The sequence below is a fragment of the Microcebus murinus genome, chromosome 11 (genome assembly GCF_040939455.1).
Source record: "Microcebus murinus isolate Inina chromosome 11, M.murinus_Inina_mat1.0, whole genome shotgun sequence".
Taxonomy (NCBI): Eukaryota; Metazoa; Chordata; class Mammalia; order Primates; family Cheirogaleidae; genus Microcebus; species Microcebus murinus.
The window spans coordinates 77,567,431-77,639,519 of record NC_134114.1 but is presented as its reverse complement, the minus strand read 5'-3'; positions in this window follow the sequence as shown (position 1 = coordinate 77,639,519).

Sequence of the window (72,089 nt, the reverse complement as noted above, 5' to 3'; positions counted from 1 at the left end):
CAAATGACATAGTAAATGAAATAGATGAGAAAAATAGATATAATATGATATGTGTGTGTATATGTGTGTATGTGTACATGAGTGAATAAAATTTTGATGGAATCTCTGACCAAGAAAATTATTTTAGGTGATACATTTGTGCATCATTTGACTTTAAAAATATATTTACATGTATTATTTGTATAATTTTAAATGCATTTATTTTTAATAATAAAATCTACTGGGGAAAACTAGAACTTGAAAATTAAATAGGAACATCTATAGCTATAGAAAGGGCTTTATAAGGAAAATCTAAAATATAATTGTCATCCGAAAGATGTTTTCTTGACTATATAATAGAATTAAAGAATGTGATATTTTGAAGATCATTATTATGATTTTTCTTTGCTTATACCAGTATAAATTAAATAGTTCAGATTTTAAGCTAAGTAATAATTTAAGCAATCATAAATAAAATTTGTATGTAATTCTTTCATTGATTGATTATCAGTTTATAAGTTCACAAGTCTTAAATCAAAACATAATTAAAAATCTTTCTTAAAAAGAGATGTGTACTTTTCAAAGTGAAAAAATATTTAAGTAGAAAGTAAAAAATAGTACAGAATAAGTGGATTTTGTAAGGCATCTCCAGAAGATCCTTCTCTATTAATATTAAATATAATAATTTATGTAATTTATTATTAGTTTCATTTTTAATGCTTTAATTCTAATGTGTTTTAGCAGTGTTTAAATAACTTTTAAACTTTAAGATTTTCTTAAAACTTAACTTATAAATGTTTCAATAAAATATCTATGTTTGTTTATAAAATAAAATAGAGGACTATTACCACTAAAATGTTAACTAAATTTTGGATATAGACTTCATCATTGCTTTTTGCTTCTGTGTTAAGAACTAAAGCAGAGTAGCAGCTGTAGGGTAAGAATGACTTGAGTGGAAATGGTGAAATAACCCAACAATGTTATACAATGTCAAGTTATACAATAACTATTTTTGGAGGAAGAGGAGCCCTGAACTACCCAGAAAGAAACAATAATTAAGGTAACACTGGATATACAAAACTTTGGAAATCTTGGTTATGCATCAAAAAATAAATGAAATAAGCTGAATAAATTGATAATATTAATCATGTTTTAATATTCTCTTCTTTGTACAATTCCTAAATTGTACAAAACAAGACACAAAAACAACAGATTACCACATCAAGTAATTTATGGTCACATAAATATTTTAATTATTTTATGGCTAATGTGGAATGTCAAATCTCCTCACAACAGAACATAGATGGCTTGGTAAAATAGCAGAATAATCATACTCTCTAGTTGCAAGTTAAACATTAAACCCTTTACTTCCTTCTCCTTTTTGTTCTATTTCATTGGTGGAGATGACTCTGAAATTCACTGGACTTCTATTATACCTAGAAGAACACAGAGAAAATTACTAACTGTAGGAAGTATCATTGGATAGAAAACATAATTCCTTTTAATATTCAAAGATATTTAAAAACAAATTAATAAACAGATTGTATTATCATTTGAACATTTTATTTATATGTACCTGCATATTTATTTTGTTAATATGATCAATTGATAGCTTTTGAAAACAAAATCCTGAAAAAAGATTTGTCATAATGTTCCAGATATTTTATTAAGAAAAAGAAATTTTGTTGACTGATAGTAGAAATATATGTAAAAATGTTATTCAGTCCAAAAACCGTAGAGCTATTCACCACCAGAAGCAGCTTATATTCTACCAGTAAGAAAAAGGAGACAGAGAAAACAAGAGCTCGCTGTTACACCTTCTGTTTTATAGCAGGGCCTAAAAACATCTGAAGAGTCAAAAAAACTGGTCCCTCTTCATCTTTTTTTTTTTTTTTTAAGTGTGACCCATCTCCATCCTTTGAGATTTTCTCCTCTCTAACTAGTTTTAGGCCCCATCCTTATATTCTTATCTCTTATAAAGCATTATACAAAACCTCAGAGCTATTGGGAATCAGGATTAGTTTTCAAGACAAGCTTTGCTAGTAAGAAACAGCTATCAGAAATGACAGGATACAATTGTTAAAATGTCTGAAATAAAGGCTAAATAAATGTCTACATATAAGTGGTATATTTCTGCTATATCTAAACAAAGCACTTTCTCTCCATTCATGCCACTGGACTTAATGAGTCCTGTATCTTTCTTATTAAAATGAAGTCACAGTGTAATGTTGCACATCAACAGTAAAATCTCCCCAAAATAATGTACACTATTTATGACAAAGAGTAGATGCACTTTATGATTTTAGTGTTGCTCAGAAATACACAGTGATCATTTTACTGGCTGAACTTATTGTATTGGGTTTTATAAGTGGGGTGTAAAACAACTGTGTTTTTCAATGTGCAGGGATTTAACACAAAAATAAAAAAAAGCTTATACATCCCTGTTTGAAAGATTCAAAGAGAATAAAGCCTAAATATAATTCAACAATGATTATCAGTAAAAAGAAAAGTTAAAAATAAAATTTTGAGGACAGAACAGGCTATACTAGATGAGCTTGATGGAAACCCCTGTCACTATCATAAAGTAATTTAAAATAATAAGCAAAATGGTACAGAAGAAACAAAGAAAGGCCAAAATAATATAAGACTCAGAAAAGAGTTTTATTTCCTAGAGCTTAGGTCTTAGCAGATTAGGTCCTTCAGAAATGTCCTTGTTATACATGAGGACAATTACCAACCACGGAAACACCATATAAAGTAAAAGGAACTGTCAAGAGAGCAAACAGGCAACTCACAGATTGGGAGAAAATTTTCACAAGCTACACATCCAATAAAGGGCTGATAACTAGAATTTATTTAGAACGCAGGAAATCAGCAAGGAAAAATCAAACGACTCTATCAAAAAGTGGACAAAGAACATGAACAGAAACTATCCAAAAGAAGACAGAAGAATGGCCAACAAACATGAAAAAATGCTCAATATCTCTAATTATCAGGGAAATGCAAATCAAAACCACTATGAGATATCACTTATCTCAAGTGAGCATGGCCTTTATTAGCAAGTCCCATAACAATAAATGTTGGCATGAATGTGGAGAGATAGGAACACTTCTACATTGCTGGTGGGACTGCAAACCAGTTCAACTTCTGTGGAAAGCAATATGGAGATACCTTAAAGCGATACAAGTGGATCTACCATTTGATCCAACAATCCCATTACTAGGCATCTACCCAAAGAACAAAAATCACTCTATAAAAAAGACACCTGAATTTGAATGTTTATAGCACCACAATTCACAATTGCAAAGATGTGGAAACAACCCAAGTGCCCATCAATACATGAGTGGATTAATAAAATGTGGTATATGTATACCATGGACTACTATCCAGCTATAAGAAACAATGGTGATATAGCACCTCTTGTATTTTCCTGGATACAGTTGGAACCCATTCTACTAAGTGAGGTATCCAAAGAATGGAAAAATCAGCACCACATGTACTCACCAGCAAATTGGTATTAACTGATCAACACCTAAGTGGACACATAGGAATAACATTTATCAGGCATCTGGTAGATGGGAGGAAGGAGGAGGGGATGGGTATATACATACATAGTGAGTGCGATGCACACCAACTGGGGGATGGGCACGCTTGAAGCTCTGACTCGAGGAGGGAGAGCGGGCAAGGGCAATATATATATAACCTTAACATTTGTACCCCCATAATATGCTGAAAAAAATAAATAAAATAAATAAAAATAAAGTAAAATGAGGGGCAGGTGGAAAAACTCACCCATAATTCTAGACCAGAGAACAAAAACTGTGTGTCCAGGAACCATAGCTTCCGTAGTAGAGAATTAACACCAGTGGTATATAAGGATTACTTGGGGCTGGAGATAACGAATGACCCCTTCCATTAGCAATGGTGGTAGGAGATGGATCCACCTGGAAGGATCTTCTTGAGATAGAGCAATGGTTCCTTCTGCCTAGCAAATGTAGAAGAAACTAAAACAGCCTCAAGAATAAGATATCATCAAGGAATTGAGAATAACATTCCCAAGACCACCTAGTAAACAATCAATTTATTATCTTTCATCATGTCTTCCCTTCTAGGTTGACAAAGTTTAGAGAAATAACCATTGATAAAGAAACACAGCTACATTCCAAGTATAATAGTTTCTATTTTCATAAAATTTCTATCTACTATCTATGAGACCATGGACAATTCTCCTAGTTTCTCTTCTTATATCATATATAGGGTTAGTATGAGGGTTAATTGAGTAAATACATATAAATTATTTAAGAAGTATCTGGCACATAGTATAAACTCAGTTTCTACTAACAATTATTATTATTACTACTATCAGTATCCCTACGTTAACTGGCAATTAGCTATTTAATATTTTCCAAATGTCTTCCCTCCTAAATTACCAACCGCATCTAAACATTTAACTTTATTAAGAGAGTGTTCTGAAAACTGGAAAAGTTGTATTCATAGATTAACTCATCATAGTTAAAACTATAGAAACTATGTAGATGAGGAAATGTTGCATCTCTTCATGATCTCCCCTTGTTCAGCTCCTTTTTATGCCAGAATATAGTCATGGGAAAGTTAGGGAGGAAGAACTAATCACGAGAGTCAGCTGCTAGTTGAGCTTGATTGAAGTAGAAAATTAACATTAATTCTCATAATTAAGAATTCTCAGTACCTGGAGAAGTTTGGGTATTATAATTAAAGGGTCTCTCATCACTCCATGGCTTTTCATCTTATCTCTGATCTGCTGAATTTTCCAAACAAGAATAGCTGGGCCAATGGATAAAAAAAGTGTCCTTGTGTGCTGAATTCTAGGCCACCACAGGTAATTAGGATAGAATAAAATCAAGTTAATAATTTTTAATTGAAGCTGAGAGTTTGATATTTGTGACAGTAACTGTTGATTTCCTGAATAATTCCCCCAACTTTTCTTTACCAACAGAACTCTTGTTTCCAAAGTGTTTATCACATTATAGTAACTGCATTTATCTTGTCAATAATGGACTTTGAAATACTGGTGAGAAATAAATTTGGATAAATTGATAGAGGAGCTTCTGGGCCTTTTACCTCCTTCTTACAAATGCAAAATAACACAAGAGATGAAAATTACTTCTTCTTCTAGTTTTGAATATTCTTGTGTGAACAGGTGACCTTAGAGATTGCAGCAATCATTTTGCAACTATGAGAGGGCAAGACTAAGGGCCAATGCTAGCATGCAGAGAATGGCTAAATAGAAAAATACAAAGCTAAAAACAAACAAACAAAAAAACCCACAGTTGTCCTGAACAAAAACTTTGAAGTAATCCTTCCCTTAAAAACAAAACAAAACAAAAAAAACAAAAGAAACTAATGTTTATTCTGTCAAGAAACCATGATGACTCTTCCTTCAACTATAGGCAGCACCTGACCATATCTCACCACCTCCACCGCTACCCTCTTAGCATAAGCCACTATTATCTCTTGTAAGGCCTTTCAGCTAATCCCCTGTACCTTAATTCCCCTTAAATCTGTTCTCAACTCAATATCCAAAGTGATTTTATTGATGGATAACTTAAATCTTATTATTAGTTTCTTCAATACTCTAAAGTTCCTCCTTTCATTCAGAATAAAAGACAAATTTCTTATAATAGCTTACAAGACCCTACCTTATCATCCTAACTGATCTTTGTTATGTTTCTAATTTTCTCTTCCACTGTTTTCTTCATTGTTTATTCCCTTTGAGCCACAGAGACCTCTTTTATAATCCTTGAACATTCCATAAAGTAATATTCTTCAGGAAAATTCATCTTTGCAAAAGAAATGTTTTAATGATAAATAAATGAGTAATAATTTCTTTAAAAATTGCCTTTTCCTTTTGGAAATCTTCATCAATGAATGCCAAAACCGTTAAAAGAAACATCACTGGGAAACAGAATATTCACATGATTTCAAAATACCCACAGATTAAAAAAAATAATAATTATTAAGGAAAAAGTTACCTTTACAATGGAGAAATATAAATCTGATAGGGAAATATAAATCTCATAGGTTGAATATAGTTATCAGTTGTATTAAAAATGCAAGTTTTTATGTTACTTTTTCTTCTAATATTTTCTTCATGTTTGAGATATGTAACTCAACATCATCAATACCATTTTACCCTGTCCTTCAAGTTCACAAAACAAAATTCCATTTATGAAAGTGAATTAGTAAGCAACATATAAAATTTTAAACATTTTATAGATGAGACAGAGAAAAATATTTTTATTTTTCAATATAATTGATTTTTCCAAAACTTCAACCTGACCGTTATCTGAAGAATTTCTACTCTGTGTTTACCCTTTCCTTCCACAGTGGTCCATCACCCCCTCCCTCATGTATTAAGTTCCTTTTTCCTTCCTCGGAGCTCCTTTTCACCTGCCACTCTGACTACCACACTCTCTTGGCATTTCTCCCCTGGGAAAGGAATTTTCATATGATTGATAAAAACACAAAACATTTTTTATGTTGCATATGAAATTTTTTAAATATTTGTGAGATAATGTAATGAAGTCTTCAGTTACCAAAAATGCTTTAGCTTGTAAATGTTTCCCATATCAAAAGTGGCTATTTTTACTTCCTAAGAAGACGTATTGTTGTTTGGTAGTATGTATCAATAAATCCAGATTAAAAGACTTTGGGATACCATACCAGTACAATTTGGAAAAGCCTATCTTGAATGATGAACACATTTTGATAATGGTATACATTGCACCATTGCACTGGAATTGTAAGAGTATACTTTACAAAGCTGGCCTGTGTTGAACTATATAGTAAAACTAAATTTTAAAAGAATTTCTACTTATTTATTTTTTTCTGAAAACATGGATTTTCACACAGACTGGTACATTAAATTGAACTATACCTATAGCTAAGTATATAAGAGGTGGGAACAATGGAAAAAGTACAGAGAAGAGTTTCCTCTTCTGGGATAATATCCTGGAGCTTTTGCCCCTGTACCTTCCTACAATATTCCACCTACCATAGGAATCTGTGCTTATGATGTTTGTTCTTTCAAAGCTTTCTATGAACAGCTCTTCCTTTACATCTTTCATGATAGGACCTTTTACAACCTTTCCAGGAACAGCTAAATAAATGAAAAGTTTTTCATTTCTTCTTTGGTCTACAAAAATAGCTTTTGTTGATGATGAAAAGTGCAACCTCCCAAATTTTTCATTTTTCCATGAAGCAAAAGGTTTACTTTCTGAAGGTTTTCACAAGTACTATGAATCACTATATTTATCTTCCCTCTGGATGTTGAAAAATGGATGGCAATTTAAGATCAGGCCTTGTGTGTTTCTCAAAATATGGAGCCATGACCATGTCCAGATTTGCTTATTTTGATTAGACTTTAATTTTATTTTTATCAAAAGGCACACTTAATTACAATTGCAATTGTATATTCTTCTTGTCAAAAGAAATAGTAGAAGATAGTGCTTAGCAAATCATTCAAGCCTAGACTCCAGATAGGAAAAACCTAATCGCTACAACTAAAAATAAGCCTATTATTTAAATATCCTAACTATACCTCCAATTTTTCAAAATACTATCTTTTATGTTTAAGACAATTGATGTTCAATAATGCATTCCCAACCATTGAAATGATTATATATAACAGTGAGGTTTTTCAAATGGATATTTCCTTTTAAAATATCAGAAAATAGATTTGACTCTCAAAATTTATTGCAATTTCACTGATACACTTGCAATTTTCTGAAATGTCATTGGAGTTGCAGGCGTCTAAAAGAGGGAAAACAACAATGTAAATGAGGGTTTTTATTTTGATGTCATACAAGTAAAACTCTGAAATATTTAATGTTATTGCCATTCATTATTAGTTTCTAATATACATCTTTAAAATGATAGGTGGTGTTCTAAGCAATTGAAATAATCGCTTATTTGTAATAAGTCTCATGCTGCTGGAAAAAATGTTTATAATTGTTATAAAGAGTACATATATTCATAAATCTTCTTATAATGCATGTTTTAATGTAAGTGCTAATTTTGTATTTTCAAAATACAATCCATGCCAAATATGTATAACCTAATAAGTAAGAATAATTAACACATTAATTCATTATATTGTTTATCCTTCAATTATAAAAGCAAATAAAAAGCTGTTCATGTTCTGCTTGAATACATTTGCAACCCTGTGTAAGTATTATCTATAGATCTTAGTTTCCTTTTAGAAATTGAGGATATTTAAAATTAAAACACTGTGAAAGGCAAACACAAATTCATTAAGAGACTAAAGTGAAGAAATTATACATTAGGTAAAGTATTTAAGAAAGTTACTGTAAACCAAAAACCTGGGTGTTTGAGCACTAATGTTTACTAGTAAAAATGAGGCACAATATGGTAGGTTGAAGTATGTACACATAAAACACATGGGTCAGTTGCATATATAAATGTGTTGAGATTTGTAGTCACATAACTATTGCCCTATATTAGGTTAAATATGCTTTTACTTATGTTAAAGGAAGATTTTTTAATTAAAGTTATTAGATAAATAAATGGGTTCTTCATGAATTCAATAACAAAGTCCACTTTCTTTACTATTCTACTTACTAAAACAGCTTACCCTCCTGGTCTACTTGAAGAGTAAATATCCATGTTTGTTTTAATTCGCCATCTTAGCAAAGGTGTCAGGCCCTAATATTTTAAGGCAATTTAAAATAGTTACTGACTTTAATATGACATCCCAATGAAACCAGGCATTATAATGTCAGTTTTTCAGGCCTTTGTCAAACACACACACACACACACACACACACACACACACACACACACACACACTCAAATTAATTTTGTATGATTTTCAGTTCTAGTTAGAGCCTTTGTCCCAGGGGCTTGTTAATCTTGTATCCCATTCCTGCCCTGTTACAATTTAAAGATTGTCACAAGAAGGATAAATTTCATGCCATTTTCTGTTCTCATTACAATCTTCAGATTGTTATGAGAACGGATTAATTTTGCTCAATTTTCTGCCCTCGTTACAGACTGTTATAAGAATGGATTAATTTTATGACATTTTCTTCTTTCATTATAATCTTTGTTATGGGAATGAGAATATGTAATGAGAATGAGAGCATATCAAGCATTAAAAGGTCTGTGAGAGCTCATGACAAAGATTGTAACAAGAAGAGGAAACGGCGCCCAATCCATTCTTGTGACAATTTTAAGATTGCCAAGCGAACCCGGAGTGACACTGCATTTATCCACTCTGAAGACAAAGATTGTTGAGAAAATGGGAATGAGAACAAAATTAATCAGTTCTCCTGACAATCTTGAAATTGTACTTAAGCTTACAGTATTTTTTTCTGCGATACAATGCTTACATGAAAACATGTGCATTGCAATTAAATGTTATTTACTGGCAAAATGTCATTTCAATATTTTATTTCTCTCTCTCTCACACACACACAGACACACACACACACAAAAAAAAACAAAATAAGAGGCAGGGTGAGTCTCTATCAGCCATTGTCATTTTATATCAAATCATCTATTAATATTTGAATCAATTGTCTGCACGACTCCAGAAAGAACAGCAACCAATTTTGCTTTTGCAAAAGTTACTAGTCAGCATGATGACATCATCCTATGTCTACAGGGGTATATCATCTAGGAGTTTCATTTATTAATAAATAATTTACTGCCTTTTAACATATTTTTCCTATACTTGAAGGAGGTATATTTTCTATTGAATCTAAATAACATTAATGTTCTAATTTCATAAAGAATTATACAGTAGTCTTAATATACCATTCTCTCTCTTTATTCTAGTAGAAAATACCCAGTTAAATAGATATTTATTAATTTTGTTGTTGTTTATGGAATATATTTCTTTTATTTGGAAAAATAAGAAATGTATTTTGATTACAGTAATGTGTCACTTAAAGCTGGGGATATGTTCTGAGAAATGTTTGGTTAGGTGATTCCCTCATTGTGTGACCATCATAGAGTATATTTATGCAAGCCTGGATGGCACAGCCTACTGCACACCTAGGTTATGTAGTATAGCATATAGCTATTAGGCTACAAACTTGTATGACATGTTATTGTACTGAATACTCAAGGCAGATGTAACACAATGGTATTTGTGTAATGTGTAAAGATAGAAAGGTATGGTAAAAATATTGTATAAAATATAAAATATGGTAGACCTGTACAGGCACTTACTGTGAATGGAGCTTGCAGGACTCGAAGTTGCTCTGGGTGAGTCAGTGAGTGAATGGTAAATGAATGTGAAGGCCTAGGACATTACTGCATACTACTGTAGACTTTACACACATTACACACTTAGGCTACACTAAATTTATTAAAAAATATTTTTCTTTCTTCAATAATAAATTAACGTTAGCTAATTGTCACTTTTTTACTTTATAAATGTTTTACTTTTTTAAACTTGTCCACTCTTTTGTTCTGACACTTAGCTTAAAACACACATCATGCAACTGTAAAAAATATTTTCTTTCTTTCTATCCTTATTTTATAAGCCCTTTTAATTTTTAATTAATTTTGTTTTACTTTGTAAACTCTTTTGTTAAAAGCTAAGACACAAACACATGCATTAGCCTAGGTCTATGCAGAGTGAGGATCATCAAGATGATAATACAATCTTGTGACACCACACTTTTATATGTGGTTTGTTGTTAGCAAAAATATTGTTATGTGGCTCATGACTGCTTATGTCCTTGGGTGTGTGTATGAACATATATATATTATATATATATAATAAATCCATATTCACTGGATCCTCATCCACAAATTAAACCCATCATGAATCACAATATCTAAAATATAAAGAAATAAAAATAACAGTGCAAGAACATAAAATTATACAAATGAAAAAATGTAGTTTAAGAGCTATTTACATAGTGTTTGCATTGTATCAGATATTATAAGTAATCTAGAGATGATTAAAAGCATGCAGGAGGATGTGTGTATGCTATATGCAAACACTACAGCATTTTAAATGAGAGACTGGAGAATACATGGATATTGGTATCCACCAATCATTGGTATCCTGGAAAAAATCTTCTAAACATCCAGAAAGTATCCAGCCACGTAATATGAAAAACAGAGACATTTATTGAAGAAGTTATAAGAAACATTTTACATAGGACAAGAATACCTCCTTCCCCTTCAAAGTAGGCAACTTGGGACCTCACACAGTTCTCCCAGCACCTCTTAACCTAATCTGTACAGGTTCAACATTCTCAGGTGTTCCGCCTGTTGCACGCCTTCCAGAATGTGGATCACTTTCAACTCATTCTCAACCGTCTTTGAAGCATTTGTGCCACACTTTAATTTGCACTGCACTCATTGCATCGTCCCCAAAAGCCTTCTGAATCTGAAAGTTCAAGCTTAACACAAAATTTGATGCAGATTTGTTGCTCTACTTGCTGAGTCATTTTGATTGTGACAGCCACACAGTACACATGCTCACTCAACACATGCTCAGTCAGCATCTAGCGCCCCACTGACTAGTACAGGGAAGTCATCATTGTTCTCACATGGGCATTCCAGTCGACGCGCCTGGGCTGCCAGTTTACATTGATGTTGCACAAACCGTTCTCTTTATATTAAAAATGGCTGGATACTGTCCAGACAGGTGTTGTATATATGTGTATATGTATATATGTGTATATATGTGTGTGTGTGTACATAGACACACATAGACACATGCACACACATTTTTTAAGAACCACTGTTGTAATGTTTCTCAAAATCTACCTACGATAGTGCAACCACATAGTAAATTAGGGAGTACATAAAATGGCAGTTTCATGGAGTAATGGGAAAAAATGGGAAAAAGCAATGTCTTTTTTCAGGTGTGAACATAATTTAGTAATACAAATTTTGAGTGCTCAAAGGATGATCTAGAGGTTTCATGAAAGTAAGTGATTGAGGTATCTGGTAAAAAAAAAAAAAAAGAAAAGAAAAGAAAAGAAAAAGTTATATCTTCGTGAAGCAATTCCAGAGTGTGTGTGTATGTTTGTATGTGTTTGAGATGTTGCAGTATGTTATTCAATATTGTGTATCTAGTGAAACTCTGAAAAAAATTAGTTTGGCATAATCTAATCTTGAACCAATGATATCTGTTGTATTATGATGCCTGCAGTACTGTTGAGTATCTTTTTGATGAAAAGTAAAATAATATCACACAATTCACCTTGTCATTATCTAAGGATTGTATGCCTGATCTTCTATATGTGCTTTATGTTCTGACTTCTTTATCTGTTATACCCAGCAGTAAGCTTCTCACAGAGTCCTGAGATCATTAACCCTGAGATCATTAAGCTATATCTCTTATTTCAAACCATTGTTATATATGACAAACATCACTAGAAACTAATGTATATTGAGAGGTTAAAAAGTAAATGTCTAACATTGATCAAAGGTTGATATCACACCCATCAAGGCTTCCTCGCCACATGCCAATATAACTTATTTATACGTTTTTGATAAATGGGTCTCATTTTCAATATCAACACAACCTTAAAGATGTCTTCCATTATCGACATACTTTATCCTAATTCTTCTATTCTGTTTTTATTTCTCATGACATAAAATCCTTAGCCCCTTTCTTCTCCAGTTGGAGCTTTCATTTTTTATAAATTACATGCCCATTTGTCTGTGTATATTTGTGTGCATATGTAACATGATCATAAGCAATATTCTCTAGAATTAACACAGGTTTCAATACAGCAATATCAATCCATTTCAAGATAGTCTGATAATTTTTTTAAAAGAAGTTTAATTTTCTTGCAGTGGTATCATTGAAATCAGTTAATCATGAAGGTGGTTTCAGTGAAGTAGAAATAGCATCTGATGGGTAGGAGGAGTAGTTACAATGTGTGTGCAATGAGAGAAAAGGACATTTGTATAGCTCCCATCAAAAAAATGAGCCTGATGGAATAAGTTAACCCCTTTATTTGACTCAGGTTCATTTTCTGCTATGAGTATTAAGAACCCAGCCTAAATTGGTCTCAGAGACTCTTGTAAATGTATCCTTTCCATTATTGCCAGAATGATCTATTTAAAAAATGCAAAGTTTGATCACATCTCTCTGCTGCTCACTGGGTACCCATCATCCAAAACAGAAAGTCAGATCATCTTAATAGGACATGTGAGATCCACAGTTACTGACTTTTGCCTGACTCTTCAGATCTTAATCCTTTGCACTCTGTCTCATTCTTTTATCTATAGGCTCCCCCCTCACTGTGTTATTTCTCACCTATGTGCATTTGCTTGTGCTCATAGCTTCTCTGTTTTGAATATTCTTTAAGTCAGACTCCCTGATCCATATCACTGCATCCTCTGTGACATAGCTTGTCATCACTTTCTCTAGGAAGGGCTGAGGACCTAGGGCACTTTATGTGCCCCTCCTTCATGTTGCTATATACCTAGTGAAACTTTGTATTTCTGTCTTGTGTGGTTGTATGTGGTATGTGTGTGTGTGTGTGTGTGTATCATTCTTCTCTCATGGCCCGCCCGTCTCCAGATGTTTGTACCTAATTTACCTTAATTTATATCTTAAACACCCAGCATATTGTTGACTCATAGTTATCAGCCAAGAAAATATTTAAAAATGAGTGACCAATGAAGATGTACCTATGTATATCAGTAATTTACATGATTAATCATTGAACATATTATCCTCATTTGCAAGTAAATTATGCTATTTTTCAGGGCAAAATTTTACTATTTTTTATACTATTTTGTTTCAGCATATTAAAGAGGTAAAAATGTTTAGGTTACGTATATTTCCATTGCCCCAACCAAGCCAGAGCTTCAAGGGGGTCAACCTACTAGACAATGTATACCGCAGCCATTAGATACGAATACATCTATACCCTTCTCCCCTTCTCACCTGCCGGACACCGATGAATGTTACTACTATATGTGCACTTAAGTGTTGATCAGTTAAAACTAATTTGATGGTGAGTACATGTGGTGCTTGTTTTTCCATTCTTGGGATACTTCACTTAGTAGAATGGGCTCTAGCTCTATCCAGGATAATACAAGAGGTGCTATTTCACCATTGATTTTCATGGCTGAGTAGAACTCCATGGCATACATATACCACATTTTATTAATCCACTCATGCATTGATGGGCACTTGGGTTGTTTCCACATCTTTGCAACTGTGAATTGTGCTGCTATAAACATTCGAGTGCAGATGTCTTTTTATAGAATGTCTTTTGTTCTTTTGGTTAGATGGCCAGTAATGGGATTGCTGGATCAAATGGTAGTTCTACTTGTATCTCTTTGAGATATCTTCATATTGCTTTCCACAGGGGTTGTACTAGTTTGCAATCCCACCTGCAGTGTATGAGTGTTCCTATATCTCCACATCCATGCCAACATTTATTGTTTTGAGACTTTTAGATAAAGGCCAGTCTGACTGGGGATAAGTAATAGCTCATTGTAGTTTTGATTTGCATTTCCCTGATGATTAGAGATATTGGGCATTTTTTCATATGTCTGTTAGCCATTAGTTTATCTTCTTTTGAAAAGTTTCTCTTCATGTCCTTTGCCCACTTTTTGATAGAGTTGTTTCATTTTTTCTTGCTGATTTTCCTGAGTTCTATATAGATCTAGTTATCAGCCCTTTATCGGATATGTAACATATGAATATTTTCTCCCATTCTGTAGCCTGTTTGCTCTCGTGATAGTTTCCTTGGCTATGTAGAAGCTATTTAATTTGACCAGGTACCATTTATTTATTTTTGTTGTTTCTGTGATTGCCTTTGGAATCTTCATAAATTCTTAACCTAGGCCAATGTCTATAAGGGTTTTTTCAACATTTTCTTCTAGAATTCTTATAGTTTCATGCCTTAGATTTAAGTCTGTTATCCAACATGAGTTGATTTTTGTGAAAGATTAAAAGTGAAAGGTTTAGATACTGTTTCAGTCTTCTACATGTGGCTATCCAGTTTTCCTAACTTTTGAGAGGCTATTTTCATGTAAGGGAGAATATATATTTTGATGCATTGTAAATATTTTAGAACGATTGGCCTATTTTAAACTCATACTTTTCCCAAGTATTTGTGTGTGCATGTGTTTGAGAATAGGTAAACTAAATTAGTGTTTCCTTTTAGTTGTTTTCTCCCCAGACTTATTAGGGTATATTTAACAAATAAAAACTGCATACATTTATGGTATACAATATGGTACCTTGATATATGTATACATTGCAAAGTGATTAAATCTATGTAATTAATATATCATAACTGCACATACTTATCCTTTCTTGTGGTGAGAACAATCTACTCTTTTAGCAATTTTCAATTATGTAACACATTAACTATAGTCAACCTGATGTACATTATAGATCTCCAGAAATTATTCATACTTTCTAAATATAACTTCAAATCTTTTGTTCATTTTCATTTACCTATTCCCACAGCCCCTGAATACCACCATCCTAGTCTTTTCTCCTATGAGTTAGACTATTTTAGATTCCACATATCAGTGAGATCACGTGGTATTTGTCTTTCTGTGTCTGATTTATTTCACCCAGCATAATTTTCTCCAGGTTCATTCATGTTGTGTCACATGACAGGATTTTCATTTTTTTAAGGTTGAGTAGCTTCCCTTTGTTTGTGTGTGTGATAAACAGATAGATAACGCATTTTCTTTACTCACCTGTTGTTGAATACAAGTTGATTTCATATCTTGGCTATTGTGTATTATGCTGCAAGTAACATGGGAATCCAGATATTTCTTTGACATATTGATTTCATTTCCTTTGGATATATACCCAAAAATGAAATTGCTAAATCATTGGATAGCTCTATTTATTTTTATTTTTTTGAGACAGGATCTCTCTCTGTCACCCAGGCTGGAGTGCAGTGGTATCATCATAGCTTACTACAACCTCCAACTCCTGGGCCCAAGCCATCCTCCTGCCTCAGCCTCCCAAGTAGCTGGGGCTGCAGGCGCCTACCACCATGCAGGGCTAAATTTTCTATTTTTTGTAAAGAAAGGGTTTCACTCTTACTCAGGCTGGTCTCAAACTCCTGGCCCCAAGTGATCTTCCTGCCTCAGCCTCCCAAAGTACTAGGATTACAAACTTGAGCCACCATATCTGGCCTAGTAGTTCTATTTTTAACTTTCAGAAAAACTTCCGTACTGTTTTCATATACTTGTACTAGTTTACATTCTCACCAATTGTGTCCCAGGGTTCCTTTTTCTTCACATCCTCACCAATGCTTCTTATAATTTGTCTTTTTGACAATAGCCATTCTAACAGGTTTGACATGATACCTCATTGTGATTTTAATTCGCATTTCCCTGATGGTTAATGATATTGAGTACTTTTTAATGTATCTGTTATCCATTTGTATGTCTTCTTTTGTGAATGTCTATTCAGGTCCTTTGACCATTTTTAAAGCATGTTACTTGTTTTCTTGCTATTGAATTGAGTTCCTCATATATGTAGTATCAGAGTTGATTAAAGCATAAATGTAAGAGCTGAAATTGTAAAACTACAAAAACAAAACAAAACAAATAGGGAAAAAGCTTCTTGACATTAGTCTGGGCAATTTTTTGGATATGACCACAAAAGCACGGCAACAAAAGCAAAAACAGACACATGGAACTGCATCAAACTAAAAGCTATTGCACACAAAGAAAACGATCAGCAGAGTGAACAATCTACAGAATGGGAGAAAATATTTTCAATCCATAAATCTTACTATAGGGGTTACTATACAAAATATGTAAGGATTCCAAACATTACTCATTATGAAAATAAATGGAAAAGAAGATTTTAACTATTTGAATTTTATTTCCAAAATAATATTGAGGCAAATGTTAACCTTAGGAAAATTTGGTAGTTTAAGTAAAAAAAAAAAAAATTCATCATCTTTTAGGAGGAAGCTAGTGTAGTTTAGATAGTAGAGATTATTTAACTCTACTTATGTAATTGGTCAGATAATCACTTGGTTCCACAATTCACTTTATGTGCATAGGCAGAGTATATATTTCTGTGATAATTACATTTCAATATCATAACCAATTTGTAAAGATACCTATATTATGAGGAAGTTTTGTTTGAATAAAAATAATGCTTTCAATATAATGATTGGACTCATTTAACTTCATGTTCAAATGTACAACCCATTGAAGAATACCTTATGCCAGTGGTCCCCAACCTTTTAGGCACCAGGAACCGGTTTCATGGAAGACAATTTTTCCATGGATGGGGTATGTGTGTGGGGGGGGATGGTTTTGGGACAATTAAAGCACATTACATTTATTGTGCAGTCAAACCTCTCTGCTAATGATAATCTGTATTTATAGCCATTCCCCAGCACTAGCATCACCACCTCAGCTCCACCTCAGATCATCAGGCATTAGATTCTCATAAGGAGCATGCAACTTTGATCCCTTACATGCACAGTTTACAGTAGGGTTCATGCTCCTATGTGAATCCAATACTGCTACTGATCTGACAGGAGGTGGAGCTTATGTCCACCCCCATGTCAGTGACGGGGAGAAGCCATAAATACAGATGAATCTTCACTAGCTCACACCTCCTGCTGGTGTGGTCTAGTTCCTCACAGGCCATGGATTGGTACTGGTAAGGCCCAGGGGTTGGGGACAGCAGCCTTATGTAATATAGGGGGCCGAAGTCATAGGACAGAGAAATTTGCTAAAAAATTGGTGTCTGGGGAAAGTCTCGCATGATTATTTAGAAGGGGAACATGTGTGGTACAGTGTCTGATTATGTGACACAGTTTTTCTCTTTCCCATCACACTCCTTTGATTTTTTCCCATTTAGACCAATATCAGTCTTGACATTCTGTTTAATCTGGTCAACAAATAATATGAGAATTAGGAAATGTTTATGATAGAGCCAAAATACAGTCCAGAAATTCTTTTTTATTGCTACATAATAATTGTAGATACTTATGGATACCTGTGATGTTTTGCTAAATGCGTACACTGTGTAATGATCAAATCATGGTATTTAGGATATTTTGTCTCACTTGGAAATCACTAATACCTAGTATTAATGATGTTTCCCCTTTGTTTCAAAAAGTCAATTGATTTAAATGAAATGCTTAGAATTTCTTTGGCATGCCTTGAGCTACTAAAAGTACATACACATATACATGGACACAGGAAGACATGCAGGGGAAGTGCATATTAATAGTAACAACAGCAAAAAAAAGCATCCCAAAAAGCCCTGGAAAAAAGCTAAAACTTACTCTGTTTTCTAATCGTTTGATGTCAGATGTAAAATGAATAGGTCTGTTCTGAGGTCAGAGTGAGAAGAAAAAGATCAACATGACCTCTGGGAAATAAAGGTTATTTGACATCTTTGGGATTATCTGCTAAAGGCATTGGCCACATATCAGAGTAAAGACTTGACAGGCAAGGGAAGACTTCATTTTCCCCAAAGTTAAATATAAAGCCAGAAGCTTAGCCTACACCTCCCCTCAGCTAGAGCCATGGCTGAAATCAGTAGCCATGATCGATGATGCATTTTCAAAATCAAAACAAGCATCAGTGTCTCCAATCTAATCACATCTCCTAAAGCTGCTGCTTCCTGTGGGAATTTAATTGCTGTGACATTAGACTCCAGACAACAGACACTTCTCAAAGCTACCTATCAGGGCAGGAACAAAAATCAGTGAGATAGAGCCAAAGCTGTTAGACACAAAACTTGTTAAAAACCCCATGTGTATAATTTTCCTCCATCCAACTTCAGCAATAAAATTTAATAGGTCTTCTATAGCAAGTTAAAAAATGCCTCAGCATTATACTAACCGTGAAAAAGATAAAAAAATATTTTCGTCTGGTAAAATCTCAGCCTTATTTTTTCTATGCTCTAAAATGCACTCTGACACACAAAGTACAATGGTTTTCTTTTGATCTACTTTTATCTCCATTTTATAGGAAGACCTGGAAGTGAGAAAGTTACATTTTTTTGAAGGCTTATTGAATTTTTAATTAAACTTTTCATGATTCAGTATTTCTGCCTACCAATCAAATAGAACAATAAAGAAGAATTTCACCAATGAAAACAAACAAGAAAAATATCTGATTTAAGATCTTGTTCAAATCTTTTTAATATACAATACTCAATTGTTCACTGTTCTCTCAAACATCCTTTTGCCAAGAGAATCATTTCTTTTCTGTATCTTCACCAGCACTAGAAACTAGGTGTTACTTTATCTGAATTATCCTCTTTACATTATCCATGTCACAGAGAAAATGAACAAAAATAGGAAAACTAATGAGAATTTAATGGTGAGAGCAAAGTAAACTTTGAAACTTTAAAATAGAAAAATGAAAACTCCATAGTAAAATGTAGTGCAGAGGGGTCACACTAGGTCTAAAATAATTTTATGGGTTCTTAGTAAACATGAAAGGATATTTCCTGATATTGTATGAAGTATCTTAGTATACCTGAATAAGCTAGAAATTAGATATGGTATTTTTCTTCCCTGTTGGAATAGAAATCAAAATATCTTATTAGTAAACATTATGAAAATTGTTTGCAACTTTCAATGTTCTCTAAACTGCCCTTCTTAATGAGATTCAATTCTAAACAGATGTATTATTGTATTTAAAGTTTAATAACAAGATAACAATTGCACAATTTGATTGACATAGCCACATTTTCTCATATTCATGTAGTACTTTGTGGTTTAAAAGAATTTTTTTTTTTATATTCATCATCTTGTTTGGCAATTTCTAAAATTTTGTAAAGTATTATAATCTCCAGTTTACTTGTGAAGAAATGAGAGTGATAGTTCAAAATCTCTCAGCTAGCAAATGAGGATCTGGGACTTAAAATCTGCATAATGATTGCAAGTCCAGTATTTTTTCTACCACACACAGCCTTTAATATTAAGGTATTTACTTCTGGGTACTTGCTGACCCTTTTTGACTCGTTGTTTCAATTACTTATTGCTGCATAATAAACAATCCCAAAAGTTAGAGGTGAAGACAACAGCCATTAATTATCTCTCATGATTCTATGGGTGGCCTAAGCTGTTCTTTAACTTCATATGATGTCATCTAGGGCACAGTAATTTCCAAAATGGCCTTATTCTAAGGCTGTCAACCAGGCTCCCTGCTGACTGGGAGCTCAGCTGAGGCTGTTGCCCTGGGACTTTCCTCCCTCTCCATGTGGGTCTCCTAATGAGCCTTCTTAGGATTTCTCATCCTAAGCAGTAAAGGCAAAAGTTATAGAGCTCTTAAAGCTTAGGCACAGAAGTTACAGATCTTAGTCCTGCAGCAGAGTACTGGTCAAAGCATGTCATAGGGATAGACATCATCAACCATCCCTCTTCACCTGGGGCCAAAATGATTCCTGGGATATAGGACTTTCACTGCTAGATTAAGGACATTTCTGCAAATATCAGGAAGTTTGGTAATCCTAAACAGGCCAAATTCAAGGGTGGGGGAAATAGGTAGCATATTTTGACAAGTACAAAACCAATCACGATGCAAATCAGAGATAATGGATACTGTTGTAATCTACTGAAATATTTATATTTGGAGGGAATTTTATTCCTCTTAGTTACATGTAAGGCTAACTAATAAATCCAATAATCTAATCAGGCTCAATTGCCATTTACTGGATTATTTGAGGCTTCATTGTATAAGTAGTTTTAGATTCAGTAGTTTTGGTAAAAGATGCCAATGAGGATATATAGTCTTAATCTTCTATATACAAACTTCTGTAAAAAAAAAACAAAAAAAAAAACCTGCAAGATTCAGAAGAATTGAGAGTCCTAATGTTGATTGTTAAATAGACTTTGTATATTAGACAGAGATTACATTATTAATTAATAATTACATCATTATAAGTATAAATATAACCTACATTTATAACCTTTGTCTTTTGTCTTTGTGAAAATGTATTCTGAAATTTTAACCATCAGTGTAAATTCATGTTGCACTGTATTGGAAAATAACCATAAAATATAATAAACTAGTGGTTTAAGAGTGAGCATATACTTTAATGAAAGAGTGTTTTCAGTTTAACACTAAAACAACATTGTCCCAGAGGACTTTGTAGTTTACTTTTAACTTAAATTTAAAAATCAGGTATTATTAGAGGATATCATGTTGAGTCATGCAGTTTATTTATTTGTTGGTTTTTAAATAGACTTTATTTTTTAAAAGAGTTTTAAGTTCACAACAAAATTGGGCAAAAGTTCTCATATACCCACAGCCCTGACACATACATAGCCTTCACTATTATCAATATTCCCCACCAGAGTGCTGTACATTACTATTATTGAATCATCATATTTATATTATTATTACCCAAATCCATAGTTTATATTAGGGTTCATATAGTAGGTATTTTCACTGCCTTAAAAATTTTCTGTATTTCATTTATGCCTTCCTTCCTCTCCTCTAACACCTGAAAACCATTGATCTTTTTAATGTCTCCATGGTTATAACTTCTCCAGAAAGTAATATTGTTGGAATCATATAGTATGTAGCCTTTTCAGATTAGTATCCTTCACTTAGTGATAAGCATTTAAGTTTACTACAGGTCTTTACATGGCTTGATAACTCATTTCTTTTTTAGTGCTAAATAATATGCCATTGTCTGTATAGACTAAAGTTGAATTATCCATTCACTTACTGAAAGACAGTAGAATATTGATTTACATTTCTCTGATGACATGTGATATGGATCATTTTTTTAAAAATATGCTTATTTACCATCTGTATATACTCTTTGGTAAGGTGCTTGTTAAGGTTTTGGCTCATTTTTTAAAATCAGGTTGTTTGTTATCTTATTATTGAGTTTTAGGTATTCTTCATATATTTTGGATAACAATCCTTTATCAGATGTGTCTTTGAACATATTATCTCCCAGTCTCTGGTGTATCTTTTCATTTTTTTGACAATACCTTACATGGAGCAGAAATTTTTAATTTTATTAAAATCCAGCTTATCAATTCTTTCTTACATGGATCGAGCCTTTGGTGTTTCATCTAAAAAATTATCACTAAACCCAAAATAGGTTTTCTCCTGTGTTATCACTTAAAATTTTATAGTTTTGTAGGCTACATTTAGGTCTGTGATCCATTTTTGAGTTGAGTTTTATGAAAGTTGTAAGGTCTATGTCTACATTCATTTTATTTTTAATGTGGATGTACAGTTCCAGTACCATTGGTTTAAAAGACCATCTTTCCTCCATTTTACTCCCTTTGTTCTTTTTTCAAAGATCAGTTGACTGTGTTTATGTAAGTCTATTTCTGGGCTCTCTATTCTGTTCCTCTGATTTTTTTCTTTCACCACTCTTACAATGTGTCCATTGTTGTAGTGTCATTTACTAGGCATGAAGTTGGACAGCGTAAATGCTACAACTCTGTTCTCCAGTATTGTGTTGGCTATTCTGGGATTTTGACTCTCTGTCCCTTTTCTTTTCCTTTTGTCTTATTTAATTTGTTAGCATTTTCAGAACTATGTTGAAAAGCAGTAGTGAGAGGGGATATTCATGCCTTGTTCCTGGTCTTAGTGGAAAAACTTTGAATTTCTCATCATTAAGTGTGATGTTAACTGTGAGGATTTTTATTATCAAACTGGGAAAGTTTCTTCTTCATTTTCTGTTTACTGAAAGTCTTTAACATGATCTACTGTTGGACTTCTGTATATATCAATAGGAATATGTGGTTTTTCTTCTTTCACCTTAGAGTGATGGATTTCATTAACCGATTTTTGAATGTTGAACCAACTTTGCATACTTGGGATAAATCCCAATTGTTCATGGTATATAATTCTTTTTATTCACTGTTGGACTTAATATGATTATATTATATTAAGAATTTTTGCTTCTAGCTTGATGAGAAATATTGGTCTCAAGTTTTATTTTCTTGTAATGTCTTTGGTTTTGGTATTAGGATAATGTTGGCCTCATAGAATAAGTTAAGAAGTATTCCTCTGCTTCTATCTTCTGGAATAGAATGTAAAGAAATAAAAAGATCTAATTGGCCGGGCGTGGTGGCTCACGCCTGTAATCCTAGCACTCTGGGAGGCCTAGGCGGGCGGATTGCTCAAGGTCAGGAATTTGAAACCAGCCTAAGGGAGACCCCGTCTCTACCAAAAATAGAAATAAATTAATTGACCAACTAAAAATATATATACAAAAAATTAGCCGGGCATGGTGGTGCATGCCTGTAGTCCCAGCTACTGAGGCTGAGGCTGAGGCAGTAGGATCGCTGAGCCCCGGAGATTGAGGTTGCTGTGAGCCAGGCAGACACCACGGCACTCACTCTAGCCTGGGCAACAAAGTGAGACTCTGTCTCAAAAAAAAAAAAAAAAAAAAAAAAAAAGGATCTAATTTATTCCTTAAAGGTTTGGTAGAATACCCCTGTCAATACATCTGGACCTGATGCTTTCTGTTTGGCTTATCAATTTTTTTTTATCTTTTCAAACAACCGTCTTTGGTTTCATTGATTTTTTTCTATTGTTTTCCTGTTTTTAATTCAGTAATTTTTGTTATAATTTTTATTATGTCTTTTTCTGATTAATCTGGATTTAATTTTTTCTTCATTTTCCAGTTTCTTAATATGAAGCTTAGATTATTGTTTTTACATTATTGTTTCTTTCAGATCTTTCTTCTTTCCATTCAGTGCCATAAATTTCCTTCTAAGCACTGTTTTCATCGATTATTTATGATTTTATTTTATTTTATTTTTATTTCAGGAAATTATGAGAGTACAAACACTTTGGTTACATTTTATATCTTTGCCTCTCCCTAGCAAGGGTTAGCGGTATGCCTCTCCCCTCCACAATGCTCACCGCATCCCTCAGTTGTGAGTCTACTCCCCCCAATCCCCTAAACCCTGGAGAACACTTGATTTTATTTTTATTTAGTACAAAATATTTTTAAGTTCCTCTGAGGTTTCTTCTTGACTCATGTTATTTAGAAGTGTTTGTTTCATCTGTAAGTGTTTTGTCTGTTTCCAACCTCCTTTCTGTTATTGATTTCCAATTTAATTATATTGTGGTCTAAGAGTAAATATATGATTTTTATTCTTTTAAATTTGTTATGGTGAATTTTATGAGCCTGAATGTGGTCTATTTTCTTGAATATTCCATGTCACCTTGAGAAGATTGTGTATTCTGTGAAATAGTCTAAAGATGTCAATTACATCTAGTTGATTGATGATATTGTTGAGTTTACCTATGTCCTTACTGATTTTCTGACTGCTGGATATATCCATTTTGGATAGTGGGGTATTGAAATCTCCAATTATAATTGTTAGTGAATTTTTGCAATTCTATTCATTTTTTGCTTCACATATTTTGATACCACATTCTCAGTTGCATACACAGTAAGAATTGTTATGTCTTCTTGTAGAATCAGCCCTTTTTTATAGTTATGTAATGCTCATCTTTATTCCTGATAACTTTGCTTGCTTTGAATTCCATTCAGCATGAAATTAATATAGCTAATCCTGCTTCTTTTGATTGGCATTTGCATGGTCTATCTTTTTCATGCATTTGCTTTTAATCTATATGAATCTTTATATTTAAGATGGGTTTCCTGTATATAATATTTTTTGATAAAAGCCATTCTCACTGGGGTTAGGTGATAATTTCATTATGGTTTTGATTTGCATTTCTCTCATAATTAAGGATGTTGAGCATTTTTTCACATTTATTGGCCATTAGTCTATCTTCTTTTAAAAAGTTTCTGTTCATGTCTTTTGCCCACTTTTTATAGATTCTGGCTATTGGCCCATTGTCAGATGTATATCACAAGAATATTTTCCCCCATTCTTTAAATTGTTGATTTGCTCTGCTGATTGTTCCCTTAGCTGTGTAGAACATTTTCTTCTAGAATTTTTATGGTTTCATGTCTTAGATTTAAGTCTGTGATCCATCTAGAATTATAACAATTAAATGCCAATGAATTGAAAAATCTAGAAGAAATGGATAAATTTGTGGCCCCATGTAACCTAACAAGATTAAATCATGAAGAAATAGAAAACCTCAATAAACTAATAATGAATGATATGATTGAAGTCTTAATAAAATATCTCTCATCAATGAAAAGCCCATGAATAAATGAAGTCACTGTTGAATTCCATCAATCATTTCATAAAGAACTATTATTAATTTTACTTCAACTTTTCAAAAATAATAGGAGAGAAGGGAATACTTCCAAATTCATTCTGTGTGGCCAAAATTACCCTGATAACAAAACCAGACAAGGACATAAGAACAATAACAAGAAAAAACTATAGGCAAATATCACTGATGAACATGGATGCAAAACTCCTCAAAATTCTAGCAAGCCAAATATAACAAACACATTAAAAGATCGTTCATTATGATCAAGTGAGATTAACCCCAGGGATGCAAGAATGATTCAACATATGCAAATCAATAAAAATGATACATCATGTTAATGGAACCAAGAAAAAAAACATGAATATTTTAATAAATGTCAAAAAAGCATTTGATAAAATTCAACACCCCATTATGATAAAAACCCTTATCAAACTGAGTATAAAAGAGTATACCTCAAAATAATAAAAGCCATATGTAACAAATCCACATATTACATCATAATGAATGGGAAAAGTTGAAGCTCTTTCCTTTAAAATCTGAAAAAAGACAAGGATGCCTACTTTTACCACTTTTATTCAACAAAATAAAAGAAGTCCTGGCCACAACAATTAGGCAACAGAAAGAAATAAAAGCATCCAAATTGGAAAGGAAGAAGTCAAACTAGTCTCATTCACAGATAATATGATTTTATAATTAGCAAAACCTAAGGACCCAACCAAAATACTGTTAGACCTGGTAAGTGAATTCAGTAGAGTTGCACGATATAAAACCAACACACAAAATCAGTAACATTTACATAGGCCAACAACAAATAATCTGAAAAAGAAATCAGGATAGAAGTCTCATTTGCAATAACTGCAAAGAACATGAAATGCCTAAGAATCTATTTAATCATAGAAGTGAAAGATCTATTCAAGAAAAACTATAAAACACTGATGAAAGAATTGAAGAGAACACAAAACATGGAAATATTTTTTATTCTCATGAATTGAAAGAATGAATATTGTTAAGATGAAAATACTACCCAAAGTAATATACAGATTCAATGCAATCCCTAGCAAATACTAATGACATTCTTCACAAAAATAGAAAAATAATTCTAAAATTTATATGGAACCCCAAAAGATCCCAAATAGCCAAAACAATTTTGAGGAAAAAAATAACAAAGCTGGAAGCATTGCAATACCTGGCTTCCAAATTTACTACAAAGTTATAGTAACCAAATAAGCATGATACTGGCATAAAACAGATACATAGACCAATGGAACAGAATAAAGTACCTAGATACAAATTCATTTACAACTTACTCATCTTTGACAGAGGCACCAAAAATATACAGTAGGGAAAGGATGTAAAGGGAAACCTCTTCTGTAAATGATTGCTGGGAAAACTGGGTAACTGTATGCTGAAGAATGAAATGAGACCCATATTTCTCATATACACAAAAATAAAATGAAAATGGATTAAAGACTTAAAATGTGAGGCCTGAAACTATAAAGCTACTAAACAAAACACAGGAGAAACATATCAGGACATGATCCTAAGCAAAAAATTCATGGCTAAGATTTCAAAAGCACAGACAAAAAACCCAAAATAAGACAAAGGACTATAGTAAATTGAATAGCTTATATATAGTAAAGAAAACAATCAATAGAGTGAAGAGACAACCTGTAGAATGGCAGAGAATATTTTCAAACTATTCATCCCACAAGAAACTAAAATTCTAAATACATAAGAAACTGAAACAGGCTGGGCGCTGTGGCTCACGCCTGTAATCCTAGCTCTTGGGAGGCCGAGGCGGGCGGATTGCTCAAGGTCAGGAGTTCAAAACCAGCCTGAGCAAGAGCGAGACCCCGTCTCTACTATAAATAGAAAGAAATTAATTGGCCAACTGATATATATATAAAAAATTAGCCGGGCATGGTGGCGCATGCCTGTAGTCCCAGCTACCCGGGAGGCTGAGGCAGAAGGATCACTGGAGCCCAGGAGTTTGAGGTTGCTGTGAGCTAGGCTGACGCCACCGCACTCACTCTAGCCTGGGCAACAAAGCGAGACTCTGTCTCAAAAAAAAAAAAAAAAAAAAAAAAAAAAAAGAAACTGAAACAACAGCAGAAAAACCATGATATTAAAAAGGATTTGAATAAACATTTCTCAAAGGAAGACATACAAATGGCTAAAAAATATAGACTGCTTCTCGAATAGGCATATCTAGAAGTATTATTTGTGGGCCTGTCTGTGACTTCATTCTTTTCAGGCTATTTCACATACACTTTGGAAGGCGCCTGTGTTGTACTGAAAGTGATAATAAGAAATGCTTTGAGCACAGTAGGCTCAGATCCCCATGAACATTGCCCTGAATCCATTTCCTGCTTCTCCAATAGACACTGCATTTATACAACTCATTCTATTTCTGAAAATGGTAAGCAGATTTATAACATATCTCCCTCCTTTTATAATCTCCATTTTTATAGTAATTAACATTTGGGATTTATTTCTCATCAAAATCATAAATTATCCCCTTGTCAAAATAAACACTTACATTTCTGAACTATTGTCACTTAAAAAAAATAAATGCCTACAAAATATTCAACTGACTGAAATTTCTGAACATAAGCATTTATTTTATAACTCTTGCCTTTCTAAAGGAGATAGAAATCATTTATCTCAGCAAGAAATATATTCTGGAGAATAGTGTGAAGATAGAGTTGACAATGGTATTCATCTAAACTCATATACCTACTTGTCAAAAGCAAGATCGCTCAAAAAATAAAATATCCCCCATTTAATTTTATCACAGAATAGATATTTTTAGTTCCCTAATATATTGATGATACTTTCTATTTTTTAATTTATGGATCACAAAATATCTTTTTCAATTGATTTTCTCTTGAACAGATAATAGACTGGAATTTCTTATTGTTTAAATAAGTTTGTGTTTGATCATGCCAAGAAAATTCTATAATATTATTATAGAATTTTAGAATTCTATAGAATTTTTCATTTTGGCCCAGGATTAAAAGAAAAAGGGAAATATTTATAATGACTATGTATCACAGAATATGCAAAAGTTTTTATTTGCCTTAAGAGAACAATTTCTGTATATTAAAACAATGCTCTACGTTGTCTCACATTGTTTGGCCTAGGTGTCAAATGAGTCCAAGGAGAGATGCTGGGAATCTGCCATTTCTTACCTTCTTAAGTTTTTGAACAGTTTTGCCCCAATATGCTGATGAATCTACTTCTCTTTTCTGCTTTTTATATAAACAAGGCAGCAAGCTTTATTTTGCACCCTGGGTATATCCAGGAAATTAGTTACATGCACCACATATATGGGGTTCTCTGGAAGTACAGAGACAGAATTATGCATCTACTCTCAATTTTTCAGATAAAATTTTTTGAATTTTATTTCAGAATATTATGGGGTATAAAAATGTAGGTTACATGTATTGCCTTTGTACTTCCCAAGTCAGAGCTACAAGTGTGTCCATCCCTCAGACAGTACACTCCACACTCATTAGATGTAAATATACCCATCCCCTCTTCCCTCCTCCCACCTGCCTGACACCAGGTGAACGTTACTTAAGTCTTAATTAACTTAGAACAACAGTGATTCTCCCTCCATATCACTGGATGAATAATTCCTAAATGCTATTTTTAACTCAGGAGGACATTCAGTTGATTTCTCTTCACTTCCTCCAGCCTCCACTTCCTTAGATATTTAGTTTACATTCTATGATCCCTTTAGTCACTACTGTACCAATAACCTAAACTCTGCAGCCTCTTTGAGAGAAGAAGCTCAGAAATGAGTTCTCAACCAAAAGTTAATTACCTTCCTGTACATTAGACATTGAAATCCCTAGATCAAGTCTACCGTTCATGTCTGGAGACAAATGTTCTTTTCTAGATACACTAATCACCTCTTTGTACCTTTATTTCCATTTTTCAATTGGACATCTTCATGCAGTTACCACAGAGTCATCTCTGGTCCTTTTTGCACAGGCCTATTTTCCCCTAAACAACTACCATTTGTTACCTTAGTTCCCTGTGCACATGGGAATCCTCCGTGACACCACCTTCCCACTTTCTTCACGTCTAATCCATAACTAAGTTTTATCATGTCTCTAAGTACTTCATGAATATTCCCACATCTCCCCAAACCCAGCGAGTTTACTAATCTGAGGTATCACCACATCTCTGCTAGATGAGCTCATCTATCTAAGCTAGATGACCTTCACAATCTTAAATTATCTCTTTTACCAAATTTGGTACCTTCCAGCTATTCTCCACTTAGCAGAGTGATTTTTCTTAAATGCAATTTGATGACATAACAATTATGTGAATCTTTGTTTAAATCATTTAAATTGGTTGCAATTGACTCACAAACCCTTGAAAACCTGGCCTTCATCTAATACTCCAGCTTCATCTCTTCATTCTTCACCCAGAAATGGTGAACCTCATTTCTCTCTAGTCTCTCACATTCAAGCCTTCATATTTTCTGTTCTCTTTGTGACCTTGCACCTATCTCACTGCCAAATCTCTTTTGTCTGCCAAAATGTTTTACTCATCTGTTATTTATTCTCTATGTTTTTTGACCGTGTACACATCAGATATACAATATACTGGGTGCTGGGACTAAGCAAGTTTTATTAAGATATCTGTCTCCCCTCCCATTAATAAATTTTACATATTACAAATATAGAATATGTCAAGGTCCTATGAGAAATTTCTCTTTGTCCAGAAACTATATTTACTTGCACTATCATGTTTCTATTGGAGATTAGAGATACCTGCCCCTCAGTGTCCCAAATGAAGTAAGAAAACAGGAATTAGTGGTCACTATTAACACTGTCTCAAATAATATAAGAATATTCAGAGCATATATCCTCATGAGCCTATCGTTTCTGCCGTAAGTAAGGTAATAAATGAAGTCAGAACAACTCTTTCCCATTGGAAGCCTCTGTGTCAGCCATTTGTTCTAAGGATCCAAGACAGAGCAGAGATTCAGTAACCACTCAGAGATTATTAATAAGTCAATATTTACTAAGAACCTACCCTGTTGTCACATTGTTTGAGGCACTAAGTATACACCAGTAAATGGGAGAGACAAAATGACTTGCTTTCATGGGTTCTGAGCAGATCTCAGGGACCAGATGGGCCATTATTAGGACTTTGGTACTTAATTGGACAAAAATGTGAGGCATTGTAAGATCTTTAATAAAAAGATATGATCTGACGTATATTATGATTTGGGATCCATGATATGGTTTCTGGGTAGATGGATATTAAATATTAAGGGGAAAATGTGGAAAGCAGGGAGGCTAGTTATGAGGATATTATAATAAATCCAGTAAGAGATGATCAGGAAAAAAATCCATAAGAAATAATAATAGTCATGGTACATTTTACAGGTGTAGCCAACAGACATTTTTTAACAAACTGTTAATACAAGAAGGTGAGAGAGAGCGAGAGAAAGTTAGAAGCAATTTTGCCTTCAGCAAAGGAATGGAAGCAGTGTGGGTGATATGTAAATATGTTATAGCATCAGAATGGAGAGAAAATGAAAGGATGGTCAAAATCCTTTGACTATTTTTTCTCAGAGCTTTAAAATGTTGATTTCATTTCATCTATAAAAACAAAGTGCGTCCTGGAGCAGAAACAAGGTTGACTAACAATTTGTTGAACTGTAAAATAGAATCACATCTATAATTACCACAGGGAGGACACCAAACTATTAATATATAAAGAGAACTGCAAGCAAGATTTACATAGAATAGTCTATTGGCAGCAAAATAAAAAAAAAAAATTGGTATCAGCTGAGTAAGGGCACAATTTTAGTTCTGCCCAGTGAGAGGCAAATGGTTGTATTCTATCATATCCATCCATGTGTCCTCAGAGATCAAGACCTGGAATGAGTGCAAAAAGCTGGAGTTTTCTCAAGTAAAGCATGCTAACTTCATGACGCTATGCTTAGATGCTGCGCATAAATTTATAATTGTCATAATCTGTGAAATGTAAACAAAAAAGAGAGGGAAATGTTTTAGCATGTCACCTACTCTCCAATACTAGGCATTCCTGTAATCATTGAACTGATTTAAGGTTAACTATTTCTATAATAATTGTAGGGGTATAAGCCAAGCTGGTAAAATGATTCTGTCACTAATTCCATTGTAGGAACATAACCCACTAGTCACTGAAATGTTCACATCTATTACAATTTATTTACATCATCTCAGAAATTTCAAGAAAACTATTCTACCTGAAACTGCATTTATGTAGAATGCATATTAAATATATTTCCTTAATTTGTGTTTAAGTGTATCATTCTTCCCATTTTTAAGAATCATAAGACACCATTATGATATTTTTTTGAATTATAGTCTATCCCTAAAAATCTGTCATTGTTTCTGTGCATAATCACCAATTAATAGTCTCATAATTTCAGCCATAATTCTTATAGATTCTGGTTACATTTGTAAAATTGTTTACCATATCGACTCTCCTAATTCTCCTAATCATTTAGACATCTCAAAGCATTTGACAAAAAACCAATAAAATCCAAATATCTTAGTCATGCAGCTTCCATTTAAATAACCTGAACTGCTATTTGAGTGCCTCTGGAGATATTGGACTTGGGAAGGGGCTTATGGAGAGTTTATAATTCTACTTCCTCGTGTAATAGACAAGCAAATTGAAACCAAAGTCATTTTGTTATGAAACTAAGGGTATTGGATATTAATTAAATCACAAGTACTTAGAGTCAAACATCTTTCTATTATGTACAAACTGCTTACTTGAAATAATATTAAGCATGTATGACTGGCTAACAAAAGAAACATATTAGTGTGCACAGTTCTTGAATACACTATGGGAAATATATGCAAGAGGGCCTGGAAAGCCAGTCCCCTTTTTCAGTGTCTCTATTTCTCCCTCCAACCTCCCCTGCACCCCCACCCCCACCACCACTACCACACACCTCCCACTTACCTTCCCTCCACTCCAGAAATGCAAGCACTATGTTGCACCCCTCTTGCAGGTGAACATAAGAAATGTCCACCACAGTTAATCTAGCCTTTCTCTTCCGATATTTTGATTTCCTCTTTCCTCAATTGCTAAGGGGGCACTAAGTATCAACTTGAATTTAAAAGTCTTTTCCTAGCAACTGAGCTTTGATTATGGAAAGACATGCTAATGTTACTTCAATCTTTCCTCCATCTCAGATTGATGACAGTAATAGGGAAATCAGACTATCATACCCTCAAACACATTATGATTAAAAGAGGGCTAATCCCTGTTCAAGTCTGCCCACTGTTGATAACAAATATTAATGTGGCAGATATAAGGCACAATACAGTGGCCAGTAATCAAACTGCCGATGTGCCAAGCCTATGACAAATGACTGAATGAATAAAACCCTATGCTAGCATAGACAAATCATAAGTGTCTGGGGCAAAAGAACCCTAACACAAGCTTATATTTTTGCAAGTGGTGATAGCAGCAGGCTCCTAGTCAGTGACTCAAGGACAAACAAAAGTAAAACGCTCACTATCCCAGTTAAGCCAGAGTGTTTGGGGTGTTCATTTCCATTTTCCCTCTGAGAACATTTTACTCACATCAATGTGGCCTTATACTTTTTAATGATATCATGGCAACTTAACACCTACAAAGATCTCAGATCTTACTTAGCAAGACTGTTTTCATTATCAGTAGAAATCTGAATCTTTATACTAGTTACATTCCATTGAGACTATTTTATAGGAAAATTTTTGTCTTAGATTCAATTTACTTGTAATGCAGAGAAAGATCTAGATTGGTCAAAGGAAATGTCTGTCATGCAAAATCTAAATCATACAGAACACAAAATATAAAGAACCTTGGATAACATGTGTATCGGATAACATGTGTATAGATTTCAAATATAGTGACTAATAATTCTGAATAAGTCTCTCATTAAATCTATCACTTATCATTAAAAATAAACTATGAAATCTTGAAAATTCAATTATTTCTTTTTGACTCTTACTTTTAGGAGAGGAAAATTAGTTTTAAAGTTTCACTGGAGGTGGCCAGGCGCGGTGGCTCACGCCTGTAATCCTAGCACTCTGGGAGCCCGAGGCTGGCGAATTGCTCAAGGTCAGAAGTTCAAAACCAGCCTGAGCAAGAGTGAGACCCCATATCTACTATAAATAGAAAGAAATTAGCTGGACAACTAAAAATATGTAAAAAAAATTAGCCGGGCATGGTGGTGCATGCCTGTAGTCCCAGCTACTCGGGAGGCTGAGGCAGGAGGGTTGCTTGAGCCCAGGAGTCTGAGGTTGCTGTGAACTGGGCTGATGCCATGGCACTCTAGCCCGGGCTACAGAGTGAGACTCTGTCTCAAAAAAAAAAAAAGTTTCATTGGAGGAGAAAGCAGAGCCATTTATTCACTGTTCAGAAAGTCTCCAGTTTGTATATTTGTTTTAATCATTTTAAAATTACATTGAAACACATCACATTAAATACAGCAAAATATTTTCTATAACTTCTTGAAATATGGACAAATATTAGTATTAGTATCACTACAAACCAAATCTAATTACTTTGACTCCTTAGTGGTGTGATTGGGTTAAAGAGTAAATAGCTCTATTAGTAATTTCTGAAACAATATTGTTTAATAAACAGCCCCATATTTCAGTGGCTTTGTGACAGCAAGTGGTCACTACCATGTCTATTGTGTTTTCTGGGTGGCTTAGCTTCAGGCTTCAGGTTGGGTTCAGGTCCTCTCTACATGTCTCTCATTGAATCCTGGAAAAGTATTTCACAAAGGAGTAGTATTGAAAATATTTATTCTGAATCAAAAAGTTTAAGTGTTAGGTTAGGATAAGAAGCCAGACACAGAAAGAATATTGTGTGATTTCTCTTACATGTGGAATCGTAACGAAAACAAAAAAGTAAAATACATAAAAACAGAACAGTAGTTACCACTGGTGAGAGAGGGAGGGGGAATGGGCAGATGCAGGGCAAAGTGTACAAATAAGTTCTTCTACACGAAAATAAATTTCTTGAAAATATCTTCTTAACTAAGTATTCTGGAGTGGAAAACAAGGAATATTCCTAGGGAATGAGTCTGCTTATGTGTTTGTATTACAACAGAGCTTCTCAGTCATGTACCTATCTTAAGATATATGACAATTAACATGCCTAAGTAATGAAAATTATATAGCCATATGTATATAATATGTGTATATATATAATATTCATGGACTATTCCCATGGTTTATATAGTAAATATTTTTCATTGGTAAATATTTTTCATGTGTAAATAGTATTATGGAAATATAATGTTGATTCCAAATTATTTTTTCATGTCAATTGTTAAATCTACTGGTCACATATATTTGATTGTACCTTTAATTCTTCTAAACCCATTTTTTAGTAATTGATTTTTCTAATGCCTAATCCTGACACATATTGTGATATTGAGGCATTGGAAAGCTTATTGAAATTTAAGCAGAACCTCAGTGAAACAGTTAAAACAATCCTAAGTAACAGAAGCCTTAAATTCTCAATGTTCAAAAAATTATTGAATCTGTATGTAGTGGCTCACACCTGTAATCCTAGCACCTTGAGAGGCCAAGGCAGACAGATTCCTGAGGCCAGGAGTTTGAGACAAGCCTGAGCAAAATAAGAAGATCCTGTCTCTACCAGAAAAAAAGAAAAAAAGAAAGAAAGAAAAAGAAAAATTAGCCAGGTGTGGTGGCGCATGCCTGTAGTCCCAGCTACTTGGGAGGCTGAGGCAGGAGGATTGCTTGAGCCCAGAAGTTTGAGGTTGCTGTGAGCTATGATGATGACACTGTATTAATGCCTGGGATATAGAGTGAGACCCTGTCTCAAGAAAAATCAAACAAAATTATTGATTCAATCAGAAGTGATTTTGATTCTAGCTCATGTCCCTTAAAAATCCTAGACCCAGGATTTCAGAACACTATAAAAAGTGTTATAAGTCTAAGTCCTCTCTGTTTTAATGAGAACTGAGAGTCAAAGTGAAAATGGTAAAACCATTAGAAAAACACAATGACACAGAGGCTTTGGTGCCAGAAAAACCTGTATTCGAATTCCAGCTCTCCCATGTACAAACCTTGGCATTGAGCAAGTGTGACTTAACTCTGTCTTAGTGTCAACTTCACAACTTTTAAACTGTGTTTGTATTGCTATGTACAGAGCGTTGTTGTGAAGAATGCAAAAATGTAATGCACGTAGAGCATTTAACAGAGTGTCTGACACTTGGTTCGTGTTCAGTAATGGTAAGTAATGTTGTGGTACTAATGTAACCTCAATATTCAGGTGTGCTCTAGTGTAGCACTAGTAAATCTTCAACCTTAATCTTGAGTATTTTTATTGCTCTAGAGTTCTTCTGGCTATTAGTGACCCTGAGGTCACATACATTTTACTTGATGGGATAAAGTTGTTTCGAATGCACAGTCTTAAAGACTTTTGTTAAGATATCATTGCAGTTATGTCTTAACATCAACTGCTTGATGCTGGCAGCCACGTTTGTCAGCCTGGCAACTGCAGTCTGTACCTACAGCCTTGTGGGAGTCTTCTGGCTCTCGTGCACTACACAATGCTTGCCTAGGCAGGGACACGCTGTTGCCAGTGGAAACTCTGGGCTTTCGGAATGGCAGATGCTCAACTACTGCTGCAATGGAGCCCAAGGCTGTGGCTCCCTAAGCCCCATAAATTAGGAGACTCTTGCCAAGCGCCTCTGTGTTATATGGCTGACAGCAAGTCCTGACTGTCAAGGGACTTTCAGGGTCTGTGTGTTGAAGCTTGGCAGGCAGCCACTTATAGAGGTTTTTGAGACCTGATTGTTGTATTATTCTGGAATTAAAGAAATACCTACGTACTCACAGTGTGAAAACCATTTTATAAGTCATGCTCCCTTTCAAAATATGCTTTGTCACATGGATTTAATGATAGAAATATCTGGGGTCTAAAAATAATTTGGCTTTTATAAAGAGAAAAAAAAAACCAGTTCAGTTCTGAAATTCAGCTTTCTTTGAGAAAGAAAGAGGACTAAGAATAGAGGCAAAAATATAATTCCTATCTACAAAAATAGCAGAGAAATAGTGACACATTATTGTGGACTGAATCATAGTTATATGCCAGATATTTGGCTTCATGTTCTTTTTAAAACAGCATTCCTGTCCATTCTTATTAAGTTTGGATTTCTCCCAAGAGCTCCTTTGAGGCTAATTTAACACCTGTGAACTTGTGGTGATGCTAACTATAAATTCATTGCTTACTAGATGGATAATTTTTTTACTCCAAAGTTATTGCAATAATTAATGAAATTTCATAAAAGTTCATATTGGTTTAAATCACTTAATTCATTTTCCCATCAAATAATTAGGGAATAATTTTATTACATTAAAAAATAACCTCTGATTTTATACATTGACAAGCTAAGTTGGGAACATAACTATTTATCCATATAAAAAAGCACCTAAAAATAATGTCTTGCAAGCATTGATTTAAAAACATTGTGTCAAGTTAAAGTCTAGTTCCTTCTAGTCTTCCTTTTCACCTTTGACTTTTCACCTCCTTTTACCATAAAAATAGGTAAAATTGTATTTTTATGAAACACTGTTTGGATGGAGTTGCAAAAATTAACCTATTATAATAGTTGGATAAGCCAACCAGGAGACATGACTATATAGTAATAAATATTGAATTATATAGACAAAATGATTTTTTTCTCCTCTAAGTCATTTTACATACGTTGTATTTTGTACACAGAAAGGAAATAAACAAGGTAGAATCTGGTTATAGCTTAATAGGGTAAAATAAAGTTGAAAAAATTAAATGTAATAGATGTTGAAGATGCAAATTATTCCGGATTACAAAATTTTAAGTACATTTAAGATTTAAAAATATAATCAGATTAGAAGCAAGCAGGAGCTAATAGATTCTCTCTAATGCACATTTAATATGTTAGTCTTTAACTGAGGCCTATATCCTTATAAATTAAGGATAACTTTAAAAAATATGGCAAGTATTTAGGCATTGCACATCATGGCATAATATTCTTTTGTTAATTATAGGCACATATCTCTAAGCATCTGGAAATGTTACACGTATACCACAATTTATTAATCCACGCATGAATTGATGGGCATTTGGGTTGTTTCCACATCTTTGCAGTTGTAAATTGTGCTGCTGTAAACATTCAAGTGAAGGTATCTTTTTTATAGATTGTCTTTTTTTCCTTTAGGCAGATGCCTAGTAGTGGGATTGCTGGATCAAATGGTAGTTCTACTTTTAGTTCTTTGACCTATCGCCACACTGCTTTTCATAGAGGTTGTACTAGTTTCCTTTCCCACAAGCAGTGTGTGAGTGTTCCTATCTCTCTGCATCCATGCCAGCATTTGTTTATTTGGGAACTTTTGATAAAAGGCACTCTTATTGGACTTAAGTAATATCTCATTGTGGTTTTGATTTGCATTTCCCTGATAATTAGAGATGTTGAACATTTTTTCATATGTTTGTTGGCCATTAGTCTGTCTTCTTTTGAAAAGTTTCTGTTCATGTCCTTTGCCCACTTTTTGATAAGGTTATTTGATTTTTTCTTGCTGATTTTCCTGATTCCATATAGATTCTAGTTATCAGCCTTTTATCAGATGTGTAGCATGTGAATATTTTCTCCCATTCTGTAGGCTGTCTGTTTGCTCTCATGATAGTTTTCTTGGCTATGCAGAAGCTTTTTAATTTGAGTAGGTCCCATTTATTTATTTTTGTTGTTGTTTTCATTGCCTTTGGGGTCTTCATAAATTCTTTCCCTAGGCCAATGTCTATAAGAGTTTTTCCAACATTTTCTTCTAGAATTCTTATAGTTTCATGCCTAAGGTTTAAGTCTATTATCCACTGTGAGTTGATTTTTGTGAGAGGTGAAGGGTGCAGATCCTGTTTCAGTCTTCTACATGTGGCTGTCCAGTTTTCCCAGCATCATTTATTGAATAAGGATTCTCTTCCCCAGTGTATGTTTTTGTCTGCTTTGTCAAAGATTAGATAGCTATATGAGAATGGTAATTTGTCTTCTTTCTTTGGCTACCTTTGTGATTTCCTCTTTATCCTTAATTTTTAGGCACCTCGTTAATGTGCCTAGGTTTTATCCCCCTTTATTTGTGCTTACCAAGGGTGGTGTTTATGTGTGTGTTGGGGGGGTGTATTTATTGTCCATGAATTCTACATCTTTTCTGTTCTTTTCTGTATTTTCTATCTTTTTGTTTTCCTTGCTAGTCTGGATAAGTTTTACTAGCATATATTCCAATCACTAAACATCTTTTTTCCTCTGTTTATTCTGTTATAAATCCCATATATTGAGCACTGAATTATAGTATTTTATTTTCCCAATTCTCTTGTGAAATATTTCATTTTGTTACATATATTTTTAAATACATTCAACACCTTTTCAATGCCACTATTGTAGAATGTGGACATCTATATTTCCTATGGATCTATTTCAAAATTTTTCCCCCTTTTATAAAAAGTAATTTCCTTCTGCCCCTTATCATGCCTGATAATTTTGTTTAAATGATGGTCATTATGCATGGAATAGTCATTAAGAAAAGCTGAAAGTGATTTAACCAAGGAGGTGGTATTATAATAGCTTTTATACCACTATGTGTCTTATATTTTGACTACATTATGGATTAAGTTCAATGTCACCAATAATCTTGATACTTCTGAGTTAAAAATCATATTTTGAATCTGTGCTTGAGTTGCGCCTCTTTCATATTTGTAGTATTAATAATAATAACAAAAATTTTATATATAAAACTGAGCCCACTCTCAAGGAATTCCTAATATTATATTCTAAATTAATCATAAGACTAGATGATTTACTTCTATAATAGAAATTTCTTATTACTGACCTAAAATGTGTCTGATTTTTCGGATTCATTTCTCTTCAGTCAAATAAATTGTTTTAAAACATATTTAGATTGAAGATTTTTAACAAATGAATAAATGTGATTTTATAATATAGGTGATAATCAATACATTTTCTATATAGGTGGGCTTGCAAATATAATACTATACAGCTGTATATAGATTAAAAAAATCTAATGGACCTATTTTGTCCACTAAATGATTATTCTAAGTAATCATTTAATATTTACTTCATATAAGTTAAGATCGTTATAATCAAACACTCAATAGTTTTATTTCTCTTTTTAATTAAATCATTGAATGAGATTATGTGTCAACCTTTCTATATTCTATTTCAATATACAATCACCATCTGGGCATTTAGTTATTTATCCTTTCTTTTCCACTGAGAATGTTGTTGCATATTTTTTTATACCTCTTGTTCTTCCCTGATCATTTCAGTTTCTACTCTCAGGTATCATCATTTTCAGGTGAAATGCACACAGGAAGAATGCCAAGTCATCTAGAACTTGGATACTTGAGTTTCAAAAATCAAAGATCCTGTCACTTGTCTTGACAGTGACTCTATATTAGCTGTCACTCACATTAAGACTCTTATCCTCCTACTAGACCAACTCCTGAGGGTTTGAAAATATACAATAATCTAGTTTTGCTTTTGGTAGCTTATCAATTCCTGCACACTACTGAAGCAAGACCATGATTTTAGGTTATAAGAACTTTTGAGATGCTGAAAATTCAAAGGTTTCTGTTTCATTTATTGAAAAATATTCCCCCCAAAATAATACTGGAACTATCAACCTTAAAACTAACAAAAATGGCTTTGGAATCAATGTTAACATGTCCCTTTAAACATAGAGAAAATACAACTGATATGATAAAAAAGTAGATTACTTTTGGGTCCGCATTGCACTTTCATTATAAAATGTGTTCCTGAGATTCTTAAATTAGGTAAGGGAATTGCTATAACATTTTTCACTATTTTTAGTAGTGAAATAAAAGTGTGTTTTTCCTCAGTGTCTTAGTTTCCTTGGCCTGCCATAGCAAAAAACCTCAAACTAGTGGCTTAGAACAAGAGAATGTTTTTTTTTTGTTTGTTTGTTTGTTTTCTGTTCAAGAGGCCAGAAGTCTTAATCATCCAGGAGGATTGGTTCCAAAGGCTCTGAAAGAGAATCTGTTCCACGACTCTCTTCTAGCTTCTTGAGGTTACTGGCAATCCTTGGCATGGTGGGCTGCATTACTCTAATATCTGTCTGCATTGTCACATGGCCTTCCTCTCTGTGTGTCTCTATGTGTATATCCTCTTTTAAAAGGACACCAATCCTTAGATTTAGGGCCCACCCTAATCCACTGTGACTTTATATTAACTGATTACATATGCAAAGACCCTATTTCCCAATAAGATCACATCTTGAAGTTCTACCTGGACATGAATTTTGGGGGACACTATTCAACTCATTACATTCAGGCTTTGTATCAAATAGTATTGCATAATCCACATGGAACTTGGAGCCCAGTTAAGTATCGTATTTTGTATTCTAGGATGCACCAGTAATTCACCTAATTTTAGTGTGTTGCTGTTCCTATTTATAAACGTGAAAGATATGTTCCATATATGTTGTAAGTTTTATAGGAATTTATAACTATTTTAAACTAAGGAGGTTTGATAATTTAATTATAGCATTAGAATAAGAATAGTTCTCACTTCTAGTAATCTAATGTATGACCTTGGGCAAGTCACTGCCTATCTGAAAATTTTGTGACTCACAAAAGAGATTGAATTGGAATCATAGGTTAAAAATCAGTAGCCCCTAGGTCCGTTTTTTCTTTGTGCATATTTTATTTTGCCACCAAAATAATTTAAAACAATTAATTTTATTGCCGTTAGGAAAGGTGTGTACTCTCTAGTTAATCACAGTCCTTACTCTTTCTTAAAATGTCATATTGGCTACTTCATATTTAGACCCTTAGCGACTCCTGATGGCATCTGAATTTGTGGCCCTAACGTTTTCTGACTGTACAGTCTCATGAGTCTTAAGTCATAGATTATTTTCAAAATGATAAAGTCACATTCTGTGACTAGTTTATCATATTCCAAAATGGTATAAATTCCTTTGACTCCTTAAAGGACAGCTATTTAATAAGTATAAAATACTATTACACTACAATTTCTTTGTTACTACTTGAAGTATCACTATGTATTAAGTGGACATCTGCATTTAGCTTTTCATTATGACTTCTAGATTATTTCTTTGAGAGGTTAAAACTAATTCAGCTGCTATCAGTGGATATGAGTAGTCACAATTGCCTCTGCCCAAGGACACTCATGTAAATCAAATGTTAATTTCATCTCTGCAAGGTGCCATTAAAACAGCAATAAGCTGTCTGCCCACATTTCAGCTTTGTGAAGACAACATGCATTTAAATACTCTCTTTTATATCCTTGGCCTTCTACTCACTAGAGAAATTTCTATTCAGGAACATTTTTACTGCCAATGTCTGTCCATCTTCTCTCTCCTCACAGTAATATCCAGTACTAGGAAAGCTTAATTGGTGCTGACACACAGAGCAGTAGTTGGATATCTATATTTTAAATGTTAATATATTGAATATTCTATTTTAAAATGGGTTTTTCAGATAAAGTTAATCTAAGATGTAGAATTCTCCTTTAAGGAGGGAATGATTTTTGCATATCACAAAAGATACTTGGAGTCTAGTAGAAGAGACAAATGATTATAAAACTATGTATTAAATTAAAGTTGTACTAAGTACTATAATAAAAATTGTTATTCATAAGAAGACCTTTTCCAGGTAAAGAGTTAGAAAGAGGCTTCTTGAAAATGGATACCAACTTTTAAAAAATATTACTTAAATACAGTGCACAATTTCAATCAAGAATAAAAAAATCTCGAGAGTTATTTTCAATACATCAGAATTTTCAGTTTCACTGAGCCTCTTGATTGACAGAATCCTTGAAAGTATTGTTAAACTTGACACTGGGTACCCAGAAACTGGGTAATAATGGTCAAGATGATCTATTTGTCATCTTAATTCCTGAATGAAGAAAATTAATTCCTTTCAGTGGTAACATGATAACATTATTCAAACTAGTCTCCATGCTGGATATTGCACCTGGGAGACTTACTTTTCCACCCACACCCATGTTAACTCTCTCCTTAAGGCTCCTACTGTGAGCAGGGTCTGAGAAAAACTAGAATTGTGGCAAGTATCAGAGAAAAGTATTTGGGGATTTGTTTAATATTAATATAGATGGCCTTTATGAAACACATACATGCATCCGAAACTCTCTGGAGCATTTTATCTTTATAAACTCATTAACCACTTTGGTACCAGTGTCCACTATAGTCGATATCCACAGATGAATGTGCACATCAACTTTAGCCGACAGCCGTGATTTGGCTTTTCTGACTTTTCATTTATCAAAATAAAATCATGAACATTTAAAAATAGCGTAATGAAAACATATATGTATATTTTTACTTATTCTGATTTACATTACAAGTAAAGCTGCCTGTAAAGCAAAACAAGCTTTCAGTGCTTTAAAGCTTTCCTCGTCACACAAGAGCAAAACGGATTTGTTGTCAATGCACAGCACAAACTATTGTGCGAACTATGAGTGCTAGCTGCGGGCAAGGTTTTGCGGCCAGCGAGCGTGGTCCCCAAGTGATTAAATATCTAACCTTAAGAAGTAGACTATTACACCCAAGTTGATCTCTAATAACTTTCCAGATAGATCCTTCTGTAGTAAGTTAAAGTCTAATATTGACAAAGTACTAAACTTCTATATTATTATTTTAGCATTGACCTAAAGTTAGCACTTCCTATGAGACACATTTTAATTATTACATCATACGTCATTAGTAGGTGATGCTTGAAGTCAGCATGTTAGTTTTTTCACTTTCAATTTTGTCTAGTAATCCATATACAAGTTCAGAAATAATGGTCAACCGAATAAGCATGTGTTCTGTGGCTTTAACTAGAATGTTGATAGGATATAAAAATTCAGTTAGTTGTCTAGTAGAAATATTGAGTAAAATAATGATGAGCTATCTTAGCCGAGAGGAATATTTCAGAAAAAAATAAGGTAAAAGACGACTTTGTGTATAAAAAGACTAGTAACAGAAGGAACACCAGTTAAGTTTTTGAGACTACAAAATATGATACAGCAGAAGAAAGTACATCTTGTTAGTAAAATCCTGCATTTATTAAATTTCAATTCTATTTTAAATTTGAGATCACTAACTTTTATAAAATGTAGTCTGCTAAATTCTGTCTAATCTATTATCCTGAACAAACTACTATTATATCAACTATCTCTTTACTCGAAATATCTTTTCAGTAATCTCCCTCCACAGGGATCTGACAATACTTGATTGCAGAATCTGGTCAACATAGCAGAATAAAAGGAAAGGAAGACAAAGCAGAAATTTTAAGTGAAATCTCTAGTGTGGCAATTATTTTAGTGATCATGGGAGAGAGCTGTGACATCAGAATGTCTCTATTGAAACCTGGCATAAACTAATGGCTAAGTATGTAATCATGGACGAATTCTAATATCTCTCCAAGATCATTTCCCCTTTCTCAATGGGTAGAATAATACTACCTGTCTTAGAGATGCTTTTGAAAAATAATCAGATCCATGTAAAATACTTAGAACTATACCTATTATGTATCAGTAGCTATTAAGTGATTTGGTGAATGATTATTCTTTTAAGAAAAGGAGAATGAAAGTCGATTTCAATATTTCAGGTTTGATAGTGCTATTAGCATAGACATAGGAGTTTAAAAAGATAAGTTTAGTCTGGCATGTTTTAATATATATTTATAGTAAAGCACCTGAGCAGAATTTCTTGAGATGTAAAGTTTGAAAATGAAAGCTTACCTGAAAATACAGTATCAGAAATATAGTAATATAATTAAATATTTGTAGGATGGAAGAATAAACACTATGCTAGAAATGAAAAGACCTGACTACAGTTTTGTCAACCACTATTATTTCTGAGTCACATTTTTTTTCAATTAAAAAAAAGAGCCTGAAATGCTATAGAATGTCTGAGATCTTTTTGGCTTTAAAACTCTATGGCTATGTATAAACACCATGACTGTGTATGAACAATTTTGTATGTTTTGCAGGAATCTTTAAGCTCTTTTCTTTAACTCAGTGAACTATTTTACTTGGGCTAATGACACAAAATTCACTTTAATATAGTAATAGCATAGGTGTGGCTCATTGCAATTATGTCTATGAAATTACTGCTTGAGGGATCAAATATTTAAAAATCAATCTCTTTGCTAAAAGGGTTGTGGAATTCAGTTCAAATTATTATTATTGAACCAATGTCTGTAGAGGCATCATCACAATTAACCTAAATTAAGGAAAAGAAGGAACATGGTAGGAACGAGCTATGAAATAAATTACTTTTGAATTTCAGTATTTTATATGGAGAGTCACTGATACATTAAATTTTGAGAAATTCTTCACTCATGTTACTTTATAGTAATAGATCATCAAGGTCTCAAAGAATAAATCAAAGAAGCTACCAGGTCAGATAAAGTAAACCAATGTTCACATATTAAATATAAAATTTAAATTTGTATCTCATCTTATGATTAAGGGGAGATTTTTTTCCTTTTGTTATATCATCTTTTTGAATTATAAAGAAAATTATAATACTGATAGTCATGAAAGCTCAAAAATACAAATGAAGAACAAATCACTGAAGCCTATGACAGTATTTAATATGGATAATCCTGATAGGATACCTATTTACAGACACTTTATTTGATCATAGATTTTTAAACTCATCTTGTCATTTACACTAAAAATGATTTATTTAATTAATAATAAGATGTACTTACTATGGGTAATATTTCATATTAAGTTTGATAGAAGGGTGGATAATCCTTGAAAATGATAGCGAATACTTATAAAATTAAATAATCCTTAAAGATCCTTAAAATATTGTAGATAATGTTGTGAAATCATTTTGATCAAGATGGTCAGAAAGAATTTTTTAATGCACTCATTAGTGTTACATAATTGTACAAGTCCTCTCCTTCCTTATACATTTATTCGCTGACATTTTTATAATGTAATTTTAAACTATAATAAGAAAATTGATATTTAAAGTTTAAGGCACAGTTCACAAGAGGCCAGTAGATTTCTCAATATATTACTGAAAGCCTTTCTTATGTGATTAGAATGATATTATTTATCAAATTGTCTAATTTTTTTAATGGTGTTAAGCGTCTTTGCTTTATTGTTTGCTTTTTTTCCAGTTCACTACAAATACAACTGTTAAGGAATAAAGATTCACAGCATCATCACAAAAAAGAGTGGAAAATCCTTTTTTTCTATTTATAATACAAAGTAAAAATAGCTTTCACTCCTGCCAATTTCAAACCTGCTCTTCATATGTTCTTCAGCATAAAGCAAATTACATCAGAAAGGTTAGAGCATCATTTTTCAAAAGAATTTGTTCTAGTGAAGAAAAAAAAAATAACAAGAACAACAAAACAGGTACTCACACATTCAGACTTAAACACATATACTCTTATTTATTCACTCATTCAATTCATTCTATGCAAGGGCTCAGGCATTTTTGTCTTAGGTGCATGCAATGTTGAATTAGAGATGAAATCTTCCCTGTGTAAGCTAATACCCTAGCAAGGAAGACAGACAGTAAATTGGAGATTATTGACCATTGAGATAAATTATATGATGAAATCTGGCATTTAATTAATTCAAGGAAAACTTCTGGGAGAATAGTTTTAAATTGCTATAGTTTATTGTGCATTATCAATTTATTTTAAAAATCTTTACTGTTTACTCATTAAAGGTCATACTTAAAAGAGAAAACTCTTGCCCATTTTTCTTACTGCCTTTTTTCCCCTTAGGAAACTAGTCCCAGGGAATTACATAAAAGATTGTCATGGAATACACTCAACATTGTGAACTCCCTTCATACTCCTGCTGCTATTGTCATGCATCTGTAGGCCACCTATTTCATCTCAGGAAAGTCACAGAAATCCTTTTAATAACAACTCAATCCCTTGTCTGAGGATTATAAAGAAAGAGTAGTAAGAACTATAAAATGCACACAGAAAAATACAAGAATAGCAACGTGTACATCGATTTTATTTGATCTTATCACTGTCATTTTGGATTGTCAGTGATGTGACAATGCAATCTGAAAGGCTTATTGCACATTTTTGCTGAGGCAGAGTAGTAGGTTTGTGTCATTTCAGTACATGTTAAACAGTTACTTTTTAAGCACAAAATGCATTTTAAATTTTGAGTTTTTTCTTTCAAAATTTTGACCAATATAACTTAAGAACTTTGAAATAGAGTTCATTTTATATAAAATGTAATAATCCTTGATACAATATAGCAAGTCCACTTAGAAGTGCTGGCAGAAAGCCCTTACTGATGAAGGTTTGCTAATATATTTGCTTGAATCATATGGAAGTATTTTTTTTGTAGGTAAAAAATAGTAAAATATACCAGTCTTCTGCCTAATATTATATATTGGTGAAACTGTGAGTTATTTGTGCTGAATGCTCCAAAGTACATATCTCTTTACATTTATTTAGTAAAGAAATATATAGGCATTTTTGGCCTTTTGGTATATCCTCTATATAGTTTAAAATATTTTAACATCTGAATTTTCTATTGATATCTTTAAAATGAATAAGGATTTAATGTTTAGAGTTTGTGGTATTTCTTTGCTTTATGAACGGTAATTCCTGAATGTTTATTTATGTACTATTAAATTATAAAAAAAATCATATATCTATGGACATATTAAAAGTAGATTCACCAAAATGAATTTGATTGTATTATGAATCACCACATCAAAGCTAAACTATTGCTAGCAATTTCAAACCGGCAAAATTAAGATTGTTCACTTAATTGTTCACTGATTACCAGTAGCAAGGAAAGTATTTCATTTATTTATTAATGTTGTTAGGTTTTATTTTATTTATTTATTTTAATTTTTTTTTAGTTCAGCATATATGGGGGTACAAATGTTTGGGTTACATATATTGCCTTTGCCCCACTGGAATTAGAGCTTCCATCATGTCCATCCCCCAGATGGTGTGCACTGCACCAATTAGGGGTGAATAGATCCATTCCCCCTCTCCCACCTGCCCAATACCCGATGATTGTTTCTAGTATACATGCACATAAGTGTTGATCAGTTAATACCAGTTAGATGGTGAGTACATGTGGTGCTTGTTTTTCCATTCTTGTAATACTTCACTTACTAGAATGGGCTCCAGCTCTACCCAAGAGGTACTAGATAATACAAGAGGTGCTAGATAACCTCTAGCACCTCTAGCACCACCTGTTTTTTTGTGGCCGAGTAGAACTCCATGGCATACATATATCACATTTTGTTAATCCACTCATGTATTGATGGGCACTCCGGTTATTTCCACATCTTTGCAACTGTGAATTGTGCTTCTATAAACATTTTAGTGCAGATGTCTTTTTAATAGAATGTCTTTTGTTCATTTGGTTAGATGCCCAGTAATGGGATTGCTGGATCAAATGGTAGATCTACTTGTATCACTTTGAGGTATCTGCATATTACTTTCCACAGAGGTTGTACTAGTTTCCAGTCCCATGAGCAGTGTATGAGTGCTCCTATCTCTCCATATCCAAGCCATTTATTGTTTTAGGACTTTTTGATAAAAGCCATTCAAACTGGAGTAAAGTAAGTGATATTTCTTTGTGATTTTGATCTGCATTTCCCTGATGATTACAGATATTGAAAATTTCTTCATATGTTTTTTGGCCATTAGTCTATCTTCTTTTGAAAAGTTTGTGTTCATGTCCTTTACTCCCCTTTTAATGGGGTTGATTGATTTTTTTTCTTGCTTATTTTCCTGAGTTCTATATAGATTCTAGTTATGTTGGATGTATAACATGCAAATATTTTCTCCCATTCTGTAGGTTGTCTGTTTGCTCTCATGATAGTTTCCTTGCCTGTGCAGACGCTATTTAATTTGATCAGGTCACATTTATTCAATTTTGTTGTTGCTGTTAGTACCTTTGGGGTCTTCTTCATAAATTCTTTCCCTAGGCCAATGCCTATAAGAGTTTTTCCAAGACTTTCTTCTAGAATTCTTATAGTTTCATGCACATACACTTGGGAAAATAATCATTATTCAATAAACGGTGATGGGAAAATTGGATAGCCACATGTAGAAGACTGAAACAGGATCTTCAACTGTCACCTCTCACCTCTCACAAGAATCAACTCATGGTTGATAACAGACTTAAAAGCCTAAAGCATTTCATTTCTTATGTAAAGAATATATTCAGCAGTTAGACTACTGAGAATCTCAGAAACATGAAGCTGTGCAAAATTTCTACATTCTTGTCAAAAGTAAGACTATGGTGCTAATCAACAATAAAAATATCAAAGTGCCAAGCTGGCATGATTAGTACCAAATATATAGGTACTCTTCAATTCCCTCATCTCACAGAAAGACATACTATTTCTTTTGATATTGATGATTGGATAACTATTAATAGCACAAAAGAGGGTAGTTAGAGGAGGCAGAAGCTACACCAAAAGATTCTGCATTCTAGGAAAGGAAAAGCCCTTATACACTTGAGTAATGTTTTGGGTCATCACTATGAAAGTTATGATAAGTATTGAGGAGTTTCTTTTTTTTCTGCTTCACATTTATGGATTTCCATATGTTGAATCATCCTTGAATCCCTGTGATGAAGCCCAATTGGTAGAGGTAGATTATATTTTTTATGTGCCGCTGAATTCAGTTTGCTAGAATTTCATTGACAAGATTTCCCATCTGCATTCATAAGGGATATTGGTCTGTAGTTTTCTTTTTTTGTTGTGTCCTTGTTAGTTTTGGTATCAAGGGGATACCAGCTTTGTAGAATGAGTTTGGGAGGATTCCTTCCTTCTTATGAAATAATTTCTGTAGTATGGGTACCAATTCTTCTTTGTAGGTCTGATGAAATTTGGCTGTGAAACCATCTGTTCCAGGACTTTTTTTATTGCTGTTGCAAGATTTTTTACTGCAGTTTCAATTGTGTTGCTCATTATTGGTGCATTGAAGAGTTCCATTTCTTCCTGAATGAGCCTTGGGAAGTTGTGTGTTTCCTAGAATTTGTCCATTTTCTTAAAATTCCAAGTTTATGTACACAGAGATTTGTACAGTATTCTGAAACAATTTTTGTATTTTAGTGCTATGAGCTGTAATATCTCCTTTTTCATTTCTGATTGAGCTTATTTGGGTCCTTTTTTTTCTATTTCTAGTTAATTTAGCAAGAGGTCTATATATTTTGTTTATCTTTTCAAAGAGCCAACTTTTTGTTTCATTAATCTTCTGAGTAATTCCTTTGTTATTGATTTCTTTTAATTCTTCTCTGACCATGGTTATTTCTTTTCTTCTGCTGTGTTTGGGATTGGCTTGCCTTTCTTTTTCTAATTCCTTAAGGCGATTCATTAAATTTTTGATTTGTTATCTTTCTGTTTCTTTTGATGTAGGCATTTAAGATTTTGAATTTTCTTCCAATGCTTTTACTGAATCCCACAGATTTTGATGACTTGTGTCCCCCTTGTCATTTAGTTGGAGGAATCTTTTGATTTCTATCTTAATTTCCTCCTTGACCCAATAATCATACAGTAGTAGCAGGTTGTTTAATTTCCATGACTTTGTGTAAAGTTGGGTTTTTCTGTCAGTGTTGATTTCTAACTTTATTTCACTATGGTCTGGGAAGATACATGGTATAATTTCTTTTATTTTTTTATTTGCTGAGATATGTTTTGTGGTCTAATGTGATCAATCTTAGATAATGTTCCATGTGCTAATGAGAAGAATGTATATTTCGTAGTTTTGTGGTAGAAAAGTTCTGTAAATGTCTGTTAGGCCCATTTGTTTTAGATTTCTGTTTATGTCCCCTGTTTCTTTGTTTATTTTCTGTTTGGAGGATCTCTCCAGTTCTGTCAGTGGAGTGTTGACATCCCAGCTATTATGATCTTGTTGTTTATTACTTTGTTTAGTTCTAGTAGTGTTTGCTTTATGAATCTGGGCACACCTATGTTAGGTGCATAAATCTTTAGGATTGTGTTTTCTTGTTCAATTACTCCCTTTACTATTATAATGACCATCTTTGTCTTTCTATACTATTGTTGATTTGAAGTCTATGTTATGTGTTATGAAACTGGCTATATCAGCTTTCTTTTGATTTTCATTGGCATGGAATATTTTTTTCATCCCTTCACCTTGAGTCTGAATGAGTTCTTGTAGGTTAGATGTGTCTCCTGGAGATAGCAGAAACTTAGCTTGCCTTTTTTTTTGTTTTTATCCATTCAGCCAGCCTATGTCTGTTGAGTGGGGAATTCAAGCCATTAAAGTTTATTGAAAGAATTGATAAGTGCGATGAGTTCTGTTCATCTTGTTGAATATAACCTTATTGTTTTCTTTTTCTTCTTGAGCCATTATGAAATATGGGCCCAGAGCTTTAGTTTTGGGGTGATTTTACACCGGTGGGTGTCTATTTTGCTGATTGATGTGTAGTGCAAAGATGAGTACTTCATGCATGGCAACTCTGGTCTTGACAAATTCCCTCAGTATTTGCTTTTAACCAGAAAGGAACCCAAATAGCCAAAAGACCTTAAGCAAAGGGAGCAAGTCAGAGAAATCACATTTTCAGACTTCAAGCTATACTACAAGGCTATAGTAACCAAAACAGCATGGTCCTAGAATAAAAATAGAGACATAAACTAATGTATTACAACAGGAATGCAGATATAAAACCGTCTTCATATTGCCTGATCTTTGACAAAGCAGAAAAAATATACCCTGGGGAAAAAAATCCCTATTCAATAAATGGTGTTGAGAAAATTGAATAGCCACATGTAGAATATTGAGACAGGATCCAAACCTCTCACCACTCATAAAAATTAATTCAAGATGGATAAAAGATTTAAATGTAAGACATGAAACCATAAGAACTCTAGAAGAAAATGTTGCAAAATTTCTTTAGATAATGGCCCAGGCAAAGACTTATGAAGAATGTCCCAATGGCAATAACAGCAACAACAAAAATTAATAACTGTGACTTTGTGATTCATCTGCTCTTCCACTAAGATTTTTTTTCAGGATATTATGGGGTTACAAACATTTTGGTTACATGTAATTATTTTGCCTCACCCAAGCCAGGATTAGAGATGTGCTCTTCTCCCATACAATGATCACTGCATCCATTAGGTGTGAGTTTACTCAACCCCAACCCCTAACCCCCAACTTCCAATGGATATTACTACCATGTGAGCACCATAGTGTTGATCAGTTAGTGTCAATTTGATGGCAAGTACATGTGGTGCTTATTCTTCCCCGGGAGGAGCAGAGGTAAAATATGTTATGGATCAAGCACAAGTCTCAGGCACAAGAACTTTAAGAACAGGCTCAGCCATTTACTAGCTGGGTGACCTGGGACATATCCCTTAATCTCAGTGAGGCTCAGCTGTAAAATGGAGGTAATGGCCCTTACCTTGCCCACTGAAAGAAGCTGCCATAAATATCAGACTAAATGATGTATGTGAAAGTACTCAACAAAAATAAGTCATTAAAAGAGACAAGATAGCTATTAAAAAATAAAAACTAAAATTAAACATTACTTGATTAAATTAGAAAGCTTCTGCACAGCCAAGGAAACAATCGATAGAGTGAATAGACAGTATAGGGAGTGAATAGACAGAGTGGGAGAAAATATTTGCATGTTATACATCCAATTATGGCTAAAATAACCAGAATCTACAAAGAACTCAAACAAATTAGCAAGAAAAAGTCAAACAACCCCATTACAAAATGGGCAAAAGACATGAACAGAAGCTTTTCAAAAGTAGAGAGACTAATAGCTAATAAACATATGAAAAAATGCTCAACATCATTATTCATCAGAGAAATGAAATCAAAACCACGATGAGATGTCACCTAAGCCCAGTGAGAATGGCTTTTATCAAAAAGTCTCAAAACAGTAGATTATAGCATGGATGCCAAGAGAAAAGAATGCTTATACACTGTTGTTGGAACTGCAAACTCGTGCAACCTCTATAGAAAATAGTGTGGAAAATTTTCAAAGTACTAAAAGTAGACCTATCATTTGATCAAGCGATCCTACTACTGGGTATTTACTCAAAGGAAAAAAGCAATTTTATCAAAAAGATGAACTTGTATTAAAGTTTTATTGTAGCGCAATTCACAATTGCAAAGATGTGGAATCAACCCAAGTGCCCAGCAATCTATGAGTGGATTAATAGAATGTAGTATACCATGGAGTACTATTCAGTCATATAAAAAGTGAAAAAATATCTTTTGTTACAACCTGGTTAGAATTGGAAACCATTCTCCTAAGTGAAGTATATAGCAAGAATGGAAAAATGAACACCATATGTACTCATTATTAAATTGGAACTAATTGATCAGCACTCATGTGCACAGATGGAAGTAAAATCCAATGGTAATAAAGCAAGTGGGAGGGGGAAGAAGGAGATGGATGAAATAATATCTAAGGGATACAATTGACTTAAACTATACAAAAGCAATTCATATAACCAAAACATTTGTATCCCCATAATATTCTGAAATTTAAAAAATAAATTAACCTTAATGTTGTAGGGAAAAATTCAAGTCTAAATTTGTCTTCATACTTATATGTGTCCATGTGTGTATGCATATGTATCATACCTTCCTTGAAATTTACTAAAGGATATAATATCTATTTTCAAAGCAAAATTTATATGTAAAGTTACTACAGCTAATGAATTTAAAATAGCTACAAATAAATATATATTCCCCAACATACTTTTATGCATTTGGCACTTTTCATAAATCCTAGTACTGAATGTCTTAGCCTAATAATTTTTGTTAAGCCAGTATTTTAAAAATACACATCTTTCATATTTTCTATTTCATTCCTCATAAGAATTGGCATTTTGATGTTAATGCAATGTATTTGCTGTTATAAATTATTTTTGCCTTTTGATTGATAAAAGCAGACTGAGACATAAAGCAAGCAGAGCAAATATAAAGTATGTACATGTGAAACATTGCTTCTGGGTTTTAGCATGAGGAAGTACATTTATATGCAAAAGGTATACACTATCATAAGAGATAGAATAAAGAATTGCCCAAAATAGCAGATAATAACACTTATTTTATTCTTGTAATGCCACATGTTGTCTTCCTGTTCATCTGGAAGAGTCTATATTTTACACATCTTTTGGAAATAATACACTGTGAGTTTTACTATGGAAAAGGTAGAAAACTAGCTTGGAAAACTAATTTTAGGCCTATTTCTGCTACTTATTACCTGTGTCATTTTAGGCAAACAAATTAGCTTCTTTGGTTCTTGTTCCCCTTTCTATAAAGTGATGGTTGTACTGCATTATCTAATTCTATATGTTCCTTCTACGTTCAAAATATCTATGAATAAATTACTCACCAAGTGATTTGTTTCTTTTAATTTTCACTTGATTTTTCTCACTGGGAGTTGCGACAAGTTGCAACAAGAGTCAGCCACTGTCACTATAACTTAATTTAAAGACAGCCAGGGATTTGGGAGAATTTGAGGCCTTTGGAGTTTGTGGACTGGAAACCATTAATGAGGGTGCTTGAAATCTTTGCAGTTTGCAATCCTGTTCAACAGTGTAGGTCATTCATGGTAGCATCTTTTTATGTCTCCCAAAATGAGCTAATTTAAGACATATTTAAAGCTTTAAGCATGATTACCACAGGTTAAAAGGTGGAGGAGATCAGATTCTTATTTTGAAATGCAATCATAGAAATACATATTTTAGAAATTAGTTTAGAAACTGTTATTCAGCATTACAATTCTATTCATTCTATATACATTAAAATTATTTTTTCTTAGTTCCTCTTTGTTGTTTTGATTATAGACCAGAATTATTAATCAGGATGATATCTAATACTTATTAAGTGCAGATATGAACCAGGCACTCCTTTAAATTTTCTTTATGCAATATTTTATCTCTTTTGTATCACGTCTACAAGGTATACAATTTTGCTTCCATCCTATTTCACAGAAAGGATAGTAGAGATTTAGAAAGCTCAAATGACTTGCCTAAAGTATCTAAATGCAAATCAGTCTGCATCTAAAGCTCATCCTCTGAACCACTACATTTTATTTCCAAGAAGGAAGGAGGGAGTGAAAGAAGAGAGGGAGATAAGTAAAGAGGGAGGATGGAAAGAAAATAAAGACAAAATACATACTTTAATAGGCACGGCCTGACTAATCAGTCTTCTCCAGCTTTTAACCCATGCCATAATGATTAGATTCACAATCACAATTCCTTATGACAGTAAAAAGTATATTGGGAATAAAGAGGTAGTAAGAAGGAGATTTTTCTTAACATAAAGCATTAAACATTGACTACAATGAAATTTTCCTGAATGAAATTCTTGGGGCAAATGTGTCAGAATTTAGATTCATTATAAGGTCAAAAATGTAATAAGGTATGCATGCTTTTGATTACATAATATCTTGATGTTTCAAGAGTAAAACTTATGAATATTCATATTAAGTGAAATAAACAAAGACTCTGAATAGCCTTGTGTTAGTTCTGGTCAGAATTTATAAGAAAATAAGTTATAAAAGAGCTCTATAAATTTTGAAGTTGTGGATAAGAAACCATAGACCTATATTTCTCTTTATATTAAAAACAAAAATCAAAATAATATGATCTCAAATTGTTACTATTTATTCTATTTTCATATTGTTATCTATTTAGTTGTGCTTCATTTTGTATGTGACACTGTGTGGGCTCTTCCTAGATTACATTCTTGATAAGTAGTGAAAAGAAAAGTAAAAGTCTAGAATTTCATTTGAAAAAAATTATATTAATAAATGTATGATTTGAAGTTTGTCTAAAAATTCTGACTCTATATTATATGGATTCTACCAAGTTGTATCAATCCTTGTACTACTTCATAGATCCTCATTATGAATTCCAGAAAGCCTTATGTTAATTTATATTTGTTCAGGTTTGCAATTTTCTTTTAAGGGCTCCTAAAAATTACAAATGTGGTAAGAAGTGGGATTATGATCATTCTTTTCTTTTTTCACAAACAGCCTCTAACAATGCTGGATATGTTGTGAGTACTTTACAAAATAACTCATTGGCAATTTGAAAGATGTTAGCCTTTCGGATTGCTTCATATAATTTTGAAGGAACGCATGTAACCATTTTTATTTTGAAGAATTTATTTTACAATCTCAGCAAAGAGTCAATTTTGCAAATTTACATTGCTCCATTAATTTGAGTAGCTTAGAATTACTAAAAAACAAAACGAAATTTGAAAATAAACAATTATTACCAGAATCACATCTCATTTCCTTGAATTATTGCCAAAGAATCAGATCTCTTTCTTCTAAATTTCTTTCTAAATATGAATAAAAACTTTGAAATTCAGTTTTGCCATGAAATAATGGGCTAGTATTACTTGTAAGAAACAGTTAAGGACATTTTGTTTAGCTGATAGAAACAGGATTTTCATAAAATCCCTAAGTTTCTGGTTAATCATCAAATGCTCCCAACATAAATCATATCCACACAAGGCCAAACAATACAAAGACAAATGCTACTCCAAAGAGGAAACAAGAGAAAGAGGAAATACAGCATTTCAGTGAGCTAAACCACATGATGACGGTATTTTTATGTCACTGGATCATACTAGTGCCTTACTATGACATATCATACATCAGTATTGCAAGCTGGAAAGGAGAAAGTATTAATAAAGTTAGAAAAGTATTAAAAGTATTAATAAAGTTAGAAAAACCATCTGATGCCATCTCAAGCAATGGAATGATTTGGAACCTCATTTTTGATAGCTTAAAGCTAAAGACATATTCTTTCTCCCCTTTTCCTCATTTCTTTTATTTCAACAGATTAATATTAATAACTCAAAATAGCCACTGAAATCTTAATGAAGAACTAATATTCCTAAGAATATAAAAGCTCTAAGGTAAACCCTAGGAAATTATTTTCTGTTATAGCTAAGATAGGTAATTAAAAGGATTTTGTTTAAGATTAGCAAACAGGGCAAAATCTCAAAGAATCCTGTTTTGTTTTTTTTTTTGGATTCTAAAATGTTATCTCAAATATTGAGAAGCTGTCACATAAATATATTTAAGTTATGTCACTAAATTATTTCCATAAAATATGAAATATTTAAAAATTTAAAAAGAAAATGCTGTCTTAAATGGACATAAATGTATATTTGGGGTTCAATTTGTTATTTGAAAAAAACTCTCTATATAACTAGTAGCAGTCATCTCAAATATTTACAAGAGACAATAAGAACTACAAATGTAATTTCTCTGAAGAATAAACCTTTGTATTCTTCAAGGATCAATTTAAGTATTTTTAAATGATTTACTGCCAGAGCATAGTTTAATTAATATAAAAAATGTATTTATAGATCATCTAAATGTCTTTAAAAGTTCTGTGGGATGGTTTTCATAATTGATATTAAATATTTTGTTAATAAGAAAATGATGGTATAAAAATTACAGAAAGAGTCATCAAGTTACATGTTCATAAATAATGCTGTTCCACTTGAGGAATAAGCTTCCCACAGCATTGATTCTATCTCAGCAGAAATAACTCATCACAAAATACTACACAATTGCCAGACCTGTTTTCATAGCCTTTGGAAATAGAGTGCTTAATAACTAGACTCATTAATGCTAATGGTAAATCAGTGAGATTAAATATTTCTATAAATCATTTCATTAATAAAACAGAGGGCCCATTAAAGAACTATTGAACTGTTAAGCTGCAATATTTCAGAATCAGCATTTTATAAACATTTCAATTAGCACAGGTTGACAATATCCATAAAAGGTACAGCACACCAATGCCAAAGGATAGAGAAGCATTCACTGGCCAAGTGGATAAAATCATGAATAAATGCAATTTTCTCTAGGATATTGTAATATACAGCAGCATTATTTATAAATATAATGGAAATTTATATATACATATATATATTCATAACCACGTTCTGTCTCCCGTTGCTTTCAAGAACCATCTGAAGGACACTCCTATCATTTTACTATTACTCTTATATGGATCACAGACGACTTGAATGATATTTGAACAATTGAAGGTAAAGTTCGCGGTGGCTCACGCCTGTAATCCTAGCACTCTGGGAGGCCGAGGCGGGAGGATCGCTCAAGGTCAGGAGTTTGAAACCAGCCTGAGCAAGAGCCAGACCCCGTGTCTACTAAAAATAGAAATAAATTAGCTCGACAACTAAAAATACATATAGAAAAAATTAGCCGGGCATGGTGGTTGGTGCATGCCTGTAGTCCCAGCTACTAGAGAGGCTGAGGCAGGAGGATCACCTGAGCCCAGGAGTTTGAGGTTGCCGTGAGCTAGGCAGACGCCACGGCACTCTTGCTTGGGCAACAGAGTGAGACACTGTCTCAAAAAAAATAAATAAAAATAAATAAATAAAGAATACTTAAATGCACACATACAACATGGCTTACTTAGCCCTCAGTAAAGAATGTTCAACATATATAGCGCTGAAAAATAAGAGGAGAAAGAATGCATTTCAAATAGTACTACAAAGATACAAAGCAGTGAATGACCACAAACTAAATGGTACATAAAAGTATAGTGTTTTAGTGGGCTCTCATATGTGAAAACTTTACTATTAGCTTTTATTTCCTCTTTTAACTGACTGCCAAGTGTATATACATATACATTTTTTAAAGCCTCCAACTACACGTTTTAATGAACAGGGGAAACCATTCAGTTGGTATAGTTAATTTTACCCTCAAGCCACAATCTATGTTCCAGTTCTGAATGCTTGTAATTTGCCAGGGAGTGTGTATTAGTTTAGGGGAGGTGGGGAGCCAAAGTGTAAGAAAAACAGCCTGATCTCCTGGCAGAGGATTGAGGGAAAAAAGAGCCTAGGATTCAGAGAAGCTGGGTAAATATCTAAATTCAAATCCCTTGTTTACTATAATGTTTTCTGTGTTGGGAAAACAAGTCCATGCGGTTTGGGTCTTGTAAATCAGAGGGAGGAATTCAGGTGACTTTTTGCCAGGCCAGTGTTTGTACTGGCATTTGAGGATTGAGCTTTTTGAAGCTTTCTCATTAGAAAGTATATGGTGAGCCATATGTTAACTAATGCAGCACTGGTTTGGAATAGAACATGCAAAACTATTAATAAGAAGTAAAAGAATATTTCAAGAGTATCTTTTCAACAACTATATGTTTCAAATTCAAGATTGCCACAAATCTCTTTCCTACATAGAACTGGGGTCTACTTTTTTCTCCTCCCCTTGAGTCTGTGCTGGATTGAGACTGCTTTGACCAATAGAATGTAGTAGAAGGGACATGATGCCATGTCCTGGTTAAGGAATCTACAGGACTGGCAGATTTCACCTTGATGTCTAGAGACCCTGAGCCACCCTGTAAAAAGTTTAAATATTGTGATTGCCATTTTATTAGAAGAGTAATCCACAGGAAAAGCTTTAGAGGATGATTTACCTTGCCAAAAATTAGAGACCAAGACCAAGATCATGGAGGAGCCAGACTTGAAAAGAGATTCTCTGGAACCACACACCCCAACTGAAATTTCTTCTATCAGAGACTAAGCACTCAGCCTAAGATCAAAGTCCTTCCCAATTTCTGACCCATAAAACCATTAGTAAAATGAAATTGTTGTTTTAAGCCATGTGGCTTCAGGGTAGTGTTTACACAGCATGCAAATCCTCAGATTTACACAGATTTGGACTTATAAAGAAAACCGATTTATCAAAGTTATCTTTTTCTTTCTTTATGCATCCTGATTGATGCATTCTTTTGTTGATTTTAATAAGAACCATTAAGTGTAGTAAGACATCCAATGTCACTGAAATAGTTTGGCTTTCCATAAATGAACCATGCAATATTGATATTTATGCTAGCAAACATTCCTGGGGCATGAACTTTACCAGCTAGGAAAATTACTTCGTATTTACCTGCTTAAAGCTTTAAAAAAATAAGCTGATAAAATATTTTTCTCTATCTCAGGAAATATTTTAATAAAATTTGCCTCCTCTTTAGCTTATTTTTTATTAATCTTTTGTGACAAATTATAATTTTTAATAGAATGGGCTGTCTAAAGAAAACATATTTTATGAAGGATTACTTGTTATATTTCAAGATGGGTATGTGTTTCTTTAAGAAGGTTGTGTATATAGGTAATACTAGTAGTTTCATTAACTTGAGATATTTGTGCTCAATGAGATAATTATTTCAAAGGATTTCCCAGTGACAAACCCTCAGTTTGCTACTAATTGTGCACACACCATATTTCTAAATGAACCAAAATATTAGAAAGAAATAAAATTATAAACTAAATCAAAAGTGTTTCTTTGTGTTAAGAATTAGCCATATGAAAATATACAGGAGATAAGCATGAGGCTTCTCCAATCATTGAATGTAAAGAAGAAAATAAAATGTAATAGCAGAGTAGAGAAACAACTTCAGTAACATAGTTTAATAAATACAGATGACAAATACAATAAGAGGATAAAATTTGTACATTTAATCTTTTTTTTTTTTTTTTTTTGAGTCTCACTCTGTTGCCTGGGCTAGAGTGCCATGGCATCAGCCTTGCTCACAGCAACCTCAAACTCCTGGGCTCAAGCTCTCCTTCTGCCTCAGCCTCCCAAGTAGCCGGGACTACAGGCATGCGCCATCACACCCAGCTAACGTTTTCTGTATATTTTCAGTTGGCCAATTAATTTCTTTTTATTTTTAGTAGAGATGGGGTCTCACTCTTGATGGTTTCAAACTCTTGACCTTGAGCGATCCTCCCACCTCAGCCTCCCAGAGTGCTAGGATTACAGGCATGAGCCACCACGCTCGGCCAAATCTTTTTTATTTTTAAATCTTCATACCAAAATTCATCTATTCAATAACCATTATTGAATTTGCCTAAAATGCTGCAGCATTTTGATAACTATCCTTCATTATAAAAGTTTAATTTCATAGGGTCATAATATATAAAGTTTCAAAAATAACTGGCAAATGCTATCTAAATACTTTATGACATAATATCTAGGAAAAAAACCTTATATTTATATCAATACTTAGTAATCTAGATTATTTCATTCAAAAATGAACCTAATCAATATAAAGGTATCATTTAAAATTTATTTAGTAAAAAGTATCAGTTAAGATACGAGGCTATGGAAACAGACTTTCTATGTTCAATGAATGATTCCATTGCCTCTTAGCTGTGATATTTTAAGGAAGTTACCTCACTTCCCTGTGCTTTAGTTTCTTCAAGTGTAAAATAACTTTAATAGTACTTCTTTGTAAAGTTACTGTGAGGATTAAACAAGTTAGCACCTTCAAAGCATTTAAAACAGTTCACCTGCAATTATTAGCTATCATCATCTTCATTGCTACTCGTTATTATTATTTGCATGTATAAGTCACAGCCAGGGTCACCCTCATCCAGCAGCAGAGTTGTCACTTGTCCCGGAAGCCTGCATGAAGTGTACTCACTAGTCCCATATCTTAACGTTCTTTCCTGAAATTCCTTAAGAAATAGTGACAAGATATTGAAGGGACATTTTCTGATACTTCAGAAATTGGGCTGTAGGCTTCTCAACTGTAAGCAATAAGTGCCGAGTATATGTCTGTGTTTGAAAGAGGAAGAGAAGAAAGATATCCCCTGGGGAGTGGGGGGGGTTAGTAAGAGGTGACCCAACTCACTGTATGGACATTAATACAGTCACCTCTGCAGCCTGTATGAGCAGATAGCTGGGAAATACAAGAGAATTTTAGGACATTTATAGACAGTGAATTCTGATTAAGCGTTTTCCATTCCTTCTTTTGAGGTCTGTAGAAAGACTGACCTGACGGGGAAGAACCACCTAAGAGTGGAGAGCTAAACAGATGTGGGGAAACCTGAGGGAAGGGAAAAATGTTTTTGTAAAAATTGGGGCTCCCTGAAAGAAGGGAGGCTGGCATCATTTATCTCATTTTATAGTTAGATGTTGCTGTTTTACCCCCGTTTCTTATTTAAGCAGGAAGAAATTGAATAAAAGAGAATTAAAAGCGGTGTCTAGACTGAGAGAACAGCGTGTGATGAGGCAGCCTGTTTTCTCCTCCTTTGGCTTGGCGAGCCTTGTGATTTCCTGCGAGCCAACTGGCTATGGCAGAAGACGGCTAAGGCAGGCTTGTCAGCACCTGGCCAAGAGGACTACTGAGCTGGCAAGACAATGGCAGGAAAACAGGGTTTGGGACTTCTGCAGAACATGCCTGAGGACTTCCAAGACTTATTAACTGCTCAAACATGTCGTCCAAAATAGAGGCTACCATAGGATGCCTGAAACCCAAGGATTTTCCTTTAGGGAGGGCATAGTAGCACTAGTTAAGTCAGGGGTTAATGTTTATTTTTTGTTTCCCCATTAAGTTCAGGCTGAAATAGACCAATTAAATCATATTTTTAGTAATTTACTACATATGAGGCATTATTTTTTCAAAAAGACTCATAAAATCCTCACAACAACCTAAAGAACTTATACTCTATTTTTAAAAACACAAAACAGAGGTTCTATATACCTTTGAGTAATAAAGATGAGTTTTCCAAATGTATCTCATTCTTTGTTTAAGTCCTGTTCAACCACTGATATTTACTAGTTTAACTAGTAGAGTAGGTCATGGGGGACTTAGACTAAGCTCAAGTAAGTATTGACAAGAATAGGCAAATTGTCAAGGGACAGAAAACCATTTACGGAGACAAGGGAAACCAAGAGATAAAAGAGGAGCAATGGTCTCCTGAAACACTTATGGTAAGGGGCACTAAAGAAGCATGTGTGATTGGACAACACAGATAAAATTAATTCTTCTTTATTTTAGTTTCCTGGACTCTGGAGCTGTCCTTATATGTTCCAATATGTAAAACACCTTATTTTTCAATCTCACTGTCCAATGGCTTGGATTAAGGATGCTAAAATTGGTGGTAGTAATTATTAGAAAATCCAAGGAATCATCCACTGATGCAACTAGGCCTCTGGTTGATAGCTCATATTTAACAGTATAGAAGCGAAATTACATGGTGTTATTTGAGTTCTCTTTAGAAAGATGGTTTTAAGTTTTTAGTTGTTAGTTGAACAACATAAACTAACTTTGTAAAAATACTTGTAAAAATAACCTGATATTTTAATTTTGTCTATTGTCTATTTGTATATAAACTTTTAAAGGGAAAATTAAAGAGAACAATAAATGTAGCAAGGAAAAATGTAAGGACAAATAGCAAACTGACATTAGAAGTGATATGCTTTGCTGCAAAAGGGTGATCTAAAGCAGAAAAAGATCACACACAAAAAATGTTTTTCCTTAACCTATGTTTAATCATATGTTACTTTGGGAGAAAGCAATAGAAGAGAAAAGTGCCACAAAATGTAGTAGAAATGCTAAAGGATCATAAAGGGAGTGGGGAGAAGTCTTTCCAATTTAGGATTTGGAGAAAGTGAAGTATCAAAACAAATATGAATCCAGTAGCTGAAATAATAGGGGTGGAACTTGCCAATATGGAGGCAAAGAAAACTATTCCTTTGAATTTTAATGTATATATTCATGTGAACAGATGAAAACAAATATTTTCCAATGAGGCTGCTTTCTCAGGGGAATTATATGAAAGAAAGCTTTGGGCTTCTGGCATCCAATAACAAATGAAATTGAGAAGATGGAAGTTTCAACTTATAAAATGTGCCATTAAACATTCAGTATGAAACCATTAAAATGCATGATGTTATTTAAGAGGAAGAGACTAGTCAACTGCAACTGGGTTCTGCTATCACATTCCAAACACCACATCAGCTGCCACCTGGCTTCGATTCCTTCTTAGATCTGAGTAGTTGTGTGTGAGACAGTTTTTGTCCTGCAGATCCAATTCTTCTGCTGACCCACATTTTCTATCCTAGGGCTCACTGTCCTCATTCTTTCTTTCCAATAACTTCAATATCCATTAGAGTTCTCTCTTCAGTGCCAACAATATATATATATATATATATATATATATGCCAATATAAAAAACACAGGGGGCAACTTGTATGATTAAATATTCATTTAGCTGAAATTCTCAGGAAATGGGATACAACAATTTATTGAATGGTCTTGTTAGCATCCTATTGAAAATACTTAAGCAGTGCTTACTAAGTGTCAGGCATAATTCTCAGGGCTTTTGATTTATTAACACTTTGTCTCAATAACCCTATGTTGAGGACAATTATCTCTATTGTCAGATGAGGAAACCAAGACACAGATAAGTTAGTAACCTATCCAAGGTCCATAAAAGGTAGGGACAAAAAGTGAATGAATCTGATTTCAGATGTTGCTTTCCTGAAAGCGTGAATTCTACTGCCTCCCAGTCACACTAAAGAGTTTTCTCAAGTATTGTGTTTTCTCTGCTACAGTGAGTCAATGAACTGTTTAATTCTAGTTAAATGCCTTGATAATAATGTAGTATTTGGGGATCACTATGCTGCCAATGAATTCTCATTATATAACTTACCAAATGTGGAAAAGAAAATATAGGATATTGAACACACACTCATTCATGTTTCCAATAAACTTTCAGTTATATCATGTAGGATGATAGGACATGAAATAATATAAATGTAGTGACTTCCCTTTAAAAAGTACACATCTTGAGAAGACAGACATGTAGATACATAACTACAACATTCTAATGCAAATGTTGATAGAGGTATGATCAAAATATTATGAAAGAACCAAGAATAAGAATGAAGCAACAAAGTATTTGGGAGCTGGTGAAAAAAGGCTCCACAGGGAAGGCACATTTGAGTTGATCCTTCATTCCTAAAACGTTGAATATAATTAAACAAATATACATTAAATATTAATAACTGCTATGAATGTAAGACATGACTGGTCATTCTTAGATGATGAAGACAAAAGGCCTGATCTACAAGGGCTTACAAATTCGTCAAGACAACAGATACATACACAGCAACCCCAATAAAAAAATAGGCTCTGAAAAGTCCCTTAACAGAGCTTTGGCAAAGCATTGTGTGAGATTAGAGAGGACAGAAATTAATTCTAATGGAGATATATGTGGTTAGTCGGGTAGAAAAAGATCATTCTAGGCAGGAGATATAATAATAGCTAGGATTTATCAAGTGTTTATGTTCTAAGAACTTATAAAATCTTCATAGCAGCTCTGTGATGTATCTATTATTAATACTAACTTCTCTATTTTACATATGAGGAAACTATAACATAGGGAGGTTTTGGTAACTTATCTAATGTCCATGGAGTAGGGGGATCTCAGGAACTCTTGCTACATTGCCTCCCTCTAACCACTAGCTTTACTGCCTCACTAGTGCAATGAAAATAAGAAAGCGTAGAACATGTTTAGTTTCAGCAGAAACAAAATAACTATGGTGTATTTGATAATAATGATCAGAAGGGAAATCTATAATGATAGAGCATATTATTATAGAATATCAATAAGCAATGAGTACAAAAAATAAATTTATTTTCAAAGTTTGTTAAGGTATAAGGATATAATGTGTTTATATACTATTCACTGTTAGTAGGAACAGAGTTTGACAAATTAGAGCATTACACACCATTCATAAAAATACCATTCAAGCATAATAAGGAGGCAGAGGCTGCTGGCTGTGTTTTATTCTTATGATCCAAAGAGTGAGGTAAGATCTCCATTGGAATACAAGAGCCTCATTTTCGTGTTAATAAAAACCACATGAAAATGAACTAACTACTAATTAGGAACAGATGAGCAATACTTATTTCAGTTAACTCCACCTGAATGAGAGCTCTCACGTGGTGTTTCTGAGGGATTTAAGTGGAGGACATCAGTGAAATCATGTGGAGAATGAGTGCATAGCGAAGAAAAGGGTGAATCAATACTGAACTCTTTAGAACATTCCAAGTTACTGCATATGTGCTCTATTTCCAGCAGATTTGGTCAAAGACAGTGCAATTTAACCAAATGTGTTCACAAACTACTTGATCTTTCTATCAGGCATCTTTGCTACTTGGAAAGAACCCTGGTCTTATCTATTCTACCAGGCGTCTTTGATACTTGGAAGGAAGCCTGGACCAGGAAAAAACTAATTTTTATAAATATGTTTGCATTACAGGAAGATCAGTAACTTGCTGCCTTCATACTCGGCATCTCCTTTGCTGCCATCCAAGAAAACTATTTCTCTACCTAAATATTTTAAGATACATAGACACAGAGTCAAGAGAACATAGTAGAGATGGTTTAGGTTGGAGCAGCTGTGTGTTTCTCACCCCGGTACTCATTCTCCCTTCCTTTAATAGTATAGTAATTGTGTATAAACTTACACTTGGAACTAAAACTCAATGTCTAAGTTCCATTTCAACTATATGTGCCTGAGATTGAGATAAGAGACAGAAGCAGAAATGTTGTGACAGCACCTTCTCTTTTCTTCTTCTTTGTTCTCCCTCCCATATGTTGCTTGAACTGTGGATATCAACATTTGAGCTTCATTTTGGATTATGAGGATGGAGGACGTATTTAGGGATGGCAAAGCATGGAAGTGGAGAGATTTTAGTTCCTGAAGGAACTTACGTAGCAAAGCTGCTATGCTGGCACCTGGTTGCTTGCCTTGAGAATTGTGCATGAGAGATAAATACATTTCAGTCTTCTTTCAGCCACTATTATTTTGGATCTCTTTTATTCTTTGATAAAGCCCAGCCCTATCTGATACATTTGTGTATTATAGAAATTTTTGAAAGATTAATCACTAAAATATCAGAAATAATTCTGATTGTTGAACTTTTGTTTCTAGTATTTAGGTCCTGGAAAACCACAGTTACACACATAACCAATGAAAGTTTTAGGGTTAAAGGAGAACATCAAACACTGGACTTAAGTAGAGGCTGGTCAGGAGGCTATTATAATAGAAGCACCAGTAATATAATGAGCATTTGAACTAAAGAAATTAGATATAAGAGGTATACTTTAAATCTCTATACTCTATGTTCACTCCTCTCCTAAAATTTTGATTTGTGTATATTTATTTTGATAAATCATTTTCTTAAACAGTAAAAATAAATAAAACCCCTTAAAAGTAAATCCACTCCTTTTTTTGAGACATCAGATTTTTTATTTGTTCTTTTATTTTTTTATTTTTAATTATTATGGTTACGCAATAGTTGTTATCTTTATAGGGCATATGTGATGTTTTGATACAGACATACCATGTAAATTAATCAAATCAAGGTTATTGGGGTATCTAACACCTCAGGCATTTTTCATTTCCTTGTGTTAGGAGTATTCCAGTTTCACTCTTTTAGTTATTTTAAAGTATTCTCTAACTTATTGTTGATTATAGTCATTTTGTTTTCAAATATTGTTCTTTCTAACCATCTAGATATGTTTTTGTACCTATTTACCATCCACACTTTATTTCCGCTCCCTGCTACCCCTCCCAGCCACTGATAACCATTATTCTACCCTCTGCTTCCATGAGATCAATTGTTTTTAATATTTAGCTCCAACAGATGTCCACTCTGTTTTTGAAGTAGTAGAATTTTCTCCAGCTTATTTTCAACTTTGAAAAACATTCATCATTTTTTCAAAAACAATCCTGTTAAACTTGCCCAGAACGCTGGATCTGTAGGACAGTGTCAAAGAGAGTTTTGCATTTGTATACAGGATTAGTAGATCTTGGGCAAGCTTAAATGCTTAATACCCTATTTAAAATTCAAGGTTGGTTTGTGTGAGAATAGTCCACAAAGGGTAAAAGCCTAAGGGTTAGTTTTTATTCCCACAGAATTGTATTTTTGTTACTTTATGTTATTCTAAGACTCTTGCAAGAGATGACATTATTTATGAAATAATTTTCCTATTTTTCATTTGAATGAAATTTCTCTATTACTGGCACATTATCTTTATTTCCTATATAGTTATTAACATATTGGAGAGTTTTTAAAATTTAAGTGACTGTATAAAATATGCCAAGAATTTTAAATATAGGAAAATTTTCCACTTAAAAAGCACATACTTTTGGTGATATTATATCTGTTTTACCTAATGATTTTTACATTAAAATTACTCCTTCAAAGTTTTAAATAAGTAAATATGAGTTTTGAACCTCAAACTTAGTAGATAAATTTGTCTGTTCATTCAATAAATACCTACTATGTTAAGACCTGTGTTAAGAATTGTGAAGGCTTTATTTTCTTATATATTTTATTCTTTACCTTCCTGCAAGTATCCCTTCCCAGTGCCTTCTACACTCCAAACATTGTTTTCTACCAAAGGCTAACATAAATATTTTATTTATGAATATGTTTTTTTTACTTCTAGAATTAGGAAGGAACTACATCTGCTTTATAGTGATATTCTTAATACCAAATCTAGTGCCTGGCACATAGTAGGCTCTGAATGAAACCTTGTTGATGGATGCATAGACAGATAGATGGATATATGAATGAATGATGAATGGATTTTAAAAAATGTGGAGGAAGAAAAAATTTATGAAAATAAGTTGCCTGGGGAAGAATCTTAAGCACATATCTGTATTTAACAGTTTGTAGGAAAGAAAAAAGGAGAGAGAAATTAAGAGAACTTGTATGAATAAAATGAGCAAAGAACATGACAGCATGTATCATACATAAAGGAAGAAAAAAATTAAGATGATCAACAATTTAGATTGCTGCACAGAGGCCAAGTAAGATAACAACAAAAAATAAAAATAAAATAAAAAGAAAGAAAGAAAAAGAGAAAAGAAAAGAGAGATACTTTTCTAAACAGAGTCACTGAAAACTGGGGTAGTAAATTGGACATTTCTAATTCTGAATCAGTGAATATTTAACAAGTTGCAAACATAAAAAGACTGTCATAGACATTGCCTCATTTTGGGGAATGAAAGGCAACAGAATTCTGACAAATATGTACATATTTCATAATTGTTGTTTTAGACATATAGTACCATGTATGCATAATATTTCAAGGTCTATTTCTTCAAGTAAGGTAACTATTTAATTTCAACTATGAAGAACCCTTCTAAGATCAATAATAACCAAAAGAACTGGAAGGAAGCTATGCATATGTGGGGACAGGGGTATATAAAAATCTCTATCCCTTCTGTTCAATTTTACCATGAACTTAAACCGTTCCAAAAAAATAACATCTATTTAAAAACTATATATTATAAAATTTATTTTAGAATTTAAAGTAATTTAAATTTATTATAGAAATTTAATTTATCCTGTTTGTTGTCTCACTTAATGTCTGTACTGTAAGCCCTTCAGGGTACAGGAATTTGCTTATTTTGTTTACTGCTGTACTCCGAGTGCCTAGATTAGTGCTTGGTAGTAGGCTGTAATACATCTAGGTTGAATGGATAAATAAATTTCTTATATTTTTGCTTTTCTGCCTTATGAACTTAACGTTCTCCAGTTACTACAGTTGTTTTGTAAGTCTAGTATTTCTACCATCAAATTTTCTGGGATAAAGAGACCCAATGGGACAGATGGCTCTGTTGTGGCTGATGTTTAATGGCTTGCTGTAATGAACAGTGAATCCCTAAAATCCAAATACATGTACAAAACAGTGATTGTGATTCCCACTGCTGAGTGCATAATAGGCATTGACTTTTTGGCTGTTTGTGGCACAGAACATTGCCACTGCCTTAGAGAGTACGCCCCCTCACAGCTAAGACTTAGAGCCATAACAGTGGGGCATATCCACTCCTGCCTGTCACCTAAACTATTCAAACCCCAGTGGGTTATTCAACAAATGCAGTACTGCATACTAAATTCAGAAAAGGAGATGGCTTTGTGAATTCAGGACTTGCTATAGACAGGGATATTATAAACCATCCTGTCACCATGTAACAGCCCAGTTGGCTGATCAAAAAGGCCTCCAGAACAATGGACTACTGCATGCTGGATGCCAAGGTTCTGCCCTTGGCCTCTGCAGTGCCAGATAATCATCACCTTCACTGGGACAGTTGTCACCAATAGTGGAGGTTGGTATGCTGTTGTTGACTTGGCTAATGCCTTATTCTCAATGTTCTGGGGGAATGATGATTGAGACCAGTTTGTGTTCACATGGAATGACCTACAGGATACTTTCACTGTGCTTCCCAAGGGATACTTCAGTTCCCCTGTAATATGCCACCAGTGTGTGGGGCTTGATCTTCAACAAGCCCAAGTCCTAACAATAGTTCTCTTCATCCATTGTATCAATGACATCCCCTGAGAAAACAGTTGGAGGTGGTGCTGGGCCTAGCTGTTGATGCACTGATTAATGTTGGTTGGGTCATTGACCCTAATTAAAGCCCAAGGTCCAGTACAACGGGTATAATTCCTATGAGCCCCTTAGATGCAAAGCCTAAAAATGTATCCCAGATATAGTCAAGCAAAAATTACTGGCCCAAGTAGCACCCACTAATAAAAAGGAGGTATGACAATTGGTAGGCTTCTTTAGGTACTGGAGACAGCAAATACCCTACTTGCATGTTCTTTTACCTCCCTTAGTCAAAGCGATCCACAAAATGCTAACTTTGAAGGGAGCCCTTTTCAGAAGGCCTTGGAAGCTATTCACCCAGCTGTGCATGGCTCAGGCATTGCCTTTGCAAACTTTGAAGTCTGCTAGCCCCATGGAATTTCAGGTCCATAACCTCCATGCATATTGAGTGGAGTCACTTTCAACAGGAAACTGCCACTGAGGTGCACTAGCCTCTCAGATTTTGGAAAAGGAACTTACCTGAGGCAACCACTACGTAAACCCCTTTTGAATGAGGACTTCTTGCTTGCTATTGGACACTGGTCAAGCATGACTCTCATACAGTGGGAGTGCCACATGTGATATTGTGACCTGAGCTGCTCACCGTTACTTTGGTGCTTACAAACCCCACCAATGAAACTGGACATATTCAACAGAGCTTAACTACAAATAGAAATAGTATAATATATTCAAGATCCAGCCTAGCCAAGACCCCAAGGGAACAGGCGTGCTCCACGAACAAGTAGCTAGCTTACCAGAAGGGGCTGAGTGACCTTTGGGAATGCTCTGGCCCCTCCTCTAGCTGTCTGTGACACTTGATTCAAGAACATGCCTGCTGATGGTATAGCATGGTGACTAATCGCTCTGCAAAACTACAAACATAAGAATTCCACTGGACTACAACCACCATCTGGCCAGCAGATGGCTATCCTTTGACTGAGACTGAGCATGGACATTGCACCCTATATGCATGCAATGGTGATGGTCTTATCTCTCTTTTATGGGATCCCTCAGAGAAGAAGGATGGGACCAAGGAGTATTAGGATGCTAGAGTCACTGTAGTGGCACCAGGGGCATCTGATACTTCTAGTCAGGTGGGCAATATTAGCAGACATCTCAGGTTTGTACAAGACGTTATTTCTCTTCTTGGATCAGATTACTGAAGCTGAATGGTCTGGGTCAAGCAACAAGGGCAGTGAGTGCCTGCAGAGGTAGTAGCCTTGGAAATGGGACAGAAAGTCTGAGTTGCAATACCTGGACAGCCAGCAACCCAACTAATAAGCAGGAACACCTCTGATCACAGGAAGTATGAGAAGTGAGCAGGGATGGGGAAAATAATCTCTGCCTCGCTTGTTCCTTCAGAATACCCGTTGGTGCCTGGATTGGCAACATGCTGGTAAAGATCAGCATGGCAGTAGCAGCAGATGGTGACTCAAAATGCTGCTAGATCTGCTACCAACATATTTGGAACATTTCCTCCCAGACACAGATAGTCTATGCATTGCCTATTATCAATCAAACAGGGGTTCCAAATGTCATCAATAGCTCTGATCAGAGTAGCACCCTCAGTACAGGTTCAGCTCAACAGGGCCCCTAATATCCCATGCATGAAGACCATAAACATAATATCAGAGAGACTCTAAGCATCATGAATAGAATGAGAAGGTCTATACATCCTGCAGTTTTACTCTGCCACCTAACTCATAGCTAAACCAGATACAAGCTTAGTGTAATTGAACTAGAATCTCTTATAGTGGCTGCTCTCTGACTGAAATGACATGCTGCTCAAATTTTATGTTCCATTTTGTGGCATTCTGAGCTATGGAGTACCTGTCACTCTCAGGTGGGACATGGTGTTTGGGAATTGTAGGTGTTCAGGGATTTGTGCAAAATGGTACTCTAAACAGGAAGAGCCCCACACATCTGATATATTACAGGGTTGCCAAAGGCACCCTGCCAGCAAGACAAACCAACAGATGATTCTACTCTGCTCTCAGTGTCCTCAAACGTGGCTAAGGTGTGCATGCCCTGGAAAAAATGGTACTTAACTTGACCCCACCATGACAAAGATAGCTAACACTACAACTGAGCTAGTCAGGACCAACAAGACTCACTGAACTCACTAGCCAAGGTGGTAACTGATAACCAAATGGTCTTCAGTCACCTGCTGGCCTCATGGGGTGACATTTGTGTTACTGTCAATACCTCCTGCCATAACGAGATAAATGCCTCAAGTTTTGTAGAGACACAAGGGGGAGAGATCCAGAATCAGGCTCATTTACTGCACACAGAGGACCTGAAGGATCTGTCTTTGATCTCTTTAGCAATTTTCTGGATTGCTGGGATCCTGGTCTAGATCACTGCTCGAGGCAAACCTGACCATCCTGCCTGTGGTAATAGTTTTCTGGGCCTACCAAAATGTCTTTTGGCTGTGGGTCAAGGATGCTACACCAAGGTCATGTCAAGAAAAGTACAACATCTATCTGAGGAGACAAACTTGTCAGAGGTCAGTGGTCATATTAAATGGAATAGTTTTCCTAAGGGGGAGATATCTAAGCTGGGGGATGGACTCTAGAAATACAAATCTTCAGATAGTGTTGGCCAACCCAGCTGTCCCCTTTCCCATTGATAGGTTTTGGAATAACTGTAGAATGTACAGAGAACGCAACGTCCTGAGCTGAGGAAGAACTGCTCAGAACAGCCGAGGC